The following is a 60948-nucleotide window of genomic DNA, read 5'->3' on the forward strand; positions in this document are numbered from 1 at the left end:
AGCCTATTGAAAGTGTGTGCATTTTTCATACACTCCTATTCTTTCATGTGTGATGAACTTATGTGAGATACATCTCTAGAACCTGCGTAACGATCTTTCGAAATGTTTGTCATTGATTGCATGAACTTGGAAATGATAGAGGCATTAGGTTTACCACCATGGCCCAAATAACCATGTTTTCCAAAAGAAAAATGATATCATTAGATTGCCAATTTGAGCCGTGTATGTTGAGCCTTTTATTTCTTATCACCAGATATGTCTACCCTTATACCTGAAACATTTTTTCCTTACCCTTTCCAAGCGAGCAATGCGAGATTGTCTTATGAGAAATGTTTGTGAAGTACTTTGAAGGTGTTTGGCAAAAGAATAAGTGTGGGGGTATTTCATGTTTGTATTTAAAAAAGAAAAAAAAAAAAAAAAAAAAAAAAAAAGAGAAGAAAAAGAAGGATTGTATACAAAGAAAATAAAAAGTTTTTAAAGTTTCAGTTTAAAGGTGTGGTTGGAGGTTTCAGAAGAATCGTTGGAGAGCTTGAGTTTTTATAAATCTAAAGAAAAGAATTGCTTGCAATGTAGCTTGGAACTTGTGTTTTCCTATTCCTTCGTTTCAATAACCCTATCCCTAAACCTCATTACATCCAATAAAAGTCCTCTTGATTTAAGTTTTGCAATTATGACTGTGGAGAAGTGATCTTTATGCAAGCTTATGGTAGAAATTTCACATTTGATTCTTTGAGCGAAACACATTAAAACTAAACACATATGTGATTGAGTGTATACCCCCTGAGAAGGTTACTAGTTTGCATATGATGATTTTAAAAATAAAAACTTGAAATTGCATTAGCATGGCTATCTCACACACTACACTTCAAAGATGATTCAAAGATTACTGCTAATATTTGAATAAGGAAGATAAACTTGGATTAGTTTCTTGATGCTAGCTATGGTTCTTGATGATTTGTTTTCTTAAATGAAATTCTATGAGGGTCACATAGGGGGAAGCTAATGTTTTTCTTGTTACTTCTTGTTCTTATTTTCTTTGTTTTGCTCGAGGACTAGCAAAAGTTAAGTGTGGGGGTATTTGATCGGATCATATTTATATATATTTTTACTTCGAATTCACTCGTCTTTTCTTGGTTAGTTCCTTATATTTTTGAGCTATTTACGTTATTTTTGTGTTTATAGGATCTGTTATGCAAATTTACCCTTTATTGTCACATGATAATACTAATTTACATTTTATAAACAATGTTTGTCCCTCTCATTATTATGATGTTTGCAAAGGAAGAGAAGAAAGAAGAATAAAATAAAGGGAATCCAAGAGAGGAGTGCGGGAGACAGCGTGACACGCGGGGAGGACAGCAAGTCAAAGTGGACAGCACGCTGGGGGAGTCAGAGCAGGAAAAAGAAGGCAGAAAACTGGAAGAGGGACACGGCATAATTAAAAGGAAGGAATCCAAACATGGGCAGGGGCATAAAATAAAAAGGCAGGAAGCTGCCTTAGCAGCTGATAAGGCGTGAGGAAAAGAAAAGCTAAAAAAAGATGCTGCCTTGGCAGCTGGCAGCTAGGACAGCAGAAGAAAGGTCAGAAAAGGATAGAAGGCAAAAAAACACGAGAGAGAGAGGAAGGACAGCATAGAAGGGAATGACACCGGAGGAAAGAAAATAAGCTGCCTCTGGCAGCTGGGCAGCTCGGGGAACAAGCTGCAAGCAGCGTTTGTCCAATTGAGAGAAAAGGCTCGGCAGAGAGCATCACTTGGGCAGCTCGGAGAGAAACAAAAGAATACAAAAAAAAAGGGTTGCAGTGGCAGCGCACGGACAAACAGACAGCTCTCTTCTCTCTCGGTTAAATTTTTCCAAACTTATATTTTATTTTTGTTTTAATAATGTGTAATTAAATTTATTTTGGCTAGAGGTTAATTCAAAGCCATGAATATATTTGTAATATGAATTGATTACCTTCGGTTGTGATTTCATAAGTTGTGATTTCAATTTACTTATCCGTTCGTATAAAAACTGATTTGTGTATGTTGGTTGAGAGTGCACGCTTAATTTACATGCATGAATTTGATGCTAGAATATAAGTGAATTTCACCTAATCGTTATGAACTTATTTTCACAAGTAGTAAAGGTTGCTAGTCACAATCACGTTAAGTAAATTCTTGGCAAGAGTATCATGCTTTTCATAGTTACGAATGCCTCGTCAATGCTTATAGTTTTCACAAAGTTTAATGATCTTTGATTGTATCTCTATTGTGCTTTTCACGTAGGGGACTTTTGAAGAATGTTTTGAATTGTTGTATGCGTTTTCCCGTCCAATTCAATAACTTAAGGAAAATTTGAAGATTAAAAAAGTGCTATTCACGGTTAATCTGAAGTGTTGAAATTCACAACTTATTGGAAGAACAACTGAAAATCAATTTAGGTTGCATATGTGTCATGTGTGGAGAAAAACCCTCTAGCTAGTCCGTCATTTATCCTTTCACCTTAATTTCATGTTTTTGTCAATTCTGTAATTTATTTAAGTTTAATTTACTTCTAGTCAAAACCAAACACCCTTCCATTATTAAATTATTTTATTTAGTTAGTTTTCTTTGTTGTTAGTCTTTTAATTCAATTTCCGTTCATTGCAGTTCCTAGTGTCTAATTTGATTGTTTTCATTATTTTGAGTTATCCTAAGTGTGTTTCGAGTTATTAGAGTTTTTAGCCTAGTTTTGTGTCCTTGAGTCTTATTTAATATTTTTAAAGTAATTTAGAATAGATTAGCAATCCCTCCTAATCCCCGGCCTAGAACGATACCCTACTTACATCCATACTACAATTGTCAAAAAGAGGGTTTAATTTGTGTGCTTAGTTATTTTACGCATCATGAATTCTGATAGGAAGCCTCAAGGCCTATATCTAAGGCCCTACAAAGGCACCTATTTGGATTCATTCTATTCCTCGGGCTAGAACGTTTGAGTATAGAAGGAATTCTGATGGGAAGCCTCAAGGCCTATATCTAAGGCCCTACAAAGGCACCTATTTGGATTCATTCTGCTCTTCGGGCTCAGGTAATCAAAAGTATAATGGTTATAAGACTCATACAATCAATGAAGCGGACATTATGTTCGAGTACTGAGTTAGTTATTGACTGGAAGCCTCAAGGCCTACACCTAAGGCCCTACAAAGACACCTGTCATAACTAACATAGTCTCTCGGATATATATACAACTAAAACTCAACATCCGTTTTACATCTGCCATGCTGAAGATAGCAGTGGCACGCCTGAGCACTTAAAAGTTAATCTTGATTGTGAGCCTCAAGGCCTACACCTAAGGCCCCACGAAGGCACCTTTCAAAGTTAACTTTGTCATTCTCTTTCAGCTTTGCCCGATAAAGCCCACCAGTGAAGCAGAAGCCCGACAGAAAGCATCAACCGACGCCAACCTCTCAGGGAGCTGTGTGCTCGTCGGCCAGGGAACATCTCCGACGGAAATTCCTGCCACAAACACGGCCCACCGTGTATCTTCCATCTCTTTTTTATTCAGAAATAATGTAAACTTGATGATTAGTTGATTTATTTTATTTTATTTTTGTTGTAGATTTGACAAGATCATCAACAAGGAAATACGGACTAAGGTGGTTTTGAAGACGATAAGGTGCTCCTTACTGTGTATCTTCTCAGTTTCAATTTCCTATTCATTTTTGGATTGAGCTTTACCAGTATTTATTTTTTCCTTATGAAGTTTGGATTTTTGAGTAATAGGTTTTGTTAATAAATTTAGGAATTAATTCTTAATCAATAATAGGTGAATTGAGAGTAGAGAGTTGGCATGGTTGGGATTAATTCTTAATCAATAATAGGTGAATTAATTCTTAATCAAACTAATCTCTAACCCATTCTGCATCTGTCGTACAAGGATTTGAAGAAGTAGCTGACACTGATGTATCCCAAAGACGAAGGCAAGCCTCTAAATAAACAGCCCATATTGGCCGACGACAGAGATTTAGTGCGCAAAGTCGGCGAAGCTGGTGAGGTTTCCAAGGATGTCACCGATTTCGTGAAGTTGCTGGAGAACAAATTGGAAAAGCTCAAAGCTTTCTTGGTGGAGGAGGAGGAGGAGTAGTGCGTTAGTCAATGGAAGGTATAATTTCTTGATTTTATTTGAAAAATTATCGAAGATTACAATTTGGATTCTAGAATTATGAGAATTTGTTTAGGAATTGAGAGATTGACTTGCTACATGGGAATTCGGAAAATTTATGGTATTTGTATTATAATTTTGGTTTAGGATATAGAAAGATTGTGTCTTTGATGTATAATATTGAATTTGGATGAAATTGATTAGATTTTGCATTGTTTTTTTTACGCCGTTGTATGAATTAAGTCTAATAAAATTAGGAACTCTTTTGTATGATTTTCTGTAGTCGTAATTGATCTGCATAATAAAAAATAGAGTTTTTTTTTTTTTATTTTTTTATGTGCTGATTTTCAATTCTCTGTATTCATAATTATTTATTTTGCGAGGGAATTGCAGGATATGATAGAGATGTAAGCAAATTTCAAATCTTCATCTATCCAGTTTCCACCTTGTTCAATTCAATTTGATTTAGGCTCCTTCTCGTTGGTATTGAGGAAACCAAATTAAATGTGCCTTTCGATCTTTGTACATCATGCTTATGTTCTCCTTTATTGGGAGACTGATTTACTATTTTAAATTGGTTCCATTCTCTTATATTTGGTCTTTTTGTTGGTTCTGAAAAAGCGAAATGGCATTTGGATTTCTGTCCTTCTATATCGTGCTTATGTTGAAATGTTATACTTACCAAAACCACATGTTGAAATGTTGGACTGGTAAACATTTTTCGTTGTTCTGTTTTCAAGACTTCGTTAATCGTTTAGAAGTCAACCCAACGATGCCAGAGCAAAAGGGAAGTGAAGATGTGAGGTAATTTTTTATGTTTACAATTAATTTATCGAGTTTTAGATGACGATCACATTTATATTCATATTTACTATTCCATGGCTTATAGATGTGGTTTGATTTTGATTGCTGGATGAGGAAATCAAGCGTGTTGGTGACTTGGTTTTGTTTGTTTTAAAATATATGCTGGTGTGCCTGTTTATGCGGCTATGTCTGTTTCTTTTTAAAATTTCTATGTTTATCTTATTTGTAGAGTTAAATAGCTGATGAATCTTTATCAATGAAGCAGTTGGAATGCTTTTGTTGAATGTGAATGATCATTGTCTAGGGGGGGCATTTAATCCAAAGCTGTAACTTGAGTTTTGGAATGAAACTCGAAAAAGCTTCAGTACTAAATATTATTGTGTATGAATGTGATTATAATCCAATGCTGTAACTTGAGGTTTCGGAGTTAAACTCGAAAGAGCTTAAGTACTAGATATTATTGTGGATGAATGGGATACTGGATCTTACCATACACTGCGAATAAGTAATAAGAGATGAGCAGCCTGTTTTAAGTGTGATTTGTCTTCAGAAACTCAAATTTGGACTCTTTTGTATATATTGGTGAGGAATTCGAAGAATATGCACTTCCAAGCAATCCATTATAGGCATTGCTTATTCCTGAGGTACTTCTTCCAGCAGCTATTCACTGGAGTAGATATAAAAGTCATCATTGATAAACCGACTCCCACTCAGCCTATGTCTGTTGCACAAATAGACTTCCAGTCTAACACGGAATCCCAGTCTAACACGGACTCCTCACCACTTGCTGCACCGCTTACTGCAGATCATGTTTTGTCCTGATTCAACTACTTGTAATCCTAGTTCTATGTATATATGACTTGTAATCCTATAAATATTAATGCACGACGCTCACTCGAATATAGAGTTGAGATTTATAATTACTATCTTTTATGGTATCAAGAGCCAACGTCTCACGACAAAGATTCATATTATAATTTTTTCTTTCTCTTTTCCTCTCAGTCTTCTTCTACAGTTATGGCGTCTTCTTCCTCTGCTACTGCTGCTCCTTCTGTCATGAATTTTCTCACCATCAAGCTCGACCGCAACAACTACCCTCTCTGGCGTGCTCAGTTCCTTCCCTTGCTGCGCAGCCGCAACTTACTATCTTATGTTACTGGTGAAAATCATTGCCCTTCTGCTTTTCTTCTTGATGACAATGGTAAACTCACAGACAAGGTCAATCCATTATATGCTGAATGGATACAGACTGATCAGATGATCCTTTCTTGGATTACGAGTTCCCTTACTCCTAAGGTTCTTGCTACAATCGTCAACAAAGTTGATTCGGCTTCTGCCTGGTCGTCTCTTCAAGAACGGTATGCTTCTACGTCTCAAAATCATATTATTCAAATGCGTACAGAATTGATGAATACTGCTCGTGGTACTCTTTCTATCGCTGACTATCTCGACAAAGTCAACGCCATCGCCGACAACCTTGCGCTTTCTGGCGCCCCCGTCTCTGAATCTGACTTAGTCGCCATTATTATGAGTAAAATAGGTCCCCAATATAAGACCACTGTTGCTTCCGCACAGGCTCGTGACACTCCCATCACCTACAACTCATTGGAAGCTTTATTACTGAGTGCCGAGCAACGTTACAACGCCTTTTCTCTTCCCTCTGATAGCGGCACCTCTGCTTTTGCTGCTGTCCGTGGTGGTCGCGGTAGCTTCCGTGGCCGTGGTAATTCTTTTCGTGGTGGACGTGGTGGAAGTTTCTCCCGTGGTGGTGCTGGTAACTTCTCACACACACATTTCGCTGCTCCTGACTCCGGGTCTGCTGCCCCTGCAACATCCACCTTTGCAGCCCCTTCCCGCGAGTCCTCTTCTTCCTACAATGGCCTTCTTGGTCCCGCACCTGGCTCCAGCCCTTCTCATGGTTCTTTCCCTGCTTTTTCCTCCTCTGGGCGTATTCAATGTCAGATTTGTCAACGTTTTGGGCACTCGGCTATTGATTGCTTCAATCGTCTCAATATGTCCTACGAAGGTCGGGTTCCCTCCTCTCGTCTTCAAGCCTACACAGCTGCACCATTTTCCCGTGCTTCCACCGCTGCACCCTCTGTCCCGCAATGGCTCTTTGACTCCGGCGCAAATTCTCACATAACCAATGATGTCAGCCAACTCCAAAATCCCCGTGAGTATCATGGCACCGATCAAATTCATGGTGTGCATGGTGGTCCAGGTTTGAACATTTCCAAAATTGGTGACTCGTATCTTCGCACTAAATATGCTTCCTTTCGTTTGCCTAACACCCTCTATTGTCCCCAAGCCTCCACTAATGTGATTTCTTTGAACCGTTTTTCGGATGATAATAACTGCTTCTTTACTTTACATCCCCATTTTTATCGTGTGCAGGATTCACGGACGGGGAGGATCCTTTTACAAGGCCGGAGTAACAATGGACTCTACCCATGTTCTAGTTGCCCCTCTCATCAACCCCATGGTGTTTTTGCTTTATTAGGTGAACGTGTCACTGATGCCTTGTGGCATAGCAGGCTCGGTCATCCTTCGTTTTCAATTTTAAAACATTTAATTTCTGCAAATAAATTGCCCATTCAAGGCTCATTTCAAAATAAATTTTGTCAATTTTGTCCCCTAGGAAAAAGTCATAAATTACCTTTTTCTTTGTCTACATCTGTGTCTTCTTCTCCTTTAGCATTAATTCATTCCGATGTTTGGACTTCACCATCTTTATCTGTTTCTGGCTTTAAATATTATGTGGTGTTTGTGGATGATTTTTCTCGTTATACTTGGCTTTATCCCTTGCGTTCCAAATCTGACGTTTTTTCTACATTTGTCACTTTTAAAAATTTCGTTGAAAATATGTTCACTGTTAAGATTAAAGCCTTTCAAACCGATGGTGGTGGGCAATTTGTTAATAAGGCCCTTAGTACGTTTTTGAATGACCATGGTATTTTACATCGTCTTACATGTCCCCATCACCCTGAACAAAACGGACTAGCCGAGTGTAAACATCGTCATTTAGTTGAGACTGGGCTTACTCTTTTAGCCCAATCTGGTTTGCCTACTCCGTATTGGGCCGAAGCTTTTCATACTGCTAATTATATCATTAACCGTTTGCCCACTCGTCTTTTACACCATATGTCTCCTTATGAAAAATTATTTCACAAACCTCTTAATTATCTGTTTTTCAAAGTTTTTGGTTGTGCTTGTTATCCCTACTTGCGTCCTTATACTCATCACAAATTACAATTTCGTTCAAAACGGTGTGTTTTCTTAGGATATTCTTTAAATCATCAAGGTTATAGATGTCTGGATCCCTCTACGGGACGTGTCTTTCTTTCTCGCCATGTTGTGTTTGATGAGAACAGTTTTCCATATCAAGAATCCATTGTTACTTCGTCATCACCGCTTTCCTCGTCAGTGGATCCCGTTCTCGAGATTGGCCCATCCCACAACCCTACTACTGCCACCCACTCCATCCCGCACCCACCTCATCCTATTACTTCAGCCGTGTCTACCCCTCCTCAGCCTTCTACCCAACGCCCACTTCAAGTATACACTCGCCGGTCCCCACGCCCCCAACCTTCTCAGCCCCATGTCCCACCTACATCACTCCCTCCCATACCCTCCAGTTCTTCTCCTGAGCCGGTCCCTACATCAAATCTGCCACCAGTCACACCCGCACCATTGGTTTCATCTCCTCCCGCGGTAAGTGCCATGTCCCATTCTATGGTAACTCGCGGCAAAAGTGGTATTTGCAAACCTAATCCCAAATATACTTATGTTGCTACTGTTACTACTGTCTTGGTTGAGCCTACATGTTTTAGTCAGGCTAATAAGGATTCCGAGTGGCGAAAGGCGATGGTTGACGAATTCAATGCTTTACAACATAATGGCACTTGGACTTTGGTTCCGTTTCAACCCACTATGAATATTCTTCCTAATAAGTGGGTATATAAAATCAAGCGCCGCTCTGATGGCTCAATTGAGCGTTACAAGGCACGGTTAGTGGCTAACGGGTTTCATCAACAAGAGGGTTTAGACTACGGTGAGACATTTAGTCCCGTTGTCAATCATGTGACTATTCGGTTAATTCTCTCCATTGCTATTCATTTCAATTGGCCTCTTCGACAACTTGATGTCCAAAATGCGTTCCTTCATGGTTCTTTGAATGAAGAGGTCTATATGCGGCAACCACCGGGGTTCATTGATCCTCAACGTCCATCTCATGTGTGCAAATTGCAACGTTCTTTATACGGTCTTAAACAAGCTCCTCGTGCATGGTTTCAATGTTTTTCCAATCACTTGGAAAATTTGGGTTTTGCATCTTCTCATGCAGATTCATCATTGTTTACTTTCTTTGATGGTTCGGTGGTTATTTACTTGTTAATTTATGTGGATAACATTCTTATTACTGGCAATAGCATGGACCATATCACTCGTTTGATTCATCAGTTGGGCACATTATTTTCAATGAAGGATCTTGGACCACTTCATTATTTCTTAGGTATGGAGGTTCATCGTACTAGCACGGGCCTTCATCTTACTCAGACAAAGTATATCACTGATCTTCTCCAACGCACTAACATGCTGGAATGCAAGCCTATTTCGACCCCAGCCATTAGTGGCTGACACCTCAGTCTCTCTGACGGCGAACCCTTGTCTGATATCACCGAGTTTCGTAGCATTGTGGGTGCCTTGCAGTATCTTCTCTTCACTCGTCCTGATATTGCCTTTGCCGTTAACCAGGTTTGTCAGTTTATGCATAAGCCCACAACGACCCATTGGGTTGCGGTTAAACGCATATTCCGTTATCTTAAAGCTACTCCAAACCATGGGATTGTTTATCGCTCGAGTTCCCTTCAGCTCACTGCATATGCTGATGCGGACTATGCTGGTGATCCGGATGATCGTCGTTCCACTGGTGGTTACTGTATTTTCCTTGGTGATAACCTCATCTCGTGGAGCTCCAAGAAGCAACGTGGTGTCTCGCGCTCCAGTACAGAAGCTGAATATCGTCATCTTGCCTACACAGCCGCTGCTCTCTCTTGGTATCGCACCTTGTTTCGAGAGCTTCATCTCCCTCTTGCTCCGCCCCGCATCTGGTGCGACAACATTAGTGCCATTTCCGTCGCTTCCAATCCAGTTTACCACCAGCGCATGCGGCATGTCGAGGTTGACTACCACTATGTTCAGGAAAAGGTAACTCGTCAAGAGCTCATCGTTTGCTATGTCTCCTCCACGGATCAGCTGGCTGATCTCCTTACCAAGGGATTGTCTGCAGTTCGTTTTGCATCCTTGCTGTCCAAACTTCCGGTTCGTGCCCTCCCTGTACGTTTGCGGGGGAGTGATAAACCAACTCCCACTCAGCCTATGTCTGTTGCACAAATAGACTTCCAGTCTAACACGGAATCCCAGTCCAACACGGACTCCTCACCGCTTGCTGCAGATCATGTTTTGTCCTGATTCAACTACTTGTAATCCTAGTTCTATGTATATATGACTTGTAATCCTATAAATATTAATGCACGACGCTCACTCGAATATAGAGTTGAGATTTATAATTACTATCTTTTAATCATCAACTCAATACTTTGTCAGTTCTTCTGTTCAGGTACTCTCCTAGGAAATTTACTTAGTTTTCTATTATCTGATGCATTTGGTTATATCAATGTTTTAGATTTATTGTCCGAAAAAGAAAGAGCAGTGAATCATAAATTGGCATGTCAATTGGAAACTAAGGAGCATGATGCAACTAAACAAATCCGTCTACATTACTTCTAAAAAATTGTTCGAAAGCATCTATCACTTTCAATTTTGGGCCAACATACTTGAATAGAAAGACATTTTCAAAGTTATTTTTAAATGAAAATTTCTTTCCAAAATGCTTTAGCTTTTATGAAGGTAATCCCAATAGGATCCATGAGTTTGATTCACTTTAGTTTTTATAATTCTTATTTGTTCGCATTTCCTCGTGTTCATGCAGTATAGTGCACCTTTCCAAAGTCTCGATGGACGACTACCTGCATAACCTCTTCAAGGGGCCACTTTGGCATCATCCGGAGTAGGCACAATGCTATAGAATAATCCCTTGAATGATGTTCATCTCTCAGTTTCCAAGCCAACCCTCTTTGATGCTAATCAAAGATACTCGCGTTTGCAGTGTGATGGCTTGGTCTCTAGGCGTGAGAAGTCAATGGCACATTTGCAAGAAGATATGCAACAACTGAGAAGATGCAATTCTGGCACGTAATCCCTGGGTTTTGGGAAGAAATGGAATGGAGATGACACTGAAGAAGATTGTAAGTCATGCCTGATCACTAAATACATTAGCAATTTTAGCGACTGGTCTGAGCTCACCCTATATATATGAAGAGATATTGAAATAATGATAAGAATATGGTAATTCACAGATGATTAGGATTGTGTGAATGTTAGTTTAAAATGAAGTTTCTGTTTCAGAATTAAAAGAACTATACACGGTGGATTTTTATAGGTGTCATGAAATTTTTATACCAGTTCTTTTTATGGGAATCAAATATGGGTGGTTTTTTTTGTTTTTGAAATTTGAAAGGGGAACATAAATAACAAGAAGAAAAGGAAGACTGAGCGCCCATCATGGCCTTCTCTTCTTGCCTCATCCAAATCCAAACATGGTAATTACTCGATTCTCATTTCTCATTCATCTCCTTTTGTTTTTGTTTTTTTGTTTTTTTTTGTTTTTGGGCATTTGAGAAAGTGTGTGAGAAAATTCGAACATTTCAGATTATGATTTTTCATTTTAAAATTTCTTAAAATTTATCGATTATCAAATGACATAGTTTGTGATATACTGTAATACGATTTGAGTGATTATTATTAATTATAATTTTTCATGATAAGAGAGATGATGAATATGCGAAAAGCTTTGGGGTTTCTAGCTTTGACTATAAACTATGTCCGCGCTTTGATGCGGGTTTCGAAACCATTATCTACAACAGGCATGAATAATTTCCATAGAAAGTAACTAAAAAGATGGTCTAGCACCTAATAAGCAATGAAGTGAAACTTTGCTTACTGTATGTGGATATACATGCTTCAAGAAACCATTCATATTCAGTTCCAACGACAATATCGCTTTTCTTGAGTTTCTTTGGAATGGTATCTCTTGTGGCTATGGATCGACAATAGTACTTACACACAAAAGACTATGAAACATTGTTTTATTTACCTGCATAAAAATGACAAAATATTGTTTTCCTTAGGTAATTAGAAATTTTGAATGACATTGCAAATGCTTCTGCTACTCAAATATCATATGCCAGATTGAAATCGAAAAACTAAACTTTGGATTCAAAACTATTCACATGTGGAATAAATTGAAATGCCTCAAAACATTGTCATGATCCAATTGTATATGGAAAATGCCTGAAAGTAATCCATGCCTTTCTCAAAAATAGGTCATTCAATGTTGAGCACCAAGTAATAGCCTCTAATATCATAGAAAATACCTGCCAAGAAAAGAAATTAAAATATTAGGCATATGAGTGCAAGCTTACAGAAACTTTGTTTTTGTACACTTTCTTCTCCCTTCAATGACAGTTTGTTTCTTATCCAAAAAAATAAAATGAGCAAGTCAATGATACTCACATGTGCAAAATGTTAATCCTATGATCTAAAGCTAACTGAGTTTTTAAATGTAAATTCCCTAATTTCACTGCATTTGGATTTATCACAATTCGTGACTCGTTAAACTTGATATCTCCTGGTACGTTTTGGGAACTTGATAGCTCAAATTTTCTTTAGTCATAGAAGTGCTCATAAAAGCAAATTACAACGACCCAATATCTACTAAAAACTTATAGAAGGGGCTCAATTAGTGAACAAACAGGTGCCTCACACTTAAATATTAAAGACCAAAGAGAGAAAACCAAGCCGAACTCTTCAAAATTCGTTGGCACACATGCTTCATTGGCTCAATTGAATGTATAATGCACACTTAGATACAACAACTCGAACAATTGTTAGAGATTGACATATGCCTCCAAACTTGAAAAAATTTGAAACCTTAAGAAAGTAGAATATGTTTTCCTTCATATTTGTGCTTTTCGATTAGCTTATCTCGCTATCACTTGATTCATTAGTTCTAAAGGAACTTCTAATCACTATGAAAACAACTTAATAACAGTTTATTATCTCTAAAACAAAGAGGGAAAACATAGAAATACTCTGTACTCAAAATCCCAAATGCGTAACACATGGTTCTAATCTACCCTGATTTCAAAATTTAAAATTTGACACAAAAATGAAATTTGGAATGATTAGCAGGGAAATAAGAGAGAGAAAAGTGAGCGAATATACCCATGAGGCCTTCGGATCTGAGTTCGGAGCTGGAGGTGGCAGAGGTTGCGAACCCAGAGCACAGAAGAGGTGGCAGAGGCTGCCTCATGCAAGTGTCTTCTACTATTTATCCAAGCATTGACCGTGTCAAATATTGGGTAGTGGGAAATCTTAAAACTGATATAATCATATAGAAATAACTTTGTTCAATCTTTCAGGATCTTAGCACCATGTCTTTTGTTTCATGACTTCTCAGCAAAAGATGTGGCATCAACAATATTTGTGATGTTAATTTTGAATCATGTCTCTATTTTAGAGAGAGAGAGAGAGAGAGAGAGAGAGAGAGCGAGCATGATTTAAGCGGTAACCATCTCACGCAATTTACCTATCTAGCAAATGGTTAAGACAGAAAAGTCAATCTTCGATATAGAAGAGATCCTGAGTTCATAAAAACAAACAAATCAATGTTATGCTTTTTTATGTGCTTGTTTGCAACACGGCATATTTATTGCTTTCCAGGGTATAAATGGCTATCAAGCAAAATGAAAAAGAAGTTGAAGACTTCCAACAATGGAGAGCATATCAGTTAGGGATGGGCAAACTACTCATGGATTTGGGTAACCGCGGTTATCCGTCCATTTAAAGTTCACGGTTACGGTTATGGGTAACCGTTTATACAAACAAACGCGGTTATCCGTTCATTTAAAGTTCACGGTTATGGTTATGGGTAACCGTTTATACAAACAAACAGTTATAGGTATAACATGTTTATCCGTGAAATTTAAATGGACGGTTATACGTATTACCCGCGGTTATAACGGGTATCCATCGGTTATGAATATTACCCACGGTTATACGGATATACATTTACTCATTTAATTTAATATATGTAAATATTAAAAAAAATTATTGCAAGGATTTTGGGTATGCTAAAATTCTAAGTACAGGTTCATGGTGTAGGCTCCGGCCATGAACTCTTTTCTGCAAAGTGCAAATGCAATAACATATATATATATATATATATACACATATATATATATATATATATATATATTAATACAAATTACACAATATAATTAATCAATTAAAATACACACAATCATCCAGTTGATCTGGTCACTATGTCTGTATGTGCTATTAATAGAACATCTGCGACTTGCCATCTTGATAGTTGATATGATGATATATCACTTTGTGAATATGATCTCGTAAACTATTATTTCAATTATTAGAATTGTATCATGACTTAAATGATTAAAATATAGTAATGCATGCTAAAATATACGTATAACAGTGCTTAATTGTTAGAAAACGAAAATTATGACAAATTTTTCTTTTGTAATTTTAAAGTTGTTAAAAAAAAAACAGGTAGACGGGTGAAAAAAAGGGTAAATGGATAAAAAAAGGATAAATGGGTTCAACAACGGGTAAATGGTTATGGTTATGGTTAAATGGGTAAATGGTTCTGGTTATGATTAAATGGGTAAATGATTATGGTTAAATGAGTACACGGTTATGGGTATGGATAACCGTTTATGCAATTACCCAACGGTTAAACGGTTATGCGGGTATGAACATAAACGGTTATGAGTAAATAACCGCAATTACCTGCTCGCCATAACTGTTGTCCATCCCTACGTACCACTATCATATGTGATAAGGGGCAACACTATAAAAGCATGATGGAATTAGATAGATGAGACTGGTGGTTAGTGGTATGTTTTGATTAGCATTACCTCCAAAATAAGTCGACCTCTCTGATCATATGGGAATCTGCAACGCATGGATTTCCCGTACATATCTTCTGCATCATCATAGTCATTATCAAAAAGGTAAACATGGTCCCATGTTTTAGGACAGCATATAGAACACACGTATGCACACCCCAATTGCAAACTCTACAATGAAAAGGACCAAAATAAAATAAAAACTTCAGTTAAACTAAAACAATTACAAAATCCAAATGCAGTTCTTTCTTTTTTGCAAACTCTACAATGAAAATGACCAAAATAAAACAAAAACTTTAGTTAAACTAAAACAATTACAAAATCCAAAATTCAATTATTTCCTTTTTCTTGTGTCAAAATTAAATTATAATAACAAACCTTCATAAATGCATCAATTTCTGGATCCGGCCTTATGTTCCTTTCCCTCTCTGACCGTACCAAATCATTCATGTAGGCTACAGCATAAAACAATTGCTCTGACCATACCAAATCATTCATGTAGGCTACAACATAAAACAATTGACAAAAACAAGGGAAGGATATCAGCAGTGCTCGATTGAGTACACGAAATCAATTGCTGGAATTAAGAATACATGCGAATTGAATGTAACAAAATTGCAATTAACAGGAACACATCTATATAGGCTTCGCTTGCATCTTGACATCTAGCTGCAAAATCCAATGTTTCTCTTATGGTCAGCTTTGCAAAATGATTATCTGTTTGGTGGATTTAAGCCCCAAAATTCGAACACTAGAGTTTCCTGAAAGCAAAAAAGACTGAAATCAGACAGTCACACGCAGCATCCGAGCACACAGACAAAACCTCAAAAAATTACAAAATAAAATCAATTGTAGGCTCACTGGAAAAGATTTTTTTTTTGGTGTGTGTGTGGAAATGTTCATTTTCTATATTGTATATATCCATGTAACGACTTCAGAACTACTAATTTTGAGAGAAACAACATTTTTCCATGCATGAGGTGTTGGATTTATCTAATATAAATCAACTTTAAGTGGTCTACTACTTGTAATAGGAATGTAATATTGGAGAATAATGTTAATTGTGATTTGATCTCTTAAAGATATCAATCCTATATAAAGTGTCTTATATTGGAAATAGGATTGATGGAATCCTTAATTGAATATGATTATGATACTTGACTTGGAGGCTAATAAAGTAAGTTTAGGTTTCCTTTATGGATGGAAACCTTAGCTTTTAGCCTATATATAAAACACCGGTCCCTATAAGTCCTAGAACACACAACATAATGCTTCCCATAGAGTAGTTGTATTCGGCTAGGAGTTTATAGAAGATCTTGGTGTTGCCGTGCCTTGCCTGTTTTCGTGTTCAACTTTCATGGCCGCCGTTGGAATCAGGTCAGTGACTCCTTCGATTATGTTTTAATTGTATAACCTTATAAGGCTAACATGAGGATGATAAATTTGACTCATAAATAGTTTTGATCTGTAGCAAGGAAAAGAACAGATGTATCCCTTCCTGTTTTTTTTTTGGTCTGAATGTATCCCTTCTCTTTAGAGGCTGCACTGCCCAAGAAGTAAATTCATTATGATGAAAGTATATTTATAAATTAATTAAAAAAAATGAAAGTAAACTATGCATCACGATTTGGACTTACTTTTCTGGCAACTTCTTGCAGTGAAGAAGAGAGCCGACTGGAATAATCGATCAGCTGGGTGAAAAAGATTTAGAGAGATTTTGCATTTGGGGCCTGAAAGGGTGAAAAAAAATCCCTGGAAATCAGCCTACCCCCATAAATCGCCGAAAATCCTCTCCCCCACCCTCTGTCACTTTGCCAACTGCCCCCAACCTACTCTGACTGAGACCGACGGAACAGCCCTTCTAAGCGCGAATTAGAGCAGCTCCAGCGGGAGCTCCTGCTCGAGGGACAGGCTCCTGAACAGGGCTTGATTGCCCGAGGGAGGAAGTCTAGCGTTCGCTGGCGAGGGAGCCTGAGCGAGCAGCCCCGAGCGCCAAGCCCGTCGATTCTCGCCGGCCCGAGAGCCTGAGGTGGATCTGACGTCAGTTGACGTCAGACGCCTGTTTAATGTTTTTTTCTGTCAGGCCGTACCTCATCCAGCTCTGACTCCATGGTCGTACCTCCTCCAGCTCCCACTCCACTCTTCCCCCCCCCACTCCTCTCAGCTCTTCTTCTCCCAATCGCGAAAAACCGAAATCTCTCTCGTCTCTCCGATTCCGGTCAAGCTCTCCCTCTCGGTCTCGCCAAGAGAAGCGAAATTAAAATGCCGAGCAAGTAAAGGAGTACCTTCGAGGCCGGTCTCTCTGGCTGCGGGGCTCCATTCCTGGTTCGACCCGTTTCCGGCGGGGCTTCGTCCGTACAACTCCATCACAAAAACGGCGGCGTGTTGGGTTTGTTGTACACCTTCAGCAACTATGAGGAGCAGAGTAAGGGGGAAAGGGAGAGCTGTACAGGATTCCCACCAACCTTCTAGAGAGGCCTTGAAGGATCGGAGAAGCTCGATCAAGCGGAAGAGAATGTGAGAGAAAGAGGAGAGAGAGAGAGGAACGGAGACGGTTGCTTCACAATGATTGAGAAGCTTAATTGCTCCCTTGGTATTTCACGCTAGTTCTTGCAAATTGTAATGCTTCTGTGTGTGTTCTTACCTCTATAAGAATTTAAATTTTACTAAATTTTGGTAGGTGGAAATTAAGAAATTTAATTAATTAAAAATTAAATGAAAATTTAAATAATCGCCGAGTGGACTTTGCGAATTACAAATTTTATACAAAATTACAAATAAAATTATTTTGTATTATTTTATAAATAAATAAATATAATAGTAATATTTTATTACCAATTGTCAGGGTTATTTAAGTGCAACGGTAAACATGCAAAAGACAGTTACTGTTCACTGGGTGAATTGAATAGTGAATAGTCTGGGAGGAGGGTTCCACGTTGGAATTGCTCTTACAGAAATGCCCACAACTTATGGCTGTTGGATGTGGACTCAAGTAGGGAAAATGGTAATTTCCCTACCCCACTCCTACTTCGGAATTGAACCCACTCCTACTTCGGAATTGAAGATCCGCACCAAATCTCTTTCTCACTCTCGCTCTGTCTCTCTGCAAGCGTCTGCTCTAGAATTTTGTAACCAACAATCCCAATCCGTCCCAAAATTAAGATGACAAAAGTGCCCTACTACCCTTCAATCTCAACCGCGTGATCCTAACCCTATATAGATATTTCCGTCATTTTAACACCTTAAAGGCCGGCATTATTAAGAATCTAGGAAAGCCCATCAAACACATGATGGGTGGCCCAAAACAAAGTAACCCAACCCCCAAAACATACTAGCCCACCCAGCCCCAATTTGATGGTAGTGGCGTAAATAAAGTAAAATCAAGTGGCAAACAATTGACTGTAGCTAAGCTACCGTCAATTCACTCCTCAACTTTAGAATAGATAATTTGTATACAAACTATATAATTTATTTTTGTCTTGGAATACAATATAACGTTTAACGATTGAATATGTAAGACGGTTTAACAATTTTTTTTTTGAAACTTACTATTCTTGCCATATTCTCAAGTATTATGTCTTATACTTTTCTACTTTCCCTTTTCTATGTTTTTCCCCCATGTAATGGGCTGATTACTTGAAACTATGATATTGATGACATGGTACGATCTAAAAATGAATATTTATTATAGCTATCCATATATAGCAAGCAAAGTTTGACTTCATTCGTTCTTAGGTACTACGTCTTTTTAGTTGCTTTGTGTCGAAACTATTCGTGCATTTTGCAACTAATACATTCAACGTCCGTAGCAAAGCGCAGGCACATTTTCTAGTTGTTAATTATATTGACGAAATTTGATATAGAATCAATGATATTGAGAAAAGAAAAATGTGCAAGGCCGTTGAGCTTGTTTCTAATTTCCTCATAAACATACGAACAAAAAGAAAGAAAAAAATGAGTGCAAATAAAACCTTCTGAAATACAATTTTCTTTGATCATATTCACATTTTTCATATTAAGAACTTACCTCTGGAAATGCCAATCCGTCAGCAACATCATTTGGCCACTCAAAAAGCCTTGGTAGCTGACGAGTTACTCTCAAGACAGAAACCGGGACTGTTGTTATATTTGCCTCTTGTCCCGCAAACCTTTCACACAATGTTATTACCTGAAAGCAAAGGGCACTTCTAAAAACCCTAGACCTTGGTTATAATGAGGGTGAGGCACTAGGAGCTTGCCTTAAGTTCAGTTGCAGAGTATAAAAGTTAGAGGAAGAAAGAAGCCTCTGGTGCTAAATATTGTCGCTCGCCTCTTGGGTTGTCCATGCGCGAGGGCCGGCTAGCAAATGTTAGAAGCTTCCCATTCACTTTCTCATTTGTTAAAGCTATAAAGGTCAGACGAACTACATCCTAATACCCAAAAAACATAAAGTGTTCAGATATACAATGACGAGAGGTCAAACAAAATATATATATTATACCAATACTAAAACCCAAGTGAAAAAACACTGTTCATTAACAGTGCACAGACGGAACTGCCCTCTAGTTCCTTTGTGTTTTGAATTTTTATACCGTTTTACCCTTTCTTTAACAGTACAGCAACATAAATGGCCTTCGATTCTATCGTATTCTGATTTTTTTGTACCATTTAGCCCTTTCATTCCACCTGTCACTCTTCCGTTTTACTTGACAGAAATGCTCTTGGTTTCTTTTCCTTTCTATTCTCATCTTCTTTTCTTCTTTCCTTTCACATATTATTTTTTATCATATTATTTTTATAAAAAAATTAATATAAAATATTAACGTGACTAAATCGTAACCGTGTAATAAGAGGAAAGCGAAAAAGAAAGAGATTAGGAGAGGAGAATCCTCCTCCGTCTCACAAACGCTTTTCTTCCTCTCAATCCTCACGTTTTCTGGCTATCTGATCTGAGTTCTCTGTATCTCTCTCACTTTCTTGCTAAGAACGACGAACCAGTCAAAATTTGTGCAGATATTTTTCTGTAAAAATAGAAACGATGCGCTGTTCTTTCTTCCTTCCTCCTCCCCATCCGTTGGACAGCATCTCCTCCATTTCGGCCTCTCCCTTGGAAATCCATCGGAGATCTCTTCAGGTTTTTTGATCTGGGTTTTCCAAGTTCTGCATGAAAGTGTTGGCTGCTGCTGCTCCACTCCCTCAACGCTCATTTTTTACACATCGCATCGTCGATCTGATCCCCCCTCCAATCCGCCAAACAGGTTCGTCCCCCTCCCAAATCCCTAATTCGTATTGTTTATTTCTGTCCGAATTTTGATCTTTTTTTTTTCCATATTTCCGGTAAATCATTTGTTATTCCTCCTCATCTCTCTCAGTGAAATTTTCAGTTCTTAAATCGTATTTTGTTTCTGATTTTTGTTTGCATTCAGTGTGATTTTGTGTGAAAGAATGATGTTGGGAATTTTGAGGCAAAAAGTGGGAGTTGGAAGCTCATCAGCTGTGGTACACTTATTACTTCTGCAATTTATGAACTTTAATTATATAAAACACTTGATTAATTTATTATTATGTGATTTACTACCTAATCTTTGTGTTTGTTCAGATTTTGGGGCAGAGGATCCACCCCGCCACGTCGGTAGTGAGGCATTTCGCATCTGTTGGACAGCATCTCCTCCATTTCGACCTCTCCTTTGGAAACCCATCGGAGATCTCTTCAGGTTTCTTTGTCAAAATCTCTGGAGAAAGAAATTTGATTTTTTTTTTTTTTTTTTAAGTTTTTGGTTTGTGGGTTTTTACTTTTTGACTTTCTATGCAGGTAAAGAGGTTTCTTCATCATTTCTGTGCAGCCAAATTATGCTTTTGTTCTGACTATCCATAAATATGCTGATTTTATTTTTGGGTTTTTATCACAAATGGTCCATGACGTTGATCAAACACATCATTTTGGTCTCTGACATTGAAAATTAATAGAAATGGTCCCTGACATTGATCAAACACATCACAAATGGTCCTTCCGTTAAAAACTTTTTGGGCAATTTTCAAAGCTTCGTAACTCAATCATTTCTTAATCACATTCGACCCATGATATATCAAAATGAAGATAGGAAAGTGTAGAACAAGATTATACCTATTGGGAAACCCAATGGTTGCTGGAGATGGCCGGAAAATAGCCTCAAATGTGACTGGTTCGCGAAAAAACTGGAAAACTCGCCTGAAATTGGGTAAACTTTAAACATTCATAACTTCTTCAATAATCAACGAAATCGAGTGATTCAAAAACGCAAATCATACTTCTCGATGAGACTAAGAGAATGGTAGCTTTCTTGATGACTAACTCGTCGTATTTTGGCCGGAAAACGACTCGAAATTGGCTAACTCGAAAATGGTTATCCAAGTTCGAGCCATTTTCCGGTCAAACCACGGTAAATTAGCAGTCAATAAAGGTACCATTCTCTTTTTTTCATTGAGAAGTATGATTTTCATTTTTGAATCACTCAATTTCGTTGCGTATTGAAGAAGTTATGAATGTTTAAATTCTACCCCATTTCAGGCGAGTTTTCCAGTTTTTTCGCGGACCAGTCACATTTGAGGCTATTTTCCGGCAATCTCCGGCAACCATTGGGCTTCCAAATAGGTATAATCTTGTTCTACACTTTCCTATCTTCATTTTGATATATCATGGGTCGAATTTGGTTAAGAAACGATTGAGTTACGAAGCTTTGAAAATTGCCCAAAAAGTTTTTAACGGAAGGACCATTTGTGATGTGTTTGATCAATGTCAGGGACCATTTCTATTGATTTTCAATGTCAGGGACCAAAATGATGTGTTTGATCAATGTCAGGGACTATTTGTGATAAAAACCCTTTATTTTTTAATTTTTGGTTTTTCCTTGATTGGCTAGGGAATTACAAACCAAATGATGAATCTTCAGTTTACTTGGGTAAGCGTTTCTTCACATATAATTTGGCTGACCATTTTAACTGTCAAACCATCAGGTTTTTGTTTATCTAATCACTCCAAGATTTGCATTTTAGGAGATTATGATATGGAGTAAAAAGATGCAAAAGCTTATGATCTAGCAGCAGTCAAGTATTGGGAACCATCCAGTTGCATAACTTCCCAGTAGTCATCCTGTTTTTGCATTGCACTTTTTTTGTTTCAATCCATATATATATATATATATATATATATATATTGGTTATTAAAAATGCAACTTTGGGGATGATTAATTGATCAGTTGGAAAATTATTAAAAAAAGAACTAGAGGACATGAAGAATGTGACCAGACAAAAATATGTTGCTCATTTACTAAGGTAGATCTTTGCTTAGTTCATGCTATTAATCATGCATTCCGTAGAGTTATATATACAAATGCGTTTAAATGCTAATCAATTATTAACGTAATGTTGTCTTTTCTGGAAAGCTAGTGGATTCTCAAGAGGGGCTTCAATGTACAGATGAATTACAAGGTCTTATTATCTATTCATAATTTTGTATAATAATTTAGATCAAATATCGATGAGAAATAATATATATATATATATCAAATTAAAATCTCTGAAATCTCTTTGTTTTGTTTTTTTCTATGTAGCAGACATCATTGGAAGATGGCTAGCTAGGATTGGAAGGGTTGCTGGAAATAAGGAACTTTATCTTGGGAAATCGAGTGAGTGATTTTTCGAACTTTATTTGTGTTTTTTCGTATCTAAAAAAAATTCCTAATATTTTTAATATAATCAGCGAACCCACGATTTCATGTACTACTAGCTATGCTTGGTTTTTGTATGATTCCCATTATTTGAGGCATCTGGGTAAAGTTTTGTTCAAAGTAGGAAAATCAGTTTAAACTCAAGCTTTTTTACAAGCTTGAGTAGAGATTTTAGTCTGATCATAATTGATAACTAAGATAGAATCATGGTAATACAAGTACTTAAACATGCCAATCGGTCTACATTCTATGAACACATATGACAACTGAGGGGTTTAACCCTCAATTGCAATCTCATTCGTAAAGCTTTTGCTATCCCAACTGAGACACGTGTAATTTTGTGTTTACACCATACTAAACAATATTTTTTCATGTGTAAAATCAAACATCTAATGTACATTCCGCAGAGATAAAAGCACAAAAATTTGATGACATCCTATAAAATTGCCAGAAAAATGTCCTTTACAACTCATGCAAAACCGGACTCCTTTCCCCATAGAAAAACACTAGGTAAACACAATCTATGCTTTTTTTTATTCATAATACAATTTTATTGTGATATAATTTTGTTTCATGTATTTCATTCTTTTTCTTTTCCCTTGCCTAGGATACCTCCTTTAAACAACTTTTCACATTCTTCTATAACATAGTGTTTACATCTTCTAACCATTTTTTTAGCAATTTTTAAACCCGCAGCATCGCGCGGACTTTACTTTCTAGTATATATCTAAAATCAACCAGGGAAACGGTCAATGCATGATGAACCTGGGTGTCCACGTATGCAATTCTTGTGGGGGCATCTGTTCCCCATACTGATTTATCTTCTAATATAGATAAGCTTTTTCACTAGGTAGCTAGTACGAACATCAATTCACATCTCACAACCGAACCCAAGAGACTGTAACGACGAAAGGATATAACTAGCATACATAATTATTGATTGTTTTATAAAATCATGTCCTTGGAAACATTCCCTTCCAAGCATATGATCATTCTCCACGTATATGCATACCCTTTCAGGGTGTGTGTGCTTAGATGCATGCCTCTTTTTGAATTATTTTTATACATGCAACTTCTTATAACTCTGTCTAGTTTAATTGTCGTTTCTGATAAAGAAAGTGGATGGCGGATGGGGGAGTGCTATATGAGAATATAATAAGAAGATACGGAAATTAGTTTGAAACATCAAGCTGACAGTGAAGAACAAATCTGGATATGCCAGTAATACGATAGAAAGGAAGTTTAAGTGAATCTTAAAGAAACTTTTCAGTGCAATACTTGATCTCCATAAGTGAAACTTCGGGATGCTTGTCACAGCTGTGGATGGAATAGAATACAAATTTTTGGATTCACATTGCTTTTGCACATTGTTTAAGAGCAACTTTTCCTTCCCAATCTACCTAAACAAAAAATTAAAAAAAACTGGTTAGATAAGACCAAAAATGCATGCAGGACACATTAGTCCTGTAATGTTTACTGCAACATATTAAATAACTTCATGATCTCTGGAGGCCTTAAGATGGATACACAAATCTCGAAATTCACCGGAGCATTTTTCAAAAGGTTGAACAATACACAGACTTTTTCTAATTTATTCCAATTTCTTCACTGAACGTATAACGAATGAACTGCTCATTCATTCTTATGACAATGCCCGAATACAGTAACGCAAGTCGGAAACAAAACTAGACAACGATATGCTTTGACCTACATTTGTAATGCAAGAACTGATCATATAAGGAATGAACTGCTCATTCTTATTTCCCGTGATAGCTTCAACAGTGGGGAATTAATTTCTAGGCTGATTACAGAAAACTAATAAATTAATAATACACAGGAACTCAGCTTTTTGATCGGCTCTTTTGGACGTCCCGTGGCGCAATCGATGATAATAAAAAATCACTAAACCGACACATGATGCGACTTAAAAACTTTGATTTTGTGGTAATTAGTTGCAAAATAAGATTATGTACTTGACACATAAACTATCAACAAAGAAACTCACCACTTATGGTGCTCCTTCCACTAGCCATGAGGATCACGGCTATCTCCATGTTTCCTTTCATAAAGTGCATGTTTTGTTGATAACCTTCCACCGATCACATACACTACTACCAAATTTCCTTTGGTTGGCGTTGGAGTTTTCATTGAACTTATCAACAACTTTAGCCCACAAAACTTTTTTGATGATGTTTGAACAAATTGTAGGAGAAAAGTGAGTTTTGTGTGGATGTTTGAACAAATACATAGGTATTTATAGAGTTTTTTGATGAACTTTGAGTTAAATAATTTTTTTTTAAACTTTAGCTGTTGAATTTAAATTTAGGTCGTTAGATCTTTTTTTTATTGTTAGATTTTGATCATATTCGATTTCAGCCGTTGTATTCAATAAATTTATAAATATAAAATTAAAAAAAAAAGAAATATAAACCTAGACCGTTTGATCAACTAAGGGCCCATTTAAATCGTGACCGTAGGATAAAAGAAAGTAGCCGTTAGGCTCATTAGCTGTTGGATTTAAATTTAAGCCGTTAGATCTTTTTTTTATTGTTAGATTTGATCATATTTGATTTCAGCCGTTGTATTCAATAAATTTATAAATATAAAATTAAAAAAAATATATAAACTTGGACCATTGGATTTAATAAATTTATAAATATAAAATTAAAAAAAAGAAATATAAACTTAGACCGTTGGATCAACTAAGGACCCATTTAAATCGTGACCGTAGGATAAAAAAAAGTAGCCGTTAGGCTCATTATTGCATCAAACAAGGGAACGACAAGTCACTTGGGTGGGGTCGGGCAGCTGCAGTGCCTGGCGCGTGCCAGTGCGTCTGTGAGTCGTTTCTTGGTGTTTGGGCTTTGACGCCCCCTCTTTAACACGTAACCTTATTTTAGCCTAAGAGTTGGAATGAAATGGGAAAATGGAAGGTAAGTTGAGACTTATTCAAAGCGTTAGAGTTGGTCTAACATCATATCCTTCATCAAGTGTTCTCCTCACAATCTGCCTCCCCCAGAGTCCCGGTGGCGCCCACCACCAGTATTCTGGTAGGTCTGACGGGTGGCCCCATAGCAAGATCGACAGCCCCAGGCAGGGGCGGATCCACAGTGGGGTCGTCGGGGTCGAACGACCCCTTGGAAACCATGGAAACAACCTTGAAGCTCCCATATGCGACCTCTTGGAGCTGGGGTCGTCGGGGTCGTCAGGAAGAGGAAGAAGAAGACTCGGCAGGAAGAGGAAGAAGAAGCAGCTCGCGCGCTTCTTTTTTTTCAAAACAGACGGGCAAGCTGGGAAAGCTGGGTTCTGAGAGAGAAGAACTCGAGCTGGGAAAGCTGAAAACAGGAATCGATAACCCATTAAGAAAAAATGATAAAGAAAGTCATTGATGTGTAAAATCTAGAACTAATTGCGGAGAATAGGGGGGTTTTAAGGGATAATTTCTTTTAATTAAACTTTCACTTTAACCTTTATTAAACTCATAATTTAATTGGACATGGTAGTTTTTAATCCTTGTAGTGCGAAAACCAAAGTCCGAAAAACCACTCACTGCAAGAGATCAAATCTTCTGCACCCAAAATGGATGTGGCCTCTCTGTGGCTCCAATGAATGTCTGACACCTATTAAATATCTTAACTTTTCTTAATTTTGTTTTTATGAATTTAATAGGTGGCAGACACTCATTGGGGCCACAGAGAGGCCACACCCAAGAAGATTTCTCCTCACTGCGATGGTATAATTTTCACTAAAACTCATCGCATACACAAATCTACTAGTCCTTTTGTTATCATCATGGCATGATCTATAACGTGAGTTTAGTTAAAATTCCAAAAACCCAATAATTAAACAAATCTAACACCAAAAAAAACAAAAACACCATAATTGGGACAATTTAATTCCATTAATTCTAAGGGAATTATCCAAGATCGACCAGAACACACAATTCAGATTGGGTCTCCACAACAGACAACCTAAATTTTTATTTGAACTTTTACACTGCGACCCCTTGGGGTAAGATTCCTGGATCCGCCACTGGCCCCAGGTCCAGCCCTGGCCTTATATTTCATGAAACGGTGTGTATTGGTCCCTGCACACAGAAGAAAAAAAAAAAGGTTTTTTCAAATTTGAAAATAAATAATGAGTTCTTTTCAAATTTGTAAGTAAAAAAATGGGTTCATTTCAATTTTGAGTTAAAAAGTGGAAAAATGTAGGCGTTCATGTTGAAATGAGGAGGAGATGAACCAATGGCGGTCGAGGTGGAAGAAGATGAGGAAGGAAGAAGATGGTCTGGAGCTAAAGTCCGGCACCATGAGAGTAAAACTTGGAACGACAGCGTTTTGGAGTCATAGTGATGGTGCCTTCCGGGTGTTGTCAGTTGGGTAGGAAGCCTTCAAGCTATTGCCATTTTCAAGCTTTCTCTCAGTCTGTCACTGACCTTACACTTTTTCATTTCGGAGAGGGAGAGGGAGAGAGAGAGATGGAACGATGGAGCTCAGTGTTGCCAAATCGTTCTCCAAAGTGGATTAGTGTTTTCTGCCACGTGTCACAGTGCATTTCTGTCTTCCGACCCGACCCGACCCTGCCAACATTCAAGGTCACTTTGGGCCGACATTCAAGGTCCTTTGCATTGTTAATTGTGCCCTTTCTTTCTTTCTGTTTTTGTTTTCTGATAATAATCTAGATATGAAGAGAAGATAAAAATAGTGAAACTTTCTGTTGGAAATTATATATTATAGTATAAAATATTGTAATATATAATTTTAATAATTGAATGAAAAATAGTGTTAACCAATTTCTTAGAAATGTTATGTTGTTTAGGTGTATTCCCTTGATAAGTGATGTATACTTATAGATGAAAAGTTACATCTTTTTAATAAGTAGAAATTGGATTCTATATAAACCCATGAAACCATTGGTATTAAATATAGAAAATTAGAGTTAATTTTTACTCTTGAGAAATAGGGTTTCCCCACTTCGTTTCTCAAATGATTCGTGTGTCAAATTCCGAGTCATGTCTTAAGAGTACGGAATATATAAAGTTCGCCAGAGTCCGAAGATTGAAGTGCTTTGACTTCGGATTATAGATTGTTGAATCCTGGGAGATGGACGCCTACCAAATTACAAGCACAAGAGTAGAGGCGAAATTCTATCTTTAGGACATTGCATTTATGAAAGTCTCAATCTTCAAGTTTGTCAGTTTTTCTAACTTTATCTCTAGTTGTTTATATTAATCTCATATGTAAATTAATGTTGTGAAATTTCTTTATGATTATTATTATTATTGGAATTCTTTTATATTTCTCATATTTATTAATATTGCTCTATCAATCTAAAGATAGAATTCTACTTATGCAATAATTAGTAAATATGAATGTGAAGAAGATGTTAAGAACATTGAAGTAATAACCCTAAACCCTAATTCAAAGACACTATTGTGGATGCAAATTTTCTCCTCTTCGATCTTGGACGATTTTGCACCTACAAAACAACTAGCACCTTAGGTTAAGGCCAAAAGCCTCACGCGCCCACGATGAATGGGGGGGGCTTTGGCCGAAGAATCTCCGATGCCAAAGTTAGAAATTTAGAGAGAAATAGTGTTTAGAGTGTTTTGGAATTTTTGCAAGAGGTTTGGAATGAGTGTTTGGTAGAAATGGGTGACTATTTATAGGACCAAATTGGTCCACATTTTCAAGAAAAGGGCCGGCCCCTTTGTGTGCTTTTGGGTGAATTTTTGGTTTTATTAGCCACTTTATTGGCTAATAAAATACAATAGAAATAAATGGGAAGTTACTAAATTGAATGGTTATCATTATTTGGCTAATATAGTGGAAGAAATTTGAAAAGGTGTGGAGCAAAGAGAGGGAATGTGGCCGGTCTACTAGGTGGGATTTTAGGGTTTATTTTAGGTTTAATTAGCCAATTAATTGGCTAATTAAATATGAAAGGAAATGTTTTTGTGCTTTATGGTGTTAATTGGCTAATAAAAGGGAAGAGATGATGGAAAAGGTAGAAAAAAGGTGATGTATTAGGTTTTGAATGGGGTAGCCGGCCCTATTCTATTTTTTAGGTTTGAATGGATGTTTCAAATTGACAATTAAGGGATTGATTAGGTAATTAATTCCTTAATTAGTCAATTATTATGATTTTATGAAATATGAAAGGAATAAGTATATTATTTAGCTAATTGATTAGCTAAATAATGAAATGGGAAATATATGAATAAATTAGGCTTTAAGTTGATACCTATTTTGGGCACTTTTGACTTGGTTGAAAAAATGATTCTCTACTGCTCGCGTGTAGGAAACCCGGTATGCCTCGAGGGTATTTTTGTCCTCTTTTGTCCAAAAGTCCACGTGTCGCCTAGTGAATATTTTTGGCTCCACAACTATGGTTTTCTACGGAAAAAGGCATGTCTTTGGAGGGACTAATTTTTATTTGCTTATTGATATATAACATAATCTTTGATGTTGGCGTTCAAATTGTATTGTTAAATGCATGATACAATTCAAATATATTCATCTATATATGCACATGAGCAATGTTTGCTTGTTGATTCAATCTGTGACTTTAAACATGTTGAGCAACATATAGCGTTGTATTTGATGCGTAGCCTAGCCCCTTTATGCTAACAAGGTTTGTATAAATTGATGCAATTAAGACTTCAATCTCTATGATTTTAGTCGTGATGACTAGGGTTAGATGATGGTTTGGAATTATCCATGGGGAGCGGTGTCCATGCAACCGCCTGTTTCTTTGAAAAGACAAAAATTCAAAAGTAAAAATTTCTAGGCAAATGCAACACTTGATGAAAAGGTGTTAGCAGTTTGTATGGGAATTGTTTAGGTGTTTTGGACAACAAAAAGGTTCTTGGAAACAGAATTCCAAGCCAAACAGTTAATTTGCACATAGTTTCTTATGCATGTTTGTCCTCTCTCTCTCTGAAACAATGATATATTTGAATAATCAATTGCAATCTTTCCATGTTAATATATGGAAAGGTGGGACACCTGTTATGAAAGTCTTTATTTGGGAAGTTGTGTTCATTGGAAGGCATGCAAACATGGCTTGTGAAAGTCTGATATATTGTTTCAAAATTTGGAAAATATCTCAGCTGCGTAAGTGCGGTTGGAAACCTGCACCGATTTCTGGAAGTTTTTGGTTTTCCAGAAAAGTTTGTTCGTCATAATTGCAAACCAAAAGAGATTTCTAAGAAAAATGAAGGACATACGTGGAAATGTCAAAGTTTGAGTAACTCTTTACGAAGGGTTATTGCCATTGATCGGTTACTTGTGTTTCTTGGATAATAACTTTTCGGATCAAAGTTATGACATAAATTTGATGGGCGAGTGCTTGGGAATGATCTCTAAATTTCGAAACGGTACATTACCAATATGTATGTTTGCTAAAACCAGACATGGCTACCGTCTGAAAGGACTTCTCCATTTGCGGTGGCAGCATATCGAAATTTTGGTCAAAGGAAAAACTTGGATTGATCATTGGCCATATGTGAAATCAAAGGCCAAAGATATGATTGGAAGGCCAAACCATGTCTGTAAAGCAGATTGGTCTATACCTTGTTTACGAACCACACGTACATGGTTTTTATTACATTTGGGCAAAAGATTTGGTAAAAGAAATTAACCAACCAAGTCACTTGGGATAATTAGATTTCAAGAGGATGATGGAGGAGAATTTAGTCTCCTGAATGTGTCTTGTTCAACTATTAATAGTTAAATGTGACAACAAAAATGAGTTTTGCTCATGGATATAACCAAAGGGAATTCCTTTGAGAGGAATTAGTGAAAGTGTGAGAGGAATTAATTGTTATATATATTTTCCTGAAATTAATCTGAGGACATGAGTTTTGTGCGTTACATATTAGAACATATAACTATGTGATTTTTTGGGATATATGTATTTCCTAGAATCTCTTGCAATTGTTTAAGATAATAGTGAATTGCACTTAAATCTCATTTGGTATTTCTAAACCATGCACCTTTTTTAGTCTAGAGTTACAATTAATTATTAGATTAATCATGTCTCCTATGCATCATTTCACTTGAAAAAGGTACTATGGCGATGGGGTATCTGGTTTGGATAACCGCATAAGGATCGTTTGAGTTCGGTCATGTATCAAGCGTATGCAGACTATGCAGTCACCCAATAATTATATAGTTGGTAAAGAGAAGGTGTTTGAACATTTTTAGGACAGAGCATGATAGTAGTATCATGTATATTTGTTGCTAGTTATCACAACAAGGTGATGATGGTCACTAAAATTGAAGCATAAAATGCCTATGCTCCTTTTGCCATAAGGTGTTGCAGGGCATTAGAAGGAACATTTGCAGAAACTGCAGACTTCCACACTTGCTTGAAGGCGCTTCATGCATATTATTGTTTCATGTAAGATGATCACAGTGATCATCATTTGGTGATTGATAGTTATCTCAAGGTGATGACTTGGCCAACATTACAGGCATATGCAACTCTTGGTGAAAAATGTTAGTGTGCAAAAGGCATAGTTTTCACTGTTAATTGCCTACAAGGAAACAACCAGAGTTTATATCTTTATTATAGAACACTTAGAATATATATCTTTGTATATATTTGGGATGAGAATTGTGTGAAATTAGTTAGATGCATACCTTGATTTGTTGCATTCATATGTGTGGAGTCTTGAAATGAATCATTGGGTGTTCTATAAAATATATATGGTACCTTGATTTGTTGCATTCATATGTGTGGAGTCTTGAAATGAATCATTGGGTGTTCTATAAAATATATATGGTATATGTAGAACTCCATCACAATTGACCAGTTGGAGATTCTGTTGGAAATTATATATTATAATATGAAATATTGTAATATATAATTTTAATAATTGAATGAAAAATTGTGTTAACCAATTTCTTAGAAAGGTTATGTTGTTTAGGTGATATTCCCTTGATAAGTGATGTATACTTATAGATGAAAAGTTACATCTCTTTAATAAGTAGAAGTTGGATTCTATATAAACCCATGAAACCATTGGTATTAAATATAGAAAATTAGAGTTAATTTTTACTTTTGAGAAATAGGGTTTCCCCACTTTGTTTCTCTCATGCTTCGTGTGTCAAATTCCGAGTCGTGTCTCGAGAGTACATAATATATGAAGTTCGCCAGAGTCCGAAGATTAAAGTGCTTTGACTTCGGATTATAGATTGTTGAATCCTGGGAGATGGACGCCTACCGAACTACAAGCACAAGAGTAGGGGCGAAATTCTATCTTTAGGACATTGCATTTATGCAAGCCTCAATCTCCAAGTTTGTCAGTTATTCTAACTTTCTTTCTAGTTGTTTATATTAATCTCATATATAATTGATGTTGTGAAATTTCTTTATGATTATTATCATTGGAATTATATTGTTATTTCTCATATTTTCTATTATTGCTCCAACAGATTCTAGATAAAAGAGAAATAGATGAGACCGCGGCTTGACGGTTCTATATTCATTTGAGTCAAGAATTTTGGGACATTTAGAACCATGTGGCGGTTAAAATGCAAAAAGATGCAACTAATTGACAAATGAATAGTTTCTGTAAGGTGGTGGAACCAAAAGGTGGAATCTACCATATGAGATTCCAAGAAAAAAGCATGCCATTTGAAGTGCTCTTTTGACAGGGAAAGGGTATGACCTTTCCAACTAGTCATTACCATTCTTAAGTTTGAATACGTGTTCATGGGCTAGTATGTAAACTTCTACATATCGACTGGATGTATTATCATATAGTGATAATAATGTTGCAAAATCATTTATCTGATTTCTTCGAAGAGATTAATTCATCAATTTCAAGAGGCCTAGAATGATATCATCATATTATTACCAACAATTATATGACTATAGTCATATATGATGCAACACTTAACTTTCTGGAAGATTTCTTGAGAAGCATTTAGTTTATGTGTTTTGCTTCTTTGCCGAGGAAAGTGATGCATTTGCCATGTCAGTCATGGAGAAAATGAATATTATTGAGTGTTATTCAAAATGTTATCAATATAGAGAAATAATCTTGAAATTGTGGGGGTCTTTCACAAAGGAAAAGACGACACTAAAAATGTGCGGGGCATTTTGCATAATTGTATTAGACATGTCTAATGATACTTATTAAGCATATTAATGGACATGGCCATTGGGTCATGTATGTTAGTCATAGTGTCGAAGGGACGAAAGCCAAGAAGTGCTTTTTCCATAATGGCTAGTGAGGCATGAATGCCTAAAAAGATAGATAAAGTCTATCTTAGTTGTTCATTACTTATTAAAGTGGAAAATGTGATCGATTTAATGATAGCATTACAAGAATTAGCCACAATTATGAAAGAATTGTGGGGGTCGCTTATTTATCTTTGAGATATGAGATATGCATAAGAAGAATGGAAATGTAATTTGCTAATTGAGTGAGACAATCAAAATGTCATCTCTTATAATGAGTAATTGTTTAAGGTATGGCAAGGTTAGAGACCTTCTTACAAATACCTTAAATGTGGGGGAGTTTACCCAAAGCTTAGTTTTAGCAAATTACTTAGCAATTAAGTCCTGATATAATTTTGAGGACTTGACATTTCAAACAATGTCAAACAACTACTCTCATATGAAATACAATTTCATAAGATGGACTGTGTACACCATTAAGTCAACCTAGTAGTGGATCCAATTATTCAAGGTTAGACTAGAGAGTAAGTTGATCATCGAGGGGAATGAGGCTAAAGCCAACATAACTAATGAATCAGCCGATCGGAAACCTAACTTAGTTGATTGGAGATCCCATGGTCTAAGTTCAATAGGCAAACTGGTTAGGCATGATTCAAAGAAGTTAACACACTATATACCTCATTCCTATGATGGAAGAAGTGTGTTGTCTGTAGATGTTTTAGGTTGTATATTTATACTTGATGACAGTGATATCTTATAAATAAGAGGAATAGAGAAGACTATTTTTAATCAGTGGTCACCTATGTGAGAGTAGAAGTGGGTCGCTTCTATGAGTATGAGATGGCTAAATTCTCTAAAGCTCTCATGAATCCGGGATTGGTTCAGGACCAAAATGAACACAACCTTATGAACCAGAATATATTAGGATTAGTGATGTGTGTTGCTTATTGTCTCGGTTTACTATTGCAGTGAACAGTTCAAGATTTTATATTCACTGCGTCATCAAGTAAATCCGATAAGTATTCACTAGGGTAAGTTCAAGTTCAAAAGACACCTCTCCCGATGCATCTCTTGTCCGCCTGTACTCTCAAATTCTTCCTGATTTTTCATTCATGTGGGAGATTGTTGGAAATTATATATTATAGTATAAAATATTGTAATATATAATTTTAATAATTGAATGAAAAATAGTGTTAACCAATTTCTTAGAAAGGTTATGTTGTTTAGGTGTATTCCCTTGATAAGTGATGTATACTTACAGATGAAAAGTTACATCTCTTTAATAAGTAGAAATTGGATTCTATATAAACCCATGAAACCATTGGTATTAAATATAGAAAATTAGAGTTAATTTTTACTCTTGAGAAATAGGGTTTCCCCACTTCGTTTCTCAAATGATCCGTGTGTCAAATTCCGAGTCATGTCTTAAGAGTACGAAATATATAAATTTCGCCAGAGTCCGAAGATTGAAGTGCTTTGATTTCGGATTATAGATTGTTGAATCCTGAGAGATGAATGCCTACCAAACTACAAGCACAAGAGTACGGGCGAAATTCTATCTTTAGGACATTGCATTTATGAAAGCCTCAATCTTCAAGTTTGTCAGTTTTTCTAACTTTATCTCTAGTTGTTTATATTAATCTCATATATAAATTGATATTGTGAAATTTCTTTATGATTATTATTATTATTAGAATTCTTTTATATTTCTCATATTTATTAATATTGCTATATCACTTTCATCATATCGAAATTATTAAGATAAATTGTGATGGTGCATGGAGGAAGGTAAAAGGTGGTTTTGGGTGGGTGGCAAGGGACTTTGCCAGAATTTTCCGTGCAACTGGTGGGATTGGAAATTACCCTTGCACATCTAGTTTGATGGAAAAAGCGGATGCAGTCAGGGCGGCCCTTACAGCTACCGTGGAGAAAGGATTTTTGGATGTATAGGTCAACTCTGACTCAAAAATTCTTATGGGGATGATTAATGGTACTTTGCAATCGGGGGTAATGATTGAAGGTATCCTATTTGATATTAGATGATTACAACAACAATTGAGGTCATTAGAATTTTATTTTGCTCCCGTGTTTGTAATAGGGTACTGCATCTAGTAACATCTTTTGTACTTAAGGAAGGTGACATTCATAGTTGGAATGGGTTTGATTCGGAGTGGCTGTTGAACCAGAGTGGTTGTTCAACACTCTGGCATCTGATGTAAATGTTTTCAATTCGAATTTAATCAAAGTTTATATCGTTTTGAAAAACTCATGTAAGGTAGTTAGTAAGTTCATTATTTTTAGGGAATTGTTATTGGCACTTCATAAATCTCATTCTACACTCCAAACATTCTATATTTGGAAGGAAGAAAAAAATACACTTGTAGAAAAAAAAATACACTTCCCTATTTTTAATCTATTTTAATAAAAAATAATAAAATCTTAAATATGTAAAATAAAGAAAAAAGTAAAATAATAATAACGATAAGGACAAAATAAAGGGTAAAGTGAATAGTATCATGATTGATTTTTTAGTGTAAATATGTGGTTTTTCGTTAAAATGAATAGTACCGGAAGCTTTTCGTTACAGTTTCTATTATTATAACCTTTTTTTTTTAACAAACGATATCATTTACATTAAGAATGAAGGGGTGAGCTTAATCTCACAATAGGCTAATAATAATGCAGTTCAAATTTATCTTTGATAAGTATCGAACTTAAAACCTCTCACTTCAAGTGAAAAAAAATATCACTAAACTATAATACTAAGTGACAATATTTTCTTTCCGTTTGAATGCACAGTTTCTGCACCAAAAGTGCTTAGCAATTTCGCCTTTATATTTTTTTGGTTTTTTTTGGGTAATTTGTCTGGATCGTCGTTTGTTCACATACTTTATTAAAAGATGCTTTATAGAAAGTGCTTTGGACTTATCTTTTAATTTTAATTTTTTATTATTTCGTCTTTATATATTTTTGGTTTTTTTAGGTAATTTGTCTGGATCGTCGTTTGTGCACATACTTTATTAAAAGATGCTTTATAGAAAGTGCTTTGGACAAATTTTTCTTTTAATTTTCACTTTTTATTAAAAGACGCTTTATAGAAAGATGCTTTATTGAAAGATGCTTTATAGAAAATGATTTGGACAGACAGATTTTTCTTTTAATTTTCACTTTTGGTTCCCGGAGCGTTTGTAACTTTGTGCACGTAGCACGATTTCAATTTTTCTTTAATAAAATCTGATCTAGTCTCAAGTGCAACTATAGTTCAGATTCTATTTCTCAGGTGCTTTGGACAGACTTTTCTTTTAATTTTCATTTTTAGTTTCATCCCATATTTTTAGCACAATGTTTTATAATATTAGCACGAGAATTAATGTTAAACTGTGAGGTGACGGAGAGTTCTTAAAAGTATCATTTTTTAGAGTATCCTTGGCATTTCTCTTGTAAGCGCCAAATGAGTAATTTTTCGTTGTTATCACCACTTTGCATTGTGAATTGTGCCCTCTTTTTTTTCCTAATAATAATCTATATATAAAGAGAAGATAAAAATGGTGAAACTTTCATCATATCGATATTATTAAGATAAATTGTCATGGTGCATGAAGGAAGTTAAAAGGTGGTTTTGGCTGGGTGGCACGGGACCTAGCCAAAATTTTCCATGCAACTGGTGGGATTGCAAATTACCCTTGCGCATCTAGTTTGACGGAAAAAAGCGGATGCAGTTAGGGCGGCCCTTGTAGGTTCTGTGGAGAAAGGATTTTTGGAATTTTAGGTCAAATCTGACTCAAAAAGTCTTATGGGGATGATTAATGGTACTTTGCAATCGGAGGTAATGATTGAAGGTATCCTATTTGATATTAGATGATTACAACAACAATTGAGGTCATTATAATTTTATTTTGCTCTCTGTGTTTGTTATAGGACAACGTATTTAGTGACATCTTTTGTGCTTAAGGAATGTAGCATTCATAGTTGGAATGGGTTTGATCCGGAGTGGCTGTTGAACCAGAGTGGTTGTTCAACACTCTGGCATCTGATATAAATGTTTTGATTCGAATTTAATCAAAGTTTATATCATTTTGAAAAACTCATGTAAGGTAGTTAGTAAGTTAGGGAATTGTTATTGGCACTCCAAAAATTTTATTCTACACTCCAAACTTTCTATAATTGGAAAAAAAAAATACACTTGTGAGGAGTGTAGAATGTGATTTTTGAAGTGCTAATAACACTTCCCTATTTTTAATCTATTTTAATAAAAAAAATATCTTAAATAAGTAAAATTAAAAAAAAAGTAAAACAATAATAAGAGTCAATTGTCATACGTGTGAGCATGTAGTAAGAGGCTACTATATGTATAAAATGTTCTCTTGCTAGAATATGACCATTAAATTTGATTATAGCAAATTAACTATGTTGAATATTTGCTGTTGGAATAACATGAATGTATAACACTTATTGTGTAATTTAACAATTGAATATAGATGTGCATTGAAAAATTTGAGATAATTTAACGTGTGTATGTGATCTGCTTTAAAAAAGCGATGTATAATTAACATTGATGTATAGAGTCGAAGTCGTCGTCCACAAGCACTAGGAACTTCCTCGCCTCCGGAGGATTAGCTGGGATTCATTCTTAATTTCACCTTTTTTTAGTCTTTTAAGTCTCCACTAGGCCGAAAGTGATTGAGCAATTTCTCCTTTACATTTTTTATGGTTTTTTTTTTTTTTTTGTCTAATCTTTGATGATTATCTTCGATCAAGTCCTCCACTAGCCACTAGGATATACATAACCTTTTTTTTTTCTCAACAAATGATATCATTTATACTACAGAAAAAAATGTAAATTTAATCTCATAATAGACTAGTAATAATGCAGTTCAAATTCATTTTTTGCAAGTATCGAACCTAAAACCTCTTACTTACAAGTAAAGAAGAATACCATTAGACTGTAGTATTAAGTGATAATATTTTCTTTCCGTTTGAATGCACAATTTTTGCATCAAAAGTGCTTAGCAATTTTGCCTTTACATTTTTTTGGTTTTTTTGGGTAATTTGTCTGGATCGTCGTTTGTGCACATACTTTATTAAAAGATGCTTTATAGAAAGTGCTTTGGATGCTTTATTGAAAGCTGCTTTATAGAAATATGCTTTATTGAAAGATGCTTTTATAGAAAGTGCGTTGGACAGATTTTTATTTTAATTTTCACTTTTGGTTCATGGAGCGTTTGTAACTTTGTGCGAGTAATCAATAATTAGTAGTACGATTTCAATTTTTCTTTAATAAAATCTGATCTAGTCTCAAGTGCAACTATAGTTCAAATTCTATTTCTCAGGTGCTTTGGACAAATTTTTCTTTTAATTTTCATTTTTGGTTTCATCCCATATTTTTGGCACAATATTTTATAATGTTGGCACGAGAACTGACATTAAACTGTGAAATGACGGAGAGTCCTTGGAGAGTATCATTTTTTTCAAGTATCCTTAGCATTTCTCTTGTAAGAGCCAAATGAGTAATTTTTCCGTTGTCATCACCACTTTGACATGTGCCCTTATTGATCCACTCATCTTATAACACCTCTATTTATTTGTTAATGTATAACATTTGTCTTTTACGATACAAGATTAACGTTTGCATGATAGTGACACTTTTAGTCATAAATTCTAGTAAATCACAATTGTGCTTAAATTCACTAAATATGAAAAAAAATTACTCATGTAAATTTGTTTAACTCATAACTCAATGAGATAACATACCGTCGAATGATCGTCATATCGAAAAATCTCTATACGGACCAAAGCCGTTTATAGTTTTATCATTGAGTAAAAAAAAAAAAAAAAAAAAAAAAAAGAAGAGTGGTTGAACACAAAAGCACAGAAAAGACCGAAGCTTTTCGTAGTGGTAACTATTTATAGACCAATAGAAACACACTTTTAACAGTAAAAATAATAAAAAAAAACTTTCCCATTTCGTGTAAAAAGAAACCAAGAAAAAGCCAGTCAAGCACTATTTCAAGGTCAAGAGTCTATTGAGCCAATAGCACTAAATTGCAGTCCTCAAGTCATCGCTAAGGTCATCTCCAACTGAATGATCCAGAGGGTCAGAAGGTCGAAAATAGTCTAAAATCATCTCCAACTGATGGCTAGACCAGAAGGCTTATGGGCTCTACAGAATCTGAAAGGGCCAAAAGGTTGGCCCAATCCAGCCAGCCAACCAGCCCCAAGTTGGTCAGAAATTTAAGAATTGTTGTCGGATATAACCGATAGTATTGTTATTAATCATGTCGGTTATATCCGACATGAATTCTTAAACAAATTTTTGAATCCAACGGATTTTTAAATTTTTTATTTTATTTTATTTTTACAGTTTTATTTATTTTTTTCATTTACAAATTTTTTTTTCCTATAACTTCTATTTTTTTTTCTATAACTTCTTATAACTTCTATTTTACAAAATTTGTTTCTTATTTTTTTTTAAATTCCATTTTTTTCCTATAACTTCTATTTTACAAAATTTGTTTCATAATTTTTTTTAAATTCTACTTTTTCCCTATAACTCTATTTTACAAAATTTGTTTCATATTTTATAGAAATTCTATTCTTTTCCTATAGCTTCCTAAGCCATTATACAACATTAAATTAAATTAAGTAACATAAAACAAATTAAATAATATGAAACAATATTAAATAACATTAACGAACATAAAAATTATACAACATAAAAAAATATTTAACAACATTAAACTTAAACAACATTTTTAAAAACATTTAACAACATAAAACTTAAACGCCTACTCCATGCTTCTTTTGGCCCAAAGATGTGCAACAAGATTATGTTGTAGGTACTTGTTTGTGGCACGAGAACGTATCATTATATAGCGTCTCATGTACTCATTTATAGAGATACTACCAGTTCTTGGATTGAAGGGCAAATTAGGCCCATCATATATTTTTGCATGAGCCCTTCTTAACCTATTTGGATCTTCTTGGTCGTCATTAGACTCTCCATCAATATACTCATCTCGCTCATCCTCCACCATCATATTGTGTAATATGATGCAAGACATCATGATGGAGTCCAAATTTTCTCGACTCCACTCTCTTGCCGGTTCGCTGATGATCTTCCACCATGCTTGTAGAATACCAAAAGCTCTCTCAACATCTTTCCTGTATGCCTCTCGGTGTAAGGTAAACAACTTTTCCACATCATTCCTAGGGTTTGGAATTGTTTGGGCAAGTGTTGCCCACTTTGGGTAGATGCCATATGCCAAGTAATACCTCATATTGTATTGATGACCATTGATTTAGTAGTCAAGTTGAGGTGTTTTACCTTCCATCAGGCGATTGAAGATGGGTGAATGCCCAAAAACTGTAATGTCATTTTGGGATCCAAGGACTCCAAAGAAAGCATGTCACATCCATATGTCATATGAGACAACCGTCTCTAACACAACAGTTGGCTTTCTCAACCTTCCGCTAAAGCCTCCTTACCATCCGGTGGGACAGTTCTTCCAATCCCAATGTATACAGTCTAATGACCCTATCATGCCCAGAAAACCACGGTCTTCAGCTTTGCGAAGGAGCCGATTCAGATCTTCTTGATTTGGCTCACATAGGTACTCGTCTTTGTAAACCTGAACAATTATGTCACAGAATTATTCAAAAGAATCAAGGCATGTAGACTTAGAAATACCATGAGTTTCATCCATCGAATCAGCTGGGGAGCCATAGGCCATCATTCGGAGTGCAATAATAACCTTATGATGAGGTGAGAAACTAGGGTGACCTGCTCTATCCTGCTTCTGTCGAAAATATGGATTGACCTGCTTGACATCACGAAGTAAACGTTCGAAGACATGACACCTTATCCGGAAACGACATCTGAAATCCTCTTCTGTGTACACCGAGTTGGGGTTGAAGTAGTTGTTCATCAAATTGGCATGCGTCATCGCTCTGTGTCGTGGTTTGTAATAGCAACCAGCAACAGAGCCACCCTATTGAGGTTGTTCCTCAGTTGGTTGACACACCATGGCCGCAGTCATGACTGCTGCTCTATTTTGTTTGGTGCACCTTGCTTGAACTTCTTCATCAGACTCCTCATCTTCTCGTCTCATTTGCTCCCATTTTTCTTCCAATTTGGAATTGGATGAGGACCCCCAGTTGGAATCTGAAGTGGATCCAAAGTTGGAATTCATTGCAAACTTGAATTGAAATATATTGAATTCAAAGTTGTGTGAATTATAGCCTAATATTCACCCTATTTATAACAAAAAAAAATAATCAAATCCAATGGCGTGACGTCAGTTACCAACAGCTAACTGACGTTACTTAGCCGTTGGATTTGAATTTAAGTTGTAGTTTTTAAATAATAAATTATGTTTGGCCCTATAACCCTTTGGTCCTAGGTTAGAGATGGTTTTTTGTGAAAAGGCTAAAACGAGTCCTATGATCCTTTGCTCTTGGTTGGAGATGGAAGCAAATATGGCCCTGCATTGTTAATTAAAATTTTAATTTCTTGGACGGCCAGATGGTTAAAACGAGTCATCTGATCAGCCCTCGGTTGGAGAATGCCTGAATTGGACAAAAATGGCCTGCCTTCTTTGACCCGTCGCCCTCTCTCTTTTCCTCTATTTTCTTCTCCAATCACATCCAAACGTTTTTTTCTGCAAAAATCCATCTCCATTCACATACCTTTATACAATTTTCCCAGAAAAAATTATTGGGCAAGTATTTTTATATAAATGGCATGTTGCACTTGTTTTTTTGTTGACCGGGAAAGTCTTTGTCTTTGTGGAAAAAGAAGGAAGCTTTGCTGTGGATTCAAGAACCCTTCTCCGGGATCTTTGATTCATCTGTGTTTTCTGCAAGGGAATATCTCAGGTGAGTATTTTGAAAATTTCCCAGAGCTTTGAACTTTTAGGTGGATTTTTGTATGTTTAGGGAGACTTGGGCCAACTCGATTGGATCAAGTCAGTTTTTTGAGCTTGATATGTGTTTGTTCTAGTTTGTATTTTGTGAATATTGAATATGCTTGTTTTCATTAGTTAAATTGCTGCTTGGTACACCTGTTTCTGCATCTTTTGGTAGAGAGATGATGCATTGGGTTTTGCTTCCTGTGTTGTTTCCATAATTTGTTTTCAAATTTGGGGTTAGTTAAAGCTAAAATATTGTAAAACTTTTGAGTGTTTATTGGTCTAATTTGGGTTCATTTCTTGTTGCTTTTGAATTTTCAGGGCTTGGTGTTTACTGATGCTGGGGTTTTGTGGAATTCAGTATACTTGAGCTCTGGTAATAAAAAATAGCGAATTTAGGCGATTTTGATGGCTTGTTTGATGTATATGTATCAGAACTAATTTTCCTTAGATAGGGTTACGATGTAGCCATAACTATGAATGCTTAAATTGCGGTTACAAAGTCAAGGATGATGTAGATAATAGTATAGACACTCATTGTTGTAAAGCAAGTTTGTCTATCATGGTTACAAAGTCAAGGATGATGTATATAACGCTTTCTCTTTGTTCCTATTTTTTAATTACATCATAAAATTCAGCTACATTTAGATTATAATTTAAGATGTATATTGTGTTGGATAAAAAATGGAGTGTGTTTTATGAATAAATTTTTTGTATAAGAATGCCCTGGTATTTACATGTATATGTGTGTATACTTAGGAAAATAGTCATTTAGGTAGCTGAGTGAAGTCCGTATGATGATTACGATTTGGGATTTATATTTAGTTATATTAAAAAAATATTTGGTTAAAAGAAGGGGGAACATAAAGAGGAAGATAAATTAAGTGCTTGGATAGAGATTTCTTAATTTAAAGTGTGTGTTCTTTGTAATTTTTTTTTAATCTTTCTTAGAAACAGAGCTTAAGAATAAAGAGGAAGAAAAATTATGTGCCTAGATAATGATTTCTTATTTTAAAGTGAGAGCGCTTTGTAATTTTTTTTAATGTTTCTTAGAATTAGAGCTTTCTCAGTTATTAGTGCTTTGAATGAAAAAAAATCATTGTAATATTGGTCCCTTGTGTATCTGATTTGTAACTATATTTTCTATTGCAGATCATTGTCAAAGCTTTTTATATAGCTACAGAGTGCTCTTGCTAAGATTGAAAAAAAAAAGGTGAGTCCGGCTACTAAGTAGCGTTAAGTTTGGAATTTACAAATTTCTGTTAATCATTTTGATAAATGTTTATATAGATGTGTGTGTGTGTGTGTGTGTTGCCATTGTTTTGAATGAAAAAAAAAAAATTATTGTTATAGTGTTATTGTTTTGTACATCTTATTTATGACTTCGTTTTCTATTGCAGATTAGTGCCACAACAATTTATATAAGCTACAAAGTACCTTTGCTGAAATTGGAAAGAAAAAAAAGGGTGAGCTAACAAGTAATGTCAAATTTAGAATTTAGAATTTTTTTTAATTATATTGATAATTGTTTATACATATATATATAAATGTGTCTTGGTATTTTTATCATTCTTCAAATTTTTTTGGTATATCAAATGTCATTCCGTGTTAAATTTGTATTTCCGTTTATGTCTTTTGTAGTGTGGTTCAGCTTTTTTTTCTTTTCTTTTATAGGTTAAAACATCTTTGGTGGTAGTTAAAAATTTTGTTACTTCACAGTTTAATAAATTTATTGTTCAATAATATTTATGTTGGTTTTTCATTGGGTTTGAGAACGTGACATTATTTAACATCAAGTTGGTTTTGTTTGCGTTGCAAGATTCTCTACACAAAAGGTAAGTGATTTAAACTTCTAAAATTATTGAGTTCAAATTTATACCATCTGGTTTAATTTTATTTTTTACAATTAGAAGAAAGTTTCATATTTTGTTTAGGTTTTATTATACTCAAATTGAAATTTTAATTTCAGTAGTTTGTTTGCATTTAATGTTATATGTTGTGTTGTTTTAATATGCGTGTTGCATCTTTGTTAATTTTTTCCTTTTTCCCAATTTGTTTGCAGTTGTTTGTTTTTCAATTGGTCATAACAATTTGTTTGCAATATGTCTAAAAGATCTAAAATGCATTAACAAACGATGCTGTAAAGCAGAAACAAAACAATGACAATGAATATAATCTCTTTGTCAATTATGGTCACCAACCAAAAAGAGTGTGTAGAGCCAGTTATATTCAAAATTCTCAAATCGCTGTTCTTATTAAAACGATTGCAATTTATTAATTTCATCTATAGTCACTTTTATTTTAAGATATTATACTATTATTTCAATCCTTTTACACAATTGATTGGAAATTTGACTTTCCTCTTCTACCATTTTTTGCCTTTATCGAACCTAAATTCAAAATCTATTACCCTACAATTTAAGCACTTTTACAAAGTTATCAATGCATTTATTCGTTCGACTTTAAACACTATTCAAAGGTTATCCATGTACTCATTACACTAGATTCAACTTTGATGATTTTTCAAACATAATTATCTAAATAATTTTTAATCTTGCAGCAACGCGCGAACATTACTATCTAGTATTATGTTAATTATCGGCCAAATTTGATTTGGCACATATTACTGAATTTAACATTTGAATTTAGTTTTGATTTGTTTGTATAGAGTAGAAGTTGTCCGGTATCACCCTCCGGGCACTTCCTCGCATAGAGGAGGAGGTGGGATATTCATTCTTAATTTCACCTTTATTTGTTAAAGCCCTCAACTAGGATATATTGTTACCTTTTCTTCCGTTTGAATGCAAACAATTTCAACGCCGAATATGCTTGAGCAATTTTGTCTTTTTATTTTTTATGGTTTTTTTGTTTGATCTTTGATGATTTTTTTTCTTTTAATTTGAAAGAAAATTTTAATGTAGTAGCATTATCAAATACTTGTTAGGTGACTAGTCCCTGTCTCTCCAAATTTTTAATTTTTGTCCTCAGCTGGTGTGTTTGTAACTTTATGCACATACTCAACAAGAACTGGTACAATTTCAATTTTTCTGTACTAAATCTGATCTAGTCTCAAATGCAAGAGTATTTCAGATTCTCTTTCTGCTCTCTGTAATCAAATACTCTCGCTTCGATTGCTTCGTTCTCTTCTCTAACAGATAGAGGGATGGAGTTCATTGGGTTCTTTCAAGTTTTCAACATCGTCGTCATCGCCATCGGGACTCTGTTGTACATGTACTGCAGATCATTGACGTTTTCTTCCTCGACTTCTTCTTCTGGTGCTGCTGATGCTGCTGTTGATGATAACGATGATGGTGTTGATAAGCCCCCTCTTCGAGAAAAGTATGATGTGTTTATTAGTTTCAGAGGTGAGGACACCCGCCTTACTTTTACCAGCCATCTTCATGCCGCTTTGGAAAGGAAGAAAATCGAAACCTACATAGACTACAAGCTGAATAAAGGAGACGAAATTGGACCCGCCCTACTAGAAGCAATAGAGAAATCAAGGCTTTCGGTGATCATTTTCTCCAAAAACTATGCGTCTTCCTCATGGTGCTTGAAGGAACTTGTGCATATACTCAAATGCAAGAAAAAAGGCCAGATGGTTGTACCCATTTTTTACGACATCAGTCCATCAGATGTGCGAAAACAAAAGGGGAGTTATGCAGATGCATTTGCTCAACTTGAAAATCGTTTCAAGGAGGATAAGGTGATGGAGTGGAAAGATGCTTTGGTGGAAGCAGCCGATCTTTCTGGGTTTGATTTTTCAAACAAAAAAGGGTAACGTACTTTGCAACTTGGTGTCAATTTCTATTTGTGACTATTTCTTTTCAATTTTTATTTTTTTATTTGTATAGGAATGGATATTGATTAGATAGACTTTAACTAGCAGGGTACCGCGCGATGTTGTGGGTTACAACAAAAGTTAGATAAAATATAAAATCCACTAATATGGTAAATATTTTGAAAATATTGCTACAACCATTTGTATCCAACAAAGTGCTTAAAAGATTCAAATTTACGAACAAAGCATAATCTTCCAAACCAATACATATCTCAAATATGGGAGTCTCAAAACCTTTTTCATTTGTTTCCCTCCAAAGAAAGCTTTTGTTAGGAGGACAGAACACATTACTCGTGCTTAACACTCAAAACACCTAACAAAAACTCATCTTTCTCCACCTGAAAAGGAGTTGAGAGACCTGGAAAGCTTCTGCCAAGCAGCTCAAGCAAACAACTATTTTGATATCTATCTGACCAAATTGCAGTGACCATGAAAATATTGCTTTCAGGGAAATTAGGCAGATTGTAACTTATCCATAGTCAATGCAAATATAATACTATTTGATAAAATTCTGATGTAACTTATCCATGGTCAATACAAATATAATGCTATTTGATAAAATTCTAAACCATGACCGATTCATCAAATTATCTTATACACCAAGAAAAATTTACACTTTGTTTCCCTCCAATGCTTCATTATACTAGTACTATAGACATTGTGTATACCTTACTGAAAACCCCATACAAAATCATCTTTTTTTTTTGGGAAATGAATCGCCACATCATCAAGCGAACTGTTATTCAAATGAAAAAAAACAGTTTACCCTATTTTTTTCCCCTCCAATGCTTCATTATACTAATCCTATAGCCCTTGACACCTTATACTAATCCTATAACAAACAGTGTCAGAAGTGTTTCGTTAAAACTTCCTTATACTAATCCTATAGCCCTTGTGTATACCTTACTGAAAACCAATCATCTTTGTTTTTTTTTTGAGAAATGAATCGCCACACCATCAATCAAACTGTTATTCAAATGAAAAAACTACTCAATACTTAATAGCAAAACCGTAAACCATACCCAATAAAATCATTAACTAAACCAACGCCATATTCAACAATTCATCAAAAACACCATCAAATTAAATACCCTTAAACCACAAAATTCAAAAGAACAGACTATATAATTAGTGAGTGCAGACTTTCCGGGAGTCGGGACACCAATTAAACCCAACAGACAACGCCTTTCGTCCTCCGCCTTAACCATTTCCTCCTCATCCCCTGATTCCTCATCATCTGCAAGCTTCAATGCCACCTCTAGAAGCGCCTTAGTGATAACCAAGTTAATAGGTATAAGTTCAAACTTGTAATTCATATGAATTTTTTCGGTAACCAAACAAATGGATGTGCGAATTAGCCCAGATCCAGAACAAGTAATAGCGAAATGAACAGACCCAAAAGCTGAATTGAGCTAAGAATGCATGAGACTTTGAGATTGAGCAGGGTGGAGTGGTGGGTTTTACCTTGTTCGCGAAGGACTAAGGGCTGGTTTGGTATTGCTGTGCTTTGAAAAAAAACTGATGTGAGAATAAGCGGCTGTGAAATAAATCAACAGAGTGTTTGGTAAACTTTTTTGTAAAAGTGCTTTTGGAAAAAAAAGCAGTCTAATAGTGAGTCTTTTCATTAAAGAAGCACTGTAGCTTCGAGTGCTTTGAAAAAAAGCCAGTTTTCCAAAGCTACAAATAGCAGCTTCAGCTTTTTCCTTTGATTTCAGCTTATTCTCACAGCAGCTTCCAAAATAAGCCCTTTTTTTTTAGTTTACCAAACACCTAAAACCCCCACAGCTTTTTTTCATGGGTGCTTTTTTTTTAAGCACCTCACTCCCAAACTAGGTCTAAATCTCCTTCCTTCATGAATGAATCTTGATCTACAGTTGAAAATTTCACTGCTTTCGCTGCTGCTACTGAATCGGCTTATATTCATGCTAATTCCTCATTCTTCTAATCTCAATCTTGGTTTTGAAATTGGTTCCATAGCACATAAAAGGGAACTAAAATAAGAGACATTGATGTCAAAGGGGAGAAATTTTTAGTTACGATGGAACACAAGTTGTACATCATATGTTTTAATAGAAGTGGCGAAATTTTTTATTTTTTAAGTTATTAACTTTTTATCATATATATCTCTCAATTTGTATAATAAAACGTGATATACTACTTGTATACCGGTTACACTGAGCGAGCGACACTGGAAGAAAGCAATATCAGATGACCCACACGTCGGTAAAATCGATAACCAGCGGGGCCAAAGGGCATATTAGTAATTTTACTGCGCAAAATGAAAAATAAAAAGAAAATTAAACTGTGAAACAGAGGCAAAAACGTCAATACACTGCGTGTACATTGTTTTTAAATTGGGTTTTAGTAAAAACTAATTTCTATTTATGACTATCCGATTTAAACAATTCTTATAGACTAGTGAAGGCAATACTTACTATATATTGCTTGTCATTCATATTCATATTTTGCAGGACGGATGCTGATTTCATTGAAGAAGTTGTGAAAGATATTTCAACTAAATTGAAACGTGAAACCGCCGCATATGATTTAAAGGGCTTGGTTGGAATGACAAGCCGCATCGAGCAAGTTGAATCATTATTAAGCATTAATGGTTCGGTAAATGTTCTCACTGTAGGCATTTGGGGTATGGGAGGTATTGGAAAGACCACCCTTGCCAAGGCTCTGTTCAAGGGACTCTCTTCTAACTTCGAAGCTTCTTGTTTTCTTTACAATGTTAGGGAGAAATCAGAGCAAAAAGATGGAATCGATCAATTGCAAAAGACACTTCTTAGAGAGATCTTAAAGGAAGAAAATCTCTCCGTAGATTTGACTTTTGTTCGAGAAAGGCTCAGCCGTACAAAGGTTCTCATTGTTTTTGATGATGTTACTGACCCAAGGCAAATAAAAGATGTAGCTGCGGATAATCTTCTGTACGGCAATGGAAGTAGAATCATTGTAACAAGTAGAGAAAGGAGCGTACTCTTGAAAGCTGTTAGTGATGAAAAATATATATATGAGGTTGAGAAATTAAAAACTGATGACGCTCTTCGGCTCTTTCAACTTCATGCTTTCAATGATAACTCTCCTAGAGAAGAGTATACAGACTTGTCAAAAAGGGTGGTAGAATATGCTGGAGGCATTCCACTGGCTCTTGAAATTTTGGGTTCCTTATTCTTTCCATGTAAGAGCATAGACGAGTGCGAAGATGTATTGAGAAAACTGAAAAATTATCCCAATGCAGAAATTCAATATACGTTCAGAGTAAGCTATAATAGATTAGAAAGAGATCAGCAGGAGATATTTCTTGATATAGCATGCTTTTATAAAGGGTGTCATATTGAATATGTAAAAAAAATGGCAAATTTTGGCCAAAAGCATGGTGATTTTTGTGCGGCAGATGGAATTAGAGTTCTCTGTGATAGGTCTCTCATATCGATTGATTCAGAACAAAAAACCATAGATATGCATGATTTGGTACAAGAAACAGGTAGGGCAATTGTTCTCGAACAATGTATTGAAGAGCCTGGAAGACGGAGTAGGTTGTTCATTGCTGAGGATGTCTATCATGTATTGGAAAAAAACACGGTAAGAGCCACAAGTGCATTCACTTTTCCTTTTAAACAATAAAGAAAAGAAAGAGATGAATAAGACACCGTGTACTTCCTATGAGAAGACAGCTAGAGAAAACTCAATTACAATAAATAAGTCATATTCCTACAAATGTAGTTTTGATTAAATTTTGTTGCATGTTAATGTGTTCACATTTATGCTTTGTTGTTTATTATCAGGGTACGGAAAAGGTTCAAGCCATATTCTTTAACGAGTCCAGCACTGGAAAGAAAAACTTGGATCGTGCAGACTTCAAAAAAATGTATAATCTGAGACTGCTCAATGTTGATAATTCTATGTGGCAAAATGCTGACAGTTCTAGAGAGTACTGCAAATTGAACCTGTCTCTCTCTCTTCCCAATTCTCTTCGTTATCTTTCCTGGAAGGGATATCCTTTGAAATCTTTGTCCCCAAAATTTTCTCCTGAAAATCTTGTTGAGCTTCATATGCCGGGCAGCCAAGTCACACAACTTTGGAATGAAGGCCAGGTATATGTGTTTATTATAGATTTTGTGAAAGATACTAGTAGTGTAGAACTTATTTAGACTAAGTTGTTAATTCTTACCGTTTCTCTTTAATTTGTTACAGAAACTTATGAACTTAAAAGTGATCAAACTTCGTTATTCCAAATGTCTAACTGCACTTCCAAACCTCTTGGAGAGTCCAAATATTGAGGACATAGATCTTTGTGGATGTGAAAGTTTGGTTGAAATCCCTTCGTATTTTAAAGATCTTGACAAGCTTACTTATCTTGATCTTTCATGGTGCAAGAGTCTCGAGTATCTTCCAGACATGCCAGACAACATTAAATTCTTAAGTTTAAGCGGCAGTGGCATAAAGGGACTTGATCTCACTGGTTGCACTAGATTTTACAAATTCCCTGAAATACTGGAGCCAATGGAACACCTGAAGTTTCTTCGTTTAGAAGGGACAGCAGTTGAAGAACTTCCCCAGTCTGTTGGAAATCTAGTTGGCCTTCAAACATTAGATCTTGGTCGGTGCGAGAAACTTAAAGTTGTCCCAAGTAGCATCTACAACTTAACAAATCTTAAAACTCTCAGCTTTAATGGCTGTTGGAAACTTCAAAATTTTCCTCAACCGACTGGCTCAGTTGGTTTGCTTTCTCTTGAAGTACTAGACCTCGGTGAAAGCGGAATTTTACAAATCCCTGAGGATCTCATTTGCTTAACCTCATTATTGGGTATTAATCTGAATGGAACCAAAATTCGGAGCGTACCCTCAACCATCAAACAAGCTTCTCAGCTGTCTTGCCTCTTCTTAATCGAGTGCACGAGCCTTGAATCTTTACCAGAGCTCCCAGTGCTAAGTCGTCTTCAAGCAGATGGGTGCAAGTCACTGATGACAGTGTCAAGTTCAATTACTGCAATTACGCAATGTTGGAATAGATATGAATTGCTTGAAGAGCAACATCTCTTTTATAATTGCGGAAGGTTGGGTTATGATGCTGATGCAAGAAGCAGCATAATGGTTGATGCACAGCTTAGAATCATGCGAGTGGCAACTGCGTCTTCAAAGTTAAAAGAAAAGGAAGATTACGTATGTCTCTCTCTCTCTCTTTCTTTCTCTCTCTCTCTCTCTCTCTCTCTCTCTCTCTCTCTCTCTCTCTCTCTCTGTGTGTTAAGTAACATGATGTCAATTAATGTTGCAGAAAAAGTTTTCTGAGCCCTTAGTTACAATTGTATGTCCGGGATATGAAATTCCAAATTGGTTCTTACATCAAAATGAGGGGGCTTCAATAAATGTCAAGCTTCCTGCAAACTGGTTTCGAAAAGGTTTCTTGGGATTCGCTCTATCTGTTGTGGCATCCGGACACCAAGATAAATCGGGAAAAGTCGCATCCGGACGTCAAGATCAACCAGGTATGCAGTTTGAGTGCAAGTACAATTTCAAAACTGAAGAGGGTCAAAGTCATGGAATCGATTGTCCTGTCTTTGTCCCGTGCAAGGGTGGAAATGGTGATGGTTGCAATTTAGATTCAAAGCACGTGTTCGTATTGTATAAAGACCTTGAATATGAAGAGGGAGTAAAATGGTCATCGGATTTTTACTGCCGTTTCACCGAGGTCTCTGTTCACTTCGAAGCGAAACCTTTCCAGTACAACTATACGGTGGAAAATTGTGGAATATGCCTGTTATATGCCGAAGATGCTGAGAAATTAAAATTTGATGTCATTTCGCGACAATAACAAGGTAAGTCTGCAGCAAGTGGGAGTGTTGATCCTGAAGCCAGTGGAAACAACTAATCTGAGGAAGCAAGTGGCAGAGATGGCTATTGATGAAGAAAATGGAAGCGATGAATCTGAGTAAGCAAGTGGAAGCGATGAGTCAGAGGACGAAAGTGGAAGCTCTGAAGCAATGGAAGCTGCTAGGGAGTTGCCCTCTTAATCGTCTATTGAATGAGTTCTTTGTAACCACTTTTTGTTCTGCAATTTATTTCTACTTTATTTTGTTACAAGTTCTTTTTAACCACTTTCCGTTATGTAATTCATTTGTCGTTTATGTTGTAAATAATCTACGATGGTTATGAGGACAGTTCATGTATAAATATTGTACTCTATGTACATTTGAGTGTTAAGGAAAATCACTTTTCTACATGGTATCATCTTTTCTTGCCTAAGTTTCGATCTTGGAATCCCTAGTGCTTTCCCTCATGGCTGCTTCAATAGAATTTTGCGGCTTAATTTTCATGTATTGCATAATTGGGAATATAATACATACAATCCTTGTTCTCCAAGGTAAACCAAAAAAGGACATAAGAAATATCCTTCCTAATAAAGGACACTAATATTTACACAATATTTACATTCCTATTCTAAAACCAACTCACGCAACAGCTTCTTCCTCTTATTCTCTTCCTCCTACTCCAAACATTGCCACCCTTGTTTCTGTCAAACTAACAGATACCAACTACCTTCTATGGGAAGGTCACTTCAAACCTTTACTTCGTGTGACTTTTACGGAACCTGTTCTCTCTCAGATTGATGGTCTTGCCACATCCCAAGCTATTTGGGTATGTCTGGAGCAAAACTTTTCTCCAATGTTCTCCGGATTCGTCTATTCTTGTTGCTTAATGGGATGCCGATCGGGCAAGGTGTCTCGACACTTGTCAATCCACTATTGGCTACTGTGTTTTCTTGGGTCCTAACCTCATTTCCTGGAGGGCTAAGAAACAACGTACTATCTCCGCTCTAGTGCTGAGGCCGAATATCGTGCTCTTGCATATACTTCTTTCATATCGGTTTCATTGGCTCATTTCCAAACTTGTCTACTCACAGGCATCAAGTTTGTCGGGGAAGTGTTAGGGAGTTACCCTCTTAATCATCTATTGAATGAGTTCTTTGAAACCAATTTCCGTTATGCAATTTATTTGTACTTTATTTTGTTATAAGTTCTTTGTAACCACTTTCCGTTGTGTAATTCATTTGTCATTTATGTTGCAAGTAGTCAAGGATGGTTATGACGACAATTCATGTATAAATATTGTACTTGGGTACATTCAATTGTTAAGGAAAATCACTTTTCCTACAGAAGCGATGAGTCGTTTGAGGAAGCAAGCGGAAGCGACGAGTCAGAGCAAGCAAGTGGAAGTGATGAGTCTGTTGCTGGTTCAGGCCTCTCCTTGTTTTTAACTTCAATCTAAAAAATAATTAAAGATCAAAAATCGAGTTCACCCAGTATTCAACCACAATTCCACAATACAAGGTACAATATAAGGTACATAGTTGAAATTGACAATTGAACTTCTATGTAAGTACTAGCAATTGAGCCTGCACAATGTCACAAGCTTTAAAACTCTTTTAAATGTGTGAAATTTAAAATTTGTCTACATCTATCTCAAAATCTATTTACATCGTAATGTTCATAAGAAACAAAATATAGGTATAGGATATACTAGAATTCATGTCAGCGCGCTGCGGTGGGTTTGAAAATTTCTCATGTAATTAACAAATACAAATAAAAAGAGGCAAGCAAAAGAGTCCATGAATTTCCATATTGCGTACCAAGTTGGCAAGAGTGGAGGAATCTCTTTCTTAAGTCCATGAATTTCCATATTGCGTATCAAGAAAGAGATTCCTCCGCTCTCAATGTACCAGCTCAAAAGAAAGAGATTCCTTCACTCTCAATATGGTTTATCGTCTGCAAATGCAATAAAAGAATCAGAAACATTGCGAAACTGCCAATTGTTGCATGGCCCAAATATTTATTTGAGACAGAAGATAAGGTAACATGTAGTCCTGAGTTGACAAATATGTAATTGGTAAGTCAAAGAATTTTCTTATTCGAATAATGAAACTAATTTTACGTCATTTTAAGTATTAAGAGATTGGGTGCCTACTAATTTAACATAAAACTCAAATCCACATTAGGCTTACTTTCTTATTCGAACCGAAAAACACAATGAAAGAAGAAGTAATAATAACATCGGTTCTAGATATATTCGTCATGTAAGAGTTCATTCATGTTACGAGTTCACTCATCAGAGTTCATTCATTAGCTAAAAAATGAAATTTCAGATTGACCCGTTACACAGTAGTCATCCTCATCAACGTAGATGTCATTCCCATTTCACTTACTGAGTAGATCTCCCGAACATTTTTGTACCTATAGTTTAAGGAAATAATTCTAACCCGCACAGAATCGGGTCCCAAACATACCCTTAATTATTGTATTAGTTTCTTTCATTAAGAAATACCAACTGAAGTGGAATTATTGGGTTCTGTTTTCACTATTTTCTGATTACACTTCTTAATTCATTTCCTATTTTCTAGTCAGATTCCTAACCTAAAATCCGACTTTTATGATTGAGAAGTGAATCTGACCACAATACCACTTTGTCAAATGGCATATTCAACATGCAGATATAAGTTCTATTCAAGTTTATAACAAATTCATATGAACATTTCCAAGTAATTCATACATAATTAACTTAAAAATAAACAATTTTTTTAGCAAATTGGTGCTCTACAAAAAAATTCTTTAAATACTGATTTCAAGCAATTCAGTAACTAAATGCTTAACTTAGAAAAATACTCAAATTTCAGCAATTAGATTTCTAACATAAACATTACAAATTTAACTAATTACATTCATCCAGAATATAGATTTTCACATAATTTCAAAAGGGTCTCTCTTAATCACACAATTTTAAGAAACAAAACAACCAATACATACACGATCACAAAGCTTAATAACAGAACAGAAATTTTAGACATGCTATCAGCCCAACCAATAGACCTTCCCAGAATCTGAAAAGCGTTTCTATAAATCCTGATCTCAAGGCAACCCAAAAGCTGAATTCTTAGCTTAAATAAAGATGCAAAATTTTACTTTTTGGAAATGCCATTACCTGAAAGCTTAAGCAAAACCCATGAATCCAACCACGCAAAAAAATGCAAACTTTCTCATTGGCAGATCATTCATAACCCAAAAATCATATCTTAAGCAAAACTCATGAATCCAACTTTAAAATGCCCAAATCTAAACCCACCAAGAGAAATAAAATATCAAAAACAGTTCATCGTCTCTCTTTGCATTTTAAATCATATGGTCTTGTGTTTACTCGAATGAAAAAAAAAAAAAGGTAAACACAGAACTTATGATAAAAATTCAAATACTAGGGCTAGAAGCCAGCAAGAGAATGAATTTATAAATTAGATATACTGCCACAGAAATAATGACCTTGGTATTTCACAAACTTTGCATAAGCTGGTCCTGAAGGCACAATTTGAAGCACCAGTCTTGAAAACTGCAAATTACCAACAACTTGTTAGAGCGGTAAAAACTCTATATATAATGCCTGGTTTTGACACTAAAAAATAATATAAAAACAGAGCGATCAATTTTCATGAGTAAACATACCCATAACCGTAATGTCAGCCCAATACTTCTTCAGCAAAGCATCAACATTAGCTATAGCCTGTAAATAAAAAAAAAAAAATCAAACTTTTTACCTGGATCATCACACAATGGCAGCCACAAAAAAAAATACCCAGATAAAAACTGAATGAAAAAAATTACCTGTCTCATGCCCTCGGAGTGATAGGGTTCCCATCGGTGATGAGCAACAGAAGCATGATATACAACGACCCAACGCCGAATTATCATCCAATCATATTTTACACAGGTAATAAATATTTTATATCTATACGTATAAAAAAATTCAACTGACAACAGCACCAAATCCAATTTGAATCTATAATGCTATGATAAAGAACGAAGTAAGAGTTAGTTACTATAAACCCAGATTCTATTGGTGTCATTACCCAATCTTGTATTTGATCATATACCAAGATATTGAAGCTAACATTTTTAATCTAAAAGCCTAGAAATCATAAGAAAAACAAATGTTGAACTCACAGTAATCTCAGCCAGCAATGACCTCTGTATCCCCAAAAAATTATAAATTAATACATAGTCCATAGTCCATACTCCATACACAAACCCAAAAAAAATAAAAAAAAAATAAAAAAAAATCTTTTTCAATCATTTTCTCATCAACCAAATTGAGCACAGATTGGGAAATGATTAATCACCTGTATGGGGAACTTCATGGCCAACAAAGCCTGACACGATCTCCCATAATTTCCTCATAATTCATTTTTCTCACAATTTATTAGAAAAATGCAGAATTTGGATGGTTGTGGTCCTTACATACATGTTGAGCAAAAAATAATCACAAGGCGACACGTGAATTTTTAGACAAAAGAGAACAAAAATACCCTTCAGCTACAACGAGATTCCTAGGCGCGAGCAGCGGGTAATCATCATTCAATCAAATCAAAGGTGCCCAAAATAGATAACAAATTCAAAATTATTTCATCCATCCTCATCCTATATTTTCCACAAGGTAATCATTCCATAACTTACAAAATATTCCACATAAATCACATAACCCTCAAAATATTTATTCCAAAAATGTGTTGATTAACCAATTAATGGATTAATTGCCTAATTAATTCATTATATCACACATTAAACCATAAGTTACACCATCTCCTATAAAAACCCTATTTTCTTCTCCAAAAGGCACTTCCAACACTCTTGAAAAACTCTCTAAACATTTTTCTCTCTAAATTCTAAATTTGGCATCAAAGGTTCTTCGGCTAAAGCCCCCCATTCATCATAGGTGCGTGAGGCTCTTGACCTTGACCATAAGGTGTTGATTGTTTTGTAGGTGCAATTTTGTCCAAGAAGAAGGAGGAAGAAATTTGCATCCACAATACAAAAATGCAAATTTGGATGTTGTAACTCCACTGGAAGATCAGACTACAAATTCAAAATACAAAAACCAAAATTAAAGACAAAATTCAGAATTCCCAACACAAAAAAATCCAAATTAATCACAAAATTAAAGACAAATTTGGTGCTTTCAGGTATTGTTTAGTACGCAGACGGGACGGGATGGAACGGACGTTCCGTGTTATGTTTGGTACACGTAGGATGGTTGTTCCGTTCTGCGTTTGGTAGCGCATGGACGGAACGGAACCAAAAGATTAAAATGATTAAATACCCATGTTCTGTCTGTTGTTTGGTACAATATTTATGCGTGGAACGGGATGAGACTTTTTTTTTGTTCAAATTTGAACACTATTTGCGTATCCATTATTTGTTTTTCCTGGTCCAAATTTTATTAGGTATATGTTGTGTTCCACATGCAAACCCCTTTAAAATTTGTAATTCTTCTGATTTAGGTTGATGAAGTCAGACTTCCTCAAGCCAGTGAATATTGGAAGTGATGAGATGGCTGATTCTGTCTCTATGGTCATGGTTGCCATGCAATGTTGAAAAATATTTAAGTTTAATGATCATGCATGACCTGAACAAACAAGCAAATAATTGCACCATAAGTTAACATACATCGTCATATAGGGCGATAAAGGTAAACAAATGCCTAAAAGAACGTATCATTCTATAGCATCTCATGTACTCATTTATAGAAATACTAGTAGTTCTTGGATTGAAAGGCAAATTAGGCCCATCATATATTTTTGCATGAGCCCTTCTTAACCTATTTGGATCTTCTTGGTCGTCATCGGACTCTCCATCAATATACCCATCTCGCTCATCCTCCACTATCATATTATGTAATACGATGCAAGACATCATGATGGAGTCCAAATTTTCTCGACTCCACCCTCTTGCCGGTTCACTGATGATCTTCCACCGTGCTTGTAGAATACCGAAAGTTCTCTCAACATCTTTCCGGTATGCCTCTTTGTCACGCCCCGATCCCGACATACGTCCAGAATCGACACGTGACGTCACTAAATACCTGTATCTCTAACATACCTCACCTCTCGAATATGGCAAATCACAACTCGAGAATTGAATCGCATAGTAATTTTCCCTATACTTTATGGCTGCATCTAACCTCCTCGTTCGACTGCCTACGTACCCTCATTAGGGATCAAGCCATTCGTAGTTCGTCATTTCACTTCAATCGAACATTCAACACATAGACCACTATGTCTCAACATAATACCACAATTCAATCATGTAGCACCTCAAGGAACATTTAACAAAGCACAATAATAATTTTTAGTCATCTCGTCATTCATCCACCTATAAGCGTTCCAACACCATCCAATTATCACATCAATCAATAGAACTTGACAAGCATAAAATTCCTAGACTCAAGGTAACATAACAACCCACATGAAAAATCAAGATTTCACTTCCATCCTTCATATAAATCATTATGACTCAACATGATATCTCAATTCACAACATACATCATATTTAAGAACCGACAACGCACAAAACCATGCTCTAGCCACATTAATTAACTAATATGGTCAAAATAATAACAATCATTCCCATATCTTCTAATTCATAAACTATGAAATCATAATTGAATCGTAGAAAATCTCGAAGTAATCCCACAGACGTACAACCGCTTTTATAATTCAATTCACAATATTCTCAAAACCATTATTCACAATATACGAAAACGAAAGTTAGAGTAACAAAGTTAAGCCAAACCTACTTCTCCTAAGAATGGGATTTCGGACCACTCAACGATATCCAACCCAGGATACGATTCCGGACCATCACTCAACAGAATCGTGGAGTAGAAAGGATTCCGGACCATCACTCAATGGAATCGTGGAGTACAAAGGATTCCGGACCATCACTTAACGGAATCGTGAAGTAGAAGAGATTTCGGACCATCCCTCAATGGAATCCGAGTGGATACGATTCCGGACCATCACTCAACCGGGAAATGAAACAATGTCGAAGCAACAAATCCCCATCACAATGGTTAACAGTCCACTCCTAGCCTCACATTTCATCACAACATACCAATCATACAAATCAACCCATATTTCAATTATACACGTCAAATCTCACTTCTTGAACATAAATTGATGGCTAAGTATTAAAAATAACAATTCAATAAAAAAAAAAAAATTTATAAAACCAAGATATATCCTCACATGATAATAATTATGAAAACATGGGTAATCACCAATATAACATATATTAAAGTCACTCACATTTCTCCACATCACACTAATCCCTATGAATTACAACGTAGTCTCCTACACCATCAACTTCTCATGGCCACCAACTAATATATCACACAAGCATATAAGTTCTACAGAATATTTCAAATAGGATTCTAAGATCACATAGCCATAAATTTATCATACTTATCATTCACATTACTAGAAATAATTAAACATCCATATATCACCATTATCATCAATACACAAGCCAAATCATGTTTAATGAACATAAGTCTATGGCTAAATATATGAAAATCACATTTCAATAGAAATCATATTTATAAGTCCAATGCACATTTACAAATGATATTAATATAAGAAATTAAGGTAATAACCATATCACAATATTCAAGTCACTCTCCAACCAATGTAGGTCCACTAGACTTCACTTAAGTCTCCCGTAGTACTAATTTTAGTATTTGGAACGTTTCGAGACATGTTGACCAAAACTCAACTCTCGATCAAAGGTAGGGTCCATAATTCTACATAATTCAATCCGGAAGATCCACACATTGGATTTCGGATCTGTAACCTTCTAAGGTCCACATTATGCTTCTAAAACAACCTACCAAAATTTCATCATGATCCGACGGTCGGATCTTTGCTAATTACAAATTCAAGTGGAGGGCAACGCTTGATTTTACAAACTTAGAAATCCAATTCAGGAAGATCCGTACATCGGATTCCCGATCCGTCAGTTCCAGCTATCCTCAAATATTACGTTCTATAACACATTAAGGTTTGGTGACGATCCAACGGTCGGATCGTTGATTCATATAAAGGTCAAGTGATGTATCGTAATGAAATTAAGTTCAAACAATCAAACCACATCATACAGATATCAATTATGAAATCAGGGCATCTAATTGAACTTAAAAGAACATTGTCGGCCCACTAGTCAGGTCGCCGCAGCGGGTGGCGGTTCACCGCCCTGACTTGCTAGAAAAATTCAACTATTTTTAAAAATTACCAAAATTTACAAAAATGAAGATCTCCATGTGTAGAGCAAGTTTTATACATGTGGCCAAGTCCAATTTGGCTGGGAAAAGCCCCAATTTTGTCCATACCCGCAGGAACCCTAGAAATTTAGGTGATTTGATTTGGCTTCTCCGGTACTCGGCCGCCCCTATAGTTGTTTGGGCTTTATTCCAGACCTCAAGAAGAGGCTATAGATGGTGGTAATCGAAGAAATTTGTTTCAAATTTGGGGAATCGTCCTCTATGAACCCGCACACCCACCGGTGTGATTTTCCCAATTTCAAGGTTATTTTGCATGGAATTTGGGATAGAATAGGTAGAGGGGAAGATGAGAAATGATTTCAAAGTGATGAGAAACTTCAACTCGCTGGAAATTTGCTGGGAGACCAACTAATTCCAATGGCTCTGCCCGTTGGTTTTGCATGGGTTCAGTGACCCGTTTCTCTCCCCCCTCATTTTTGATTCCTTTCCCCCCTTTCCTCTTTTCTGCCACACCGCAGTTTCAAATTTTCTTCTTTTTTTTTTTTGTTTTTTTTGAAGAAACTTCTAAAACATCTGTAACGTTCCTTTATCGTTCCGATTCACATATGGCCTTCGCTTAAGTGCTTGTGAGGTCGAGCCCAATTAAAAACATTAAGAGTGACCCTTGAAGGTCTTCGGATTTAATAATTATTTTCAAAAATTCAAACTTTGTAATTAGGTAATTAAAATCTAGAATTAATTTAAATTCACGAAAATACTATAAATCCCGCCTATACGAAATACGTAGATTACAATAGTGAAATTCAGGAACGAGATTTCACACTCTTGGTGTAAGGTAAACAACTTTTCTGCGTCATTCCTAGGGTTTGGAATTGTTTGGACAAGTGTTGCCCACTTTGGGTAGATGTCATCTGCTAAGTAATACCCCATATTGTATTGACCGCTGTTGATGTAATAGTCAAGTTGAGGTGCTTTACCTTCCGTCAAGTTATTGAAGATGGGTGAACGCCCAAGAACTGTAATGTCATTTTGAGATCCAGGGACTCCAAAGAAAGCATGCCAGATCCATGTGTCATATGAGGCAACCGCCTCTAACACAACAATTGGCTTTCTCGACCTTCCACTAAAGCCTCATTGCCATCCAGTGGGGCAGTTCTTCCAATCCCAATGCATGCAGTCTAATGACCCTATCATGCTCGGAAACCCACGGTCTTTAGCTTTGCGAAGGAGCCGATTCAGATCTTCTTGAT

At 35.8% G+C, this 60948-nt stretch overlaps 2 protein-coding genes, 4 long non-coding RNA genes and 2 pseudogenes across 17 annotated transcripts; 4 read left to right on the forward strand and 4 right to left on the reverse strand.

Annotated features, from left to right (window-relative positions):
- Window positions 1–3582: 3582 nt before the first annotated feature.
- On the forward strand, window positions 3583–4276 carry LOC126585349 (uncharacterized). The gene is made up of 2 exons (XR_007610465.1): window positions 3583–3639; window positions 3901–4276. It is a non-coding gene; the product is annotated as an uncharacterized LOC126585349 (long non-coding RNA).
- Window positions 4277–12118: 7842 nt separating this feature from the next.
- Window positions 12119–17663, reverse strand: LOC126585340 (uncharacterized). Of its 7 annotated transcripts, none has more exons than XR_007610439.1 (6): window positions 17264–17620; window positions 16616–16708; window positions 15357–15406; window positions 14988–15149; window positions 13273–13371; window positions 12119–12422 (listed from the first exon to the last, which is right to left on the reverse strand). XR_007610439.1 is itself a non-coding variant. In XM_050249755.1 (5 exons), the coding sequence occupies exons 1-5, from the start codon at window positions 17343–17345 to the stop codon at window positions 13666–13668; spliced, it is 411 nt and encodes a 136-aa protein (XP_050105712.1). In that variant the 5' UTR covers window positions 17346–17621; the 3' UTR covers window positions 13400–13665. The 7 variants fall into 7 exon arrangements, 2 of the variants coding, with proteins under 2 accessions (XP_050105712.1, XP_050105711.1); XR_007610440.1 differs by having other exon boundaries at window positions 13273–13374; window positions 17264–17619; XM_050249755.1 differs by lacking the exons at window positions 12119–12422; window positions 13273–13371 and adding an exon at window positions 13400–13689 and having other exon boundaries at window positions 17264–17621.
- Window positions 17664–18902: 1239 nt separating this feature from the next.
- On the reverse strand, window positions 18903–24717 carry LOC126584339 (protein HIGH CHLOROPHYLL FLUORESCENCE PHENOTYPE 244, chloroplastic-like; annotated as a pseudogene).
- LOC126585354 (uncharacterized) lies at window positions 19957–20637 on the forward strand. Its single transcript, XR_007610472.1, has 3 exons — window positions 19957–20215; window positions 20384–20456; window positions 20557–20637. It is a non-coding gene; the product is annotated as an uncharacterized LOC126585354 (long non-coding RNA).
- Window positions 24718–26704: 1987 nt separating the features above from the next.
- LOC126585348 (uncharacterized) lies at window positions 26705–36938 on the forward strand. 6 transcript variants are annotated; one of them, XR_007610462.1, is made up of 4 exons: window positions 26705–26775; window positions 26875–27042; window positions 27121–27467; window positions 34068–35119. It is a non-coding gene; the product is annotated as an uncharacterized LOC126585348 (long non-coding RNA). The 6 variants fall into 6 exon arrangements; XR_007610464.1 differs by having other exon boundaries at window positions 26706–26736; XR_007610463.1 differs by adding an exon at window positions 36681–36938 and having other exon boundaries at window positions 26712–27042; window positions 34068–34861.
- Window positions 36939–41488: 4550 nt separating this feature from the next.
- Window positions 41489–51822, forward strand: LOC126585317 (disease resistance-like protein DSC1). The gene is made up of 9 exons (XM_050249709.1): window positions 41489–41728; window positions 42913–42972; window positions 43159–43226; window positions 43580–43595; window positions 44916–45537; window positions 48073–49186; window positions 49390–49698; window positions 49799–50767; window positions 50880–51822. Exons 1-9 carry the CDS (start codon window positions 41590–41592, stop codon window positions 51414–51416), a joined length of 3834 nt encoding a protein of 1277 aa, XP_050105666.1. The 5' UTR covers window positions 41489–41589; the 3' UTR covers window positions 51417–51822.
- On the reverse strand, window positions 46621–47611 carry LOC126585350 (uncharacterized). Its single transcript, XR_007610466.1, has 2 exons — window positions 47432–47611; window positions 46621–47080 (listed from the first exon to the last, which is right to left on the reverse strand). It is a non-coding gene; the product is annotated as an uncharacterized LOC126585350 (long non-coding RNA).
- Window positions 51823–52639: 817 nt separating the features above from the next.
- On the reverse strand, window positions 52640–56968 carry LOC126585336 (uncharacterized; annotated as a pseudogene).
- Window positions 56969–60948: the final 3980 nt, after the last annotated feature.

Source organism: Malus sylvestris, chromosome 10, assembly GCF_916048215.2.
Source record: "Malus sylvestris chromosome 10, drMalSylv7.2, whole genome shotgun sequence".
In the NCBI taxonomy this organism is placed as follows: domain Eukaryota; kingdom Viridiplantae; phylum Streptophyta; class Magnoliopsida; order Rosales; family Rosaceae; genus Malus; species Malus sylvestris.

Bases quoted from the DNA above. Each gene is read 5' to 3' on its own strand.
- LOC126585340 (XM_050249754.1), bottom strand. From the start codon at position 17,345: ATGGAGTTGTACGGACGAAGCCCCGCCGGAAACGGGTCGAACCAGGAA. The intron at 16,709-17,263 runs GTACTCCTTTAC...TCACCCTTTCAG, and splicing joins CAGAGAGACCGGCCTCGAAG to GCCCCAAATGCAAAATCTCT. The intron at 15,407-16,615 runs GTAAGTCCAAAT...TGGTACGGTCAG, and splicing joins TGCAAGAAGTTGCCAGAAAA to AGAGGGAAAGGAACATAAGG.
- LOC126585317 (XM_050249709.1), top strand. From the start codon at position 41,590: ATGGCATGTTGCACTTGTTTTTTTGTTGACCGGGAAAGTCTTTGTCTT. The intron at 45,538-48,072 runs GTAACGTACTTT...CATATTTTGCAG, and splicing joins GATTTTTCAAACAAAAAAGG to GACGGATGCTGATTTCATTG. The intron at 50,768-50,879 runs GTATGTCTCTCT...TTAATGTTGCAG, and splicing joins TAAAAGAAAAGGAAGATTAC to AAAAAGTTTTCTGAGCCCTT.